Source organism: Neofelis nebulosa, chromosome 1 (genome assembly GCF_028018385.1).
Source record: "Neofelis nebulosa isolate mNeoNeb1 chromosome 1, mNeoNeb1.pri, whole genome shotgun sequence".
Lineage (NCBI taxonomy): Eukaryota > Metazoa > Chordata > Mammalia > Carnivora > Felidae > Neofelis > Neofelis nebulosa.
Genome location: NC_080782.1, coordinates 214,340,559 through 214,412,647, shown reverse-complemented (window position 1 = coordinate 214,412,647; position 72,089 = coordinate 214,340,559). Strand labels below are relative to the sequence as shown.

Here is a 72,089-nt window from a genome sequence, read left to right as displayed (position 1 = left end):
AGTTGTAAATGGACTTGCTTTCTTAATTTCTCTTTCTGCTACTTCATTATTTGTTTATGGAAATGTAACCAGTTTCTGGATATTGATTTTATATTCTGTAACTTTACTGAATTTATTATTCTTGTAGGTTTTTTTGGTAGAGTCTTTAGAGTTTTCTGTGTATAATATTATTTCATCTGCAAATAGTGTTGGTTCAACTTTTTCCTTACTAATTTGGATGCCTTTTATTTCATTTTCTTGTCTTATTACTGTGGCTGGAACTTCCAGTAGCATGTTGAATAAAAGTGTTGAGAGTGGGGGTGCCTGGGTGGCTCAGTTGGTTAAGCGTCCGACTTTGGCTTGGGTCATGATCTTGCAGTCCATGAGTTTGAGCCCTGTGTCAGGTTCTGTGTTGACAGGTTTTTTTTTTTTTGGTTTTTTTTTTTGGTTTTTTTTTTTTTCTACAATGAATTTAAAATAAGTTTATTCTGTTTGAACACTCAAATGACCCCCTTGGAAAAAAAGGAACCAACAAAATGGGACACACTGCTCCCCTTAAAGGAGCAGGCAGGACGGGACACTCTGTTCCCCTTAAAGGATTGGGTGGGTAATAATACACCATACAAAACAACCTCTGGAATCACATGTAAATGCTACTCTGAATCTTATATGTTGTATCAATTTCTTCAGTATCTCTGTGCTCTGGGCAATATTCTTAACCAAACCTTTAAACCTTCTGGAAGGAAGGACCAGCTTAAAAGCTCCAACTATAATGAGGTCTAACTTCATCATATCAGTATAGCACCAGTACAGAATCGCAGGGATTTCCACACTTGGCAGTAACTGCTTTGGATTCTGTGTTTCCCTCCCTCTCTGCCCCTCCCCTGCTCACACTCTGTCTCTCTCTCTCTCAAAAATAAATAAACATTAAAAAAAAAAACAACTTCTTAAAAAGCGTTGAGAGTGGGCAGTCATCTTGTTCCTGATCTTGGAGGGAAAACTTTTAGTTTTTCACCATTGAATATAATGTTAGCTCCTGGTTTTTCATATATGGCCTTTATTATGTTGACATATGTTCCCTTTAAATCTATTTTGTTGAGAATTTTGATCATGAACTGAAGTTGAATTCTTTCAGATGTTTTTTTCTGTGTTGAAATGACCATGTGATTTTTATTTTTTATTTTGTTAATGTGTATCACATTGTGAATATTGAACCATCCTTGCAGCATTGAACTATCTCTAAAATAAGTCCTCCTTGAATGGTGTACATGATCCTTTTAGTGTATTGTTGAATCATTTTGCTAATAATGGTTGAGAATTTTTACATATTTGTTCATCAGGGTTATTGGCTTGTAGTTAGTTTTTTTGTGATGTGTTTGGTTGTGGTGTTAGGGTAATGTTAGCCTCATAGAATGAATTTGGAAGTTTTCTTTTCCATTTTTTGGAATAGCTTGAAGAGAGTAGGTATTAACTCTTCTTTAAATATTTGTTAGAATTCACCTGTGAATCCTTTTGGTCCTGGACTTTTATTTGTTGGGAGTTTTTGATTACCAGTTCAGTTTTGTTACTAGTGATTGGTCTGTTCAGTTTTTGTTTCTTCTTAAGTGTTGGAAGATTTAATGTTTTTAAGAATTTATCCCATTTCTTCTAGGTTGTCCAGTTTGTTGGCATATAACTTTTAATAATATTTTATAATCTTTTGTGTTCCTGTGGTGTCGAAGGTTACTTTTCCTGTTTCGTTTTTTATTATTTGGATCCTCTCTCTTTTTCTTGAGGAGTCAGGCTAAAGGGTTATTAATTTTGTTTATCTTCTCAAAGAACCAGCTCTTGGTTTTATTGATCTTTTCGGTTCTTTTTTTCTATCTCTATTTCATTTGTATCTGCTTTGATCTTTATTATTTATTTCCTTCTATTAACTTTGGGCTTTGCTTATTCTTTTTCTAGTTCCTTTAGGTGTGAGGTTAGATTGAGATTTTTTTTTTTCTTGAGGGAGACCTGTATTGTTAAAACTTTTCTTTAGAACTGCTTTCCTTGTGTCCTAGATATTTTGAATTTGTGTTTTTATTTTCATTTGTCTTCATGTATTTTTTAAAATATTTGTTTATTTTTGAGATAGAGTATGAGCAGGGGGAGCGAGGGAGGGTGGGATAGAGGGAGGGAGGGAGGGAGAGAAAGACAGAGAAAGAGAGAGAGAGGGAGGGAGGGAGGATGGATGGATATCCTAAGCAGGCTGCATGCTTGTCAACACAGAGCCCGTTGCGGGGCTTGAACTTATAAACCATGAGATGACGACCTGAGCTGAAATCAAGAGCTGGGCACCCAGCAGACTGAGTCACCCAGACACCCCTGTCTTCATGTGTTTTATTTCATCTTTACTTTCTTGGTTGATCCATTCATTGCTTAGTAGCATGCTGTTTAGCATATGCTATGTACATTTCAATAAATTTTAACTTTTTATAATTTGTGTATATTTTATGATAGTAAATGATAAATTAGTAACTATTTATAGTTTATGCATTCATGATAGACCTTTTTCTTAATCTTTTCAGTATCTCTAGGCTGTGCAGTTTGGACATTTTTTTCAAATTGTTGCAAATCCCCTCCCCCCCTAAACTTTCCACTATATTTATTGAAAAAAAAAAATGTGAGTATAAGTGGACCCACACAGTTCAAATCTGTGTTGTTCAAGGATGAAATGTACATTGAAAATGCTTTGTGGGGCACCTGGCTGGCTCAGTCAATAGAGTATATGACTCCTGGTCTGAGGGTCATGAGTTCAGGCCCCACATTGAGCAGACTACTTAAAATTAAGGGAAAAAAAAGTGCTTCGCTTGGTGTAGCCACCTTCATTAATTATTTTAGCTGGATCTTCTGGATAACTTGATCCAACTTTTACATCAGTACTTGCTGCTTCAACTTGCACTTTTAAGTTGTGAGGATGGCTTGTTTCCTTAAATCTCCTGAACCGGCCTCTGAACTTTTCTTCAGTTTCCTCACCCTCAGCATTCATAGAATTCAAGAGAGTTAGGGTCTTGATCTGGATTAGGCTTTAGCTTAAGGGAATGTTGTGGCAGGTTTGATCATCTATCCAGATCACTGAAATTCTTTTTACATCATTAGTAAGGCTGTTTTACTTTCTCATCATTTACGTGTTCACTGGAATAGCACTTTTAATTTCCTTCAAGAACTTTTCATTTGTATTCACAACTTGGTTGACTGGCACAAGTCTAACTTTCAGCCTGTCTTGGCTTTTAACATGCCTTTCTTACTAGGCTTAATAATTTCTAGCTTTTTATTTAAAGTAAGATATGTGACTCTTTCTTTCACCTCAACATTTAGAGACCATTGGTCTAATTTCAATGTTGTTGTATCTCAGGGAATAGGGAGGCCTGAAAAGAGTTTGGGGGAGTGGCCAGTGGCGCAGTCAGAATATGCAGTTAGTAGTTAAGTTTGCTGTCTTACTTGGGTGTGGTCTGTGGTACCCCAAAACTATACTAGTAATATTAAAGGTAACTGGTCACACATCATCGTAACAAGTACAGTAGTAACGTAAAAGTTTGAAATATTGTGGGAATTTCCAAAATGTGCCACAGAGACACAAAATGAACAAATGCTGTTGGAAAAATACTGGAACCTGTAGACTTACTACTGGATGCCGGCTTGCCACAAACCCTCTAGTATCTGTGAAGTGCAGTAAAACGAGGTCTACTTATATTTGCAGTTTTTCCACAGCTAAAATGCAGGCCTGAGTAAGACCATACAGTTTAGCCTATTGGGCTCAGGTAGCCAAAGGTAAAAGTGCCACCTCAGTAACTTCAAGGGAAGTTGGAAATACATAGCCGGCACAGTATTTACCATTTTCACTTTTAAATTAGAACCATCAGTAAACCCTGGAAGTCAGCGTTATCTAAAGGATTTTGCTATAAGTCATCATGGAGGGAGTCCATTCATAGTAAGTAGTCATGAGAAGTTTATCAGTAGAGGGGAGAAGAGTTAGCAGTATTAAGGTTGTTACAGTGAGAAAGATTTATATAGTAGTTGCTTCCTGCCCGCCCCCCCATCCCTTATCCACATGGGATACTTTCCAGGACCACCAGTGGTTGCCTGAAACAGCAGATAGTACTGAAGCCTATCTATACTATGTTTTTTCTATGTATACATACCTGTGATAAAGTTGAAAATATATAAAGCTAATGGCAATAATAATACTTACAATGCTATACCGTAATAAATGTTACGTGATTGTTTTTTCTCTTTCACAATATCTGTACTGTATAATGTACTACTTCTTGTGATGATGTGAGACGAGACGATATGATGCCTGTGTGATGAGATGAAGTGAGTGATGTAGGTATTGTGACAGTGTTAGGCACTGTTGACCTTGTGGCAGACTTTCTGACAAATCCAGAGGGATAATCTTCTGCTTCAGGTGATCCTGGATCATTAAGCCCATGACAGTGTCAATAATTGGGGATCCTTGAATGTTGAAGGTTTTTTTTCCCTAAAACTTTGGGAAAACATGATAATTGGAATTTGTTGTCTCTTTCTTTTTAACAGAGTGTTGCTGCAGAGGTTGTAATCCTTCAGGGATTATATAGGTGACTTGAATCCTGTGTTCCATTTGAAGATCATATTCCACAATTTTGCCCCTTAATGTCTGTGCGGTTCAAAACACTTTCGCAAATTTTGCTAATGTCCACTTTGCTGGTTCTGCTTTATTTTCTGTTTGTTTCTTTTTCATCTTCTTCCTTTGTAAATGACTCAAGTTCTTTCAGTTCCTCACTTGTTAACACTTTAGGTGTTCTTCAGTATATTCTTCAATTTACTCATCAGAAGCTTGGCCAGTCCATATCCACTAACTTATCTTGCTGTGTGAAGAATTTCTTCTCCATCAGTCCCTGGGAAGCCTTTAAAATCATTCATGTCTTCACTCTCTAAGTTCTTCCAGCAGTCATGTACAGATTCTCGTTTTAATTCATTCATTGCAGCTTTGATGAATGTTATTACATCAGTAGTAGCGAATGACTTCCAGCACTGCATTTTGTCCAGATTAGTGTCTGTATCAATTGCCGATTGAATGTGATCAAATACAAGGCACATGTATGTCACCTTGACAAACCTAATGATGCCCTGGTCAAGAGGCTGAAGCAGTGAGGTTATAAGACTACAACCCCAACATTTTCTTGTACATAGCAAACAGACTCAGGATGGTTAAGTGCATTGTCTATTACTAATAGGACTTTAAATTTCAACCCTTACTCTTGAATATTTTTTCACTTTGGAGATGAAGCATTGGTGGAACTTTCCCATAAACAAGATGAGTATCACCCATGCTTTCTGATTATGTTACCAGAATGCAGGCAGATCATTTCTTTTTGTTATTGCAAGCACTTGGATTCTTTGCTCTGTACACTATACCAGGCTTTATTTATCATATGCCCTGCATTATTGTAACGTGTTATGCTGTGGTGCTTCCTTTGCACTTTTATTCATGTAGGTTCTATTGGATATCTTCTTTCAGAAGAGCCCAGTTTCATTGCAGTAGAAGACTTGGCTTTGGATAGTATCTTGTCTCTTTAAATCAACTTCAGTTCTACTGGAAGTGAAACCATGGGTAAGGGGCAGTACTGCAAGAGGATTTCATAGGAGGTGAGGCAAATAACTGACAGGAGTTGAATATGATGAGAGTTTAGAAAGGTTTCTACTGAATAAGGTATAAGTTAGAAGGGATTCCCATGGTTATTTCTTCAGGCACCTTGTCTCAAAGAACAGTGGCAGGAATGGCTCTGAGGCAGAGGGTGGGGAGTGCTCTTGTGCCACAGGGTCTAGATGTTGGCTATAATACCCTATGGGCCAATGATGGTTCCCAGGTTTGGGAGTGAGTACCCCAAGGGCATTCTTCTCTTTTTCATTACACCCAAAGGAAAATGGGAAGTTGATAATTGAGATGTTCAAGACCAGGGGGATTTATTCGATTTTCATTTAAGACTTTAAAGACTAAGTTGTCTTGATCTTAGTAAATAACAGGGTTTCAGGTTTGTTGATTTTTAGTAAGCATACAGAGATTGGGCCATAGGAGAAGAGTTTGAGGGGGCACGTGGGTGGCTCCATTGGTTGCGCGTCCAACTCTTGATTTCAGCTCAGGTCATGATCTCCCAGTCATGAGATCGTGCCTTGCGTTGGGCTCTAGGCTGGGTGTGGAACCAGCGTAAGGTTTCTCTTTCCCTTCTTGTCTACTCTTCCCCTGCTCACATGTGTGTGCTTTCTCTCAAAAAATGAGAAGCTTGGAATAGAATTTTAATAATGAGGCAGCCAAAGAGAACCTTGTTAATTGATGCGTAGATGTCCTTTTTGAAAAGTTCAGGATGCCATGATGCCTGTTTAGATTGAAACATAAACCTTGTTCCAAAATTAGGTGCTCTAAATAGCAAACTGAGTTTGAACGAACTGCAATTTTTCCTTGGAGGCTTTATGTCCCTGTAAGGCTAAAAGTTTTAATAGGTGGATGCTGTCTTCTTGTGAAGAGGGTTGAAAAAGGAGCAGGGAAGCAAGTCATCTCCATATTGTAATAGAATAGAACTTCTAGGAAATTTTATATGATCTAGATCCGCTTTTAAGATTTGTGGAAAGTATGAAGGATTTACAGTAGCACTTCGGGGCAGTCCAGTCCAGGTGTATTGTCCTTCCCAAGTGAAGGCAAAGAGATAGTGTCTTGCCTTATCCACTGGAATACTAAGAAAGACACTCTATATATAGAGAGCAACCATGGTGAAAAATTTGCTTTCAGTAGGGATAGAGGCCAACAAAGTATGGAGATTGGGAACAACGGAGCCGTGAAAGATGACAATGCTGTTTATGACTTGGGAGGTCTGTAGCTGTTTTGTTTTTCATTTTGTTTGTTTGCTTCTTTTTATCTGGTAAAGTTAGGGCTGTTGCAGGGACTGGTACAGGGGATAAGGAGGTCTTAGGCCTTATAGTCTTCCGTTGTGGGCTTAATGCCCAGAAGGGCCTCCTCATTTGTAGGGTATTGATTAATTCTAGGGAGAGGCTTTGAGAGATCTTGTTGTATCTTAATAGGAGGTGCACTGTGGATTCTGCCAATAACAGTTCAAGGTTCTGCCCATAAGAAGAGTGGTAGCTGGTTCAATAGAGACAAATGATCAATGTCCTTGTAATTAGCTCTAGTGCCATCAGAGACAGAACAAATAAAACATACTGAAGATCATTCAGTTCACTTATTTGGCTATTTTGGTTGCTGTTTTCAAGTTCTAGAATTATTTTCCCCTTTCAGGAGAAAGAAATTCCAACATATTTTTCCAAGAAATATCAGTCCAGTCAATAGGGATGAAAGAGCTACAGGGAAAAGGGTGGATATCTCTTGGCCTGACCAAAAGAGAACAGGTTTAGAGCTAGGAACCTGTTGAGTTTTATTGGAGACCCATACTATTTTAATTGTTTTAATACTCTACAGCAGGTGCTGTTTAATAACGGTGGGGTTGAGCACTGAGTATAACTTCAGTGTCCATTAGGATAGAGAGGCATTCGTCCCCAATCTGGAGAGTGGTTTCTCTGAGCCGATTAGAGGGAAGGATTGGGGAAAACGTCTGTCGTTCCTTGCAGTTCTGACATTAGGGATTGGCAGGGCACTGGAAAGGATGGTTAGAGAGTTGAAGGTGCCTGGAGCCCGTAAGTCTGCAACAGTCTTTCTTCCAGTGTCCTGGCTTTTTACAATAATGGCAGAGACCAGGAGTTGTGGGTTTGTTTGTTTGTTTGTTTAGGGGCCTCCATTCGTTGGAGCTGAAAGTCAGGGATTTTAGTGGTGTTCCTTTTAGTTGAATGCTCTAGGGTGCAAGGGAGCTGGCTTACTAAATTAACTAAATTTGGAGTGGACATAGTTTACCATTCCATCCTGGTCCTTTTAACTAGAAGAGGAAGATCCTGGTTCAGTCCATTAATGAACAGAATTAAAGGCTACCCAGATGAATTCAGCACTTAAAGGAAGACTAGAATTTTTCTCTAAAAAACAGTTTGGAATTGGCTGCAGTAATCATGCATGGGTTTATTTGGCTTCTTTATATAGGCCTCAGTCTTACTCCATTCGACTGTCTCACAAATATGTTTGAATCAGCTCTGTTCTTTCTTTATCAAGTGGCTACAAATGACCCATTTCATCCCCCATGTGACAGTTGCTTGGGTTAGGGGATGTGGGTGGTAGCTTCCAACTTTGTATCTGCAGTACCTGGTACGTAGGGAATAGGCCCACAGAATTTGTTTGATGATGGTTGCATTTGCTTGTGGGCTTACTGCTGCATAGAGTGTCCTTATTTGCTTCCGTGTATTTAAGTGAGCCCATTGAGAATATTGGGACTCTTAACCTCTCCGTTCCATGTCCTCTACAGGAATTCCTTGCCACTCCAGCTGTGATGTGGAAGTGCCTTGTTCAGGCCTCTTATGACACCTCTTACAGTTTCACTGGGTGTAGGGTTAGCTGCAGTTCTCTTTTTTACCTTGTGGGTCCTTCTCAGTTACAGTGTTGATTACTTAGCTTTGGATTTTTTATGCAGAGCTCTGTGCCTTTCACATAGATGTTCAAGTATTGGAAGAGTTGGGTTACTTTTCCCAAACTAGTTTTTTTAAAGTTCACTTTGTTTTTTCTTTCGTGCCCCTGAAATTGTTCATTTATTCATCAGTAGAGATAGAATAGTAATTTTTAAGCAGGTTTCTAACCCATAGCCTTGAGAGCTAAATCTGATTTGTTCTTATCTACATTACTAGAGGGAATCGCAGTTATATAAGTAATCAAAACCATTTTGATATCCAAGTGTTTTTTTGTTCTGTTATTTAATTTTCAGATTTCTTTCTTTTGTCCTAATTGTTTTAAAACCAAAATGTGTGTGTTTTCAAAAAGAAGGGACTGAAGTTTACTTTCTAACTAGCATAGTGATTCTTCCAGAAGAATTCTTGAGCCCAGGGAACTTGGGGAGAGTGAAAGAGGCCAGAGATTTAAAAAGCCAGGAATGGAATTGGTTTGGGCATATGGAAAGGTTTGGAAACCAAGAGTGGGTGAGTCCAGCATTTTCGTTTATAAGCTTACCAATTTCTAAAAATAATAATCATACCAATCTTTGGGTGCAAAAATTTGAACTACTTGTACCTTTTTTTAAAAACCTCCAAGAAGTGTTGAGATTTTGAATACCCCATGGTCCTCTTTGGTGAGGGTTGCATACTTTATTTTTTTAACAGTGTGAACATCCTTGAGTCTTTCTGCCAAAAGCTATGTACTTTTTTTTTTTGAGTTTTCACTTTAATATAGACATTAGAAAAATATAGGTGAGTGAAAAATACGTAATTCATGATACACCCATTCATTCATTTATTGAGTGCTAAGTATGTGCCAGACACTGTTTTAAACACTAGGAATACACTGGTGAGCAACCCAAAACTGCCTGCCTTTATAGATATTAGCTCATGAGAGAAATAATCAAAGTGTATGTTAAATGATATTAGTGCTAAGGAAGAAAACTAAATGTTTGAAGAGGACAGATTTGAGATAGAAGATCAAGTAAGACCTTAGACAGCAGGTGACATTTGAATACAGACTTGAAGGAAGCAAAGAAGGGAATGGTGCAGATACTTGAGAAAGAGTGCTCCCCACAGAAGGAATGGTGAATGTGAAGCCCTGATGTGGGAGGGGTTGAGATTACTGGTGGGAGGGGAGAGTGGGGGAGTCTGGATCATGTAGGGCCTTCAGGGAATACAGATGAGATCATGGTTGCCAGGCTAGAGCTTGTTGTAGCTGAATATAAAACCCTGTTGTCCTCACTCAAAATTCTATCAGTTGTCAGTCTTTTTGAAAATTTTCTAATTTTTATCAAATATATATACAGTCAAGTCAAATTTACTTTATAAATTTAATACGGATTGTTGTGGAGTTTTACTCTGAATACCTGAAAGTATTGAGGTGAATGAATTTCATTTCTGGTACAGGACTTCATGGGTAAATGGGAAGCCCTCAGTCTCAGTTCTCGCCTTATGTCTGCCCTTTCCTCCTCACACATTAAATTACAGCAGTATCACATTTTAGTGTAGTCTTTGTTTAGCAAAGCTATTTCTTGTCTGGAATATAAGTACAGTTTATAGCAGAAGAGATACGGAGTCAAAATTGAATTAAATAGAATGACTGGTTGTGAACAGGGACTTAAGAATAAGTGTGATATGGGGTTTTATGTTTAATAGAATTGTAAAAATCATATCAGCAGGGCATGTTTTTATGGCCCATCTGCCAAGACTAGAAATAGCTTTGGTACCTATTACTCCCTTAAACATGTATTTGCATTTTACTCACCTGTCAATATGAGGAGACAAAACAAAAATAAAATCAGAATTTTAGAGCTAGAATGAATCTTAAATGCTGTCTAGTCCAAATTTTTGGTTTTACAGGTGCATTTTTTCTAGAGTACACTCATAATACTGTTTTCTTCATAACCTTTCTTGAACATAAACTCCCATACACAGTTGGTGAAAGAATCAGATTCTAACTCACCTAAAACTTTATTTCCCCTAACATGTACTGACCCCAAATATCAGGCAACTAAAAATTAGAGCATTAGTCAGATATTCTGTATAATATATTGGGTAGTGGTTCTCAAACTTAATGTTGAATAAGTCTCACCTGGGAGGCTTGTTTTTTCATATGTAGGCTTTCTCGGCTACCCTCCTGAGATTTTGGATCAGTAGGTTTGGAATAGGGCTGGGAAAATCTGTGTTTTTAATGACCTGGTGATTCTGAAGTGTGTGACCTGGGGCACTGCCTTTAAAAAAACACCGATTTCAAGGGGTAAAGGAGAAACTAAAGAAGTGATGTTAACACTAATCTCTAATGCCTTATTTCCTATAAGTTTCAGAAAAGAATAAAAAGCTACTTGGGTTGTTCCTTTGAAGAATTTTTTCCCTCTTACATGGATGTAAAGGCACAGGAGAGAAGCTCAGTGATTATTTTTGTTCCTCTGTCATTAGAACCTTAGGGTCATTATGGTAAACTAATGGAATCTATGTAACTGTGTGTTATTGCACATGATGAAAGAAAATGTGTTTCAAACTGAAACAAATTTAGACAATTTGGACAAGATGCTAGCTTATCACTGCTGAGATATTACTAAAACTGAAACAGAGAATATTAGAATGCTCAGTATTCATGGAGAGCCCTGGCATAGTACTAGTGTATAATGAAGCACTATTTCTTCTTTAGCAACTGGAATGTTCTCAGATGCTGCCTGTCTGATTATGCATAGGTGCTAAGTGAATATTAAAAATTACTGGGCTGGCTGAGTAGATTGAGTAGAATGTGTGTTAGGGTATAGCCTGTGGAGATCTTTTTTACTGTGTAGTTGTATAGTTAACCCCGTAACTAACAGGCAGGAATATGGTTTTAATTGAAAAGAAACCACTTGCTTTTAAAAGCATTATGTTCTGCTAAAAGTTCATGCTTGACTAGTTTATTCCAAGTCTTTGGCTATGTCAGTATAAAGCTAATTCATTACATAAAGTGTGTAATAGTCTCGGTTAATGGAATATAACAGTTGGGAAGAGAATTTTTTGCAAGGAAATAATCCACACCTTGGAAGTCTGAAGGACAGGAAGCCGCCAATGTCATGTTTGTTTGTTTTTTTAAGTAATTGCAAGTAAATTTGCAAATCCAATACTAGCTTTAAAAAAGTATTTAGGGGTTATTTCTTTCAAGCATTGCTACTAAAATTTTTGTAGCCTGTCTATAGATGAGAAAAAAAAGAGGTTGAACTTTCTAGCATTCTAGTTGCAGGAATTTGATGGGAAGAGAATTTTTGTAAAGGAGTAGGCACAGAGACAACAGGACTATGACACAGAACAACTGTGGCGTTATTACTAAGCCTATACGAGGAACTTAAATGTTTTTTTAATAATTTGGTATTTTAATGTAAGGACTTAGTTATAACTTATACTATTTCCGGTCCCATTATCTATCTGATGATAACATATACCCTAATGACGACTGACTCCTATATATTTTTTATTTTAAAACTATTAAGACATGGAAAAGGTTCAGTGAGCCTAATATCAACTACTCGCTAGGTATAGGTTATACATGCAATAAATGTATATATAGATGTACTTACCTTTACAGGGTAAATACCTAAAAACTATATGTGAATTGATTATTTTGAATGTAAACAGTTTAAATAAAATCTGTTAGTAAGTCCTTTTATTGTTGAAAGTCAGGCAACACTAACTTAATCTGTTTGTAAATTTGATTCTACATACTCTCATGGGCTTTTTCAAAGTGAAACCTGTATATGCATATGGTAGAAGCATGCATATATGTACAAAAGCCCTTTAAAAGGAGTTCACCTTCCTTTTATAAACACCAGAACTCACTGTGCCTGTAACATGTTTTTGCTGACGTTTGCATCATTGACTCAAGTTTACACCTTCATGTTCGAGATATGCCGCTAGGACGATCGGTGCATGTAGATTTTTGTCAACTCCCTCTTACCCCTCAATAAGTCAGTTAACTCTAAAAAAGATTGTGACCCTTTCTATAAAATAAATGTTCATCAAACAAATCAGCATTATTTAGCTTATGCAGAAAAATTTGTCCCCCACACACGAGGAATTTCTATTTTGTAAGAATGTAGCTTGTATTTCAGAGTGCAATAAAATCTGGTGTAAGAAATAAACTGTTTTGAGTGGGTTAAGTGATTATTCTGAATGTATTTACTTTTCTAGTGTCAATTATTTGAGGGGGTGGGGGTGGAAGGGGGAGGTATAAAGATGAGGTTAACAAGTTTTTAAAATGGCAGTAGCCGTATGTTGGCATATTTTAGTTTGATACGTTAATGTAACATAAAAAGAACCTACTGGAATCCAGCATGGCCATGTCTTCATTTTCTTTGTGCTTATGCAGCAGCAACTATCACATCTAAGGCTATAATAGCCCTTCCAGTCTCAGTCAGATGAGGACCTTGAAAATTAACCTGTGATGTCCATAGGATTGGTTTACAGCATGGCTGAGAATTAGATAAGTACCTATAAAATAGTAAAATAGATATACACACACACAGTGTACACAGGGAGTCAAGATGCATCGTAGCAAACTGGACTGCATTTCCACCTTTTAGACTGGCTTGGTTAAAGGTAATCTGGGAATTAGTACCAATGTGTGAGAAGTTTATATTCTGCAGGGTCTTCTTTGACTAAATGTTCTTCCTTTGTACACTTGATTCTTCTCTTTCAGAGTAGAGTAGACCTTTAGTTTTCTTCCTTGAACATAATTTGAGTCTGTCATGTCTACTCTTAATCCAACCTTGAATCTCTGCCCTGCCCTTAAAACATCACTATTTTCCCCCCTATTAAGTTGACTTCTGTGGGTATTTAGTGACTTTTCATAACATAATATAACTCCATTATCAATTATGAAGTAGTTTATTTACTTCTTATATTTTCATTTAATTATGGTACTTTGGAAAGGGAGCACCTTTTCACGAGACAGCCTGCCTTCCCTGTGACATGGCTTTCTCCTCACAGAGTTTGTCACTTGCTCAGTTCTCTCAAGGAAAGGTACCAAGGTTGATCTATCTAAAAGTGGAAACTTAACCAGCTCCCTTCTTGCCCGCAGCCTTTCATTGGTTTCCTATTCCTTATCCACGCAATAAATTCCAAGGTAACATGTAATATAAGCAGTCTTCTGTCTACACATCCATCTTAATATGTTCTGCGTCAACCCGAATGCTCAGTTCTTCTGATTGTCTCATGCATCTTCACACCTCTGACTTTACTGAACTCCTCCCTCTGCCCAGAAGAATGCCCTTCCTCTGTCTTCTTTACCTTGCTAATTCCTGCTCATCCTTGAAGACCTCACAAAGGTATTTTCTTCCTCCGAGAAGCCCAGTTCTCCCAATCTTTGTCAAGGCCTTTCGTGTATGGAGTCCTGATTATCTGTCTCTCATAAGACCACAAGCTCTTCCGGGCTGGGATCACAGAGTCTTTTTGTTTTTCTGTTTTTGTTTTTTTCCTTTTTTAATTTAGTTGTAGAACCAAGTACAGGTTGCTGGACAGTGAGGTTGGAGATGGTAGGCAGAAGAACCATTGACACATATTTACTTAGTTAATAGGGTAACAACCACTTGAAAGACTAAACATGTAAAATTCCTATCTGTGCCAGAAGTAGCTGCTGCCTGAGAACTGTTTGACCATTACCTACAGTTGAGCGCGTGTCTTTACTTCGTATCTTTCTCCTGCAGAGACCTAACTTGCTGTATATTCCATTAGATGCAGGTATAAGAGCATTCATCTGATAACTAGGTTTAAGAGACTGTAAACCTTTACCAACTTGAACTGGCCAACATCAGATGTACAGTAATAAGGTTTATTTAGAATATGGGACTGTGGTGAGATCATGGTATGAGGACGTTTTTGTCATCTCTGAATCCTTATATTGTTTTGGAAAACTTTTATTTTGCTTAAGAAAGCTCTCTATTTTTCAAACTGGGATTCAGAACTCAAATGTCAAAAATATGAGATACCTATTCATTTTTCTGATCTAGTATTTCAGTTTGTAAAGACAGTCCTTGATCCTGAGAGACTTTATGTCATTTTAAATAAATAAGCCATTCCTCTCAGCCAGATCTGCCAAGCAGTACTGTGAGTCCTATTACTATGAGAGTAGCTTATTGGTAATTGGACTACATCAACAGCCTGATTTGTACTACAAAGATAGAAATCACTCTGCTGCTTCATGCGCAGTGACCACTTACTGAAAACAGATTGAAAAGGGTATGAAGACCTGCTTTTCAGAATGTCAGTGCAAGTCCTTCCCCACAAGTCTGATTTATCTTTGACTTCATTTTCCTTCTTTATCCTAATGCTCTTTCGTATGAGGTGACTCCTAACATAGGGCACCCACCTATTAATCACATAGCAGCACAAACTATAAATAACACATTTTCTGTGAGCTGCCACTTTCAACTTTATAATGTTTGCTCTCAGGTAAATTACATTATAAATCCTGTCTTACTTTTTTGTTTGTGTTTTTATGTGGGAACTTTGGGGCACAGTTGCAAGACTAGGAAGAACAGTAAACGTTAAGAACAGTGGAGGAAGGGCACCTGGGTGGCTCGATCGGATGAGTGTCTGACTCCTGATTTTGGCTCAGGTGATGATCCCAGGATCAGGGTCATGGGGTCAAGGCCCGTGTGGGGCTCCATGCTGAGTGTGGAGCCTCCTTGAGCTTCATTCTCACTCTTGCTCTCTCCCCACTGCCTGCTCACACTTGCTCTCTATCTAAATAATAAATTTTAAAAAACAAGGGAGGAATTCTGCATAAATAACAACCAAAACTTAATTATTTTAGCAACTTGATTAAAAGGAACAAGTGTACAATTGAGATCTTTGACATTGTAAATGATTTTTCATGTTTATTTCAAACTAGCTTGGGAAGTTAGTCTTATAAGCAGGCTTTATAGGGAATGCAAAGCAAATAAAAAACAAGTAATAAAAGAATTGTTACGGCATTTTTTACTTTACCCTTTCAGTACATTTGCACATTCTGGATAAAGTTTTTCTATGAAGCAATTGAGAGATTCTGTTAAAAGTGTCTCGAATAACATAATTCAAATTGAATATAAAATACTTTGTGGTCCCTTCAGCATCAAGATGCCTCACACTCTGGTGGTCTCTTGAGTTAGTTCTCATGTTTCAGCACCTGCTGTATGGAGTGATTTCACACCATGCCCAGGATGCGGGCCACCCACCAGCTGCATGGCATGACAACTCTGCAGGCGGAGCGGCAACCTTGATAGTTGTAGGGCCACGGATAGTAGCCCCCCAGGGGCTCACAGATCTTCTGGCAATGAGTGTAGCTCCGCCTACATTCTATGCAGCAGATTCCTTCGTGATCCAGTCTAGGGTCGAATGTCATGCCTTCCCCTTCCTGCTGCTGTGAAATAAAAGGTAATTGTGTTTTCTTCATAACGAGAATTCTATAGCATGCACATTATTTTAAAATAAGATCCTGAATATTTCACTGGTACAAGAAATAAGTATCACTTTCCGTAATAAGTTTTTCAGTCTTCTAACCTGATAATTCAGAATTCCTTCTAAAAACTCAACCTCCATCTGTCACTGGCAGGAAGGTGGTTTTGATTTTTTTTTTTTTTTTTTTAATGTCATGAAGTTTCTCCATACCTTTAATGAACCGTAACTCAGTAGTGCCTCGTTTTAAATAGACTAACAAAAAGGAAAGCACGATTCAAGAGTGGCGTTTCTGCCACTGCTAATTTTAGTGGAACACTAGTGCCATTTTGTACTGATGGCCTCCACACTCTTGGAGCATCTTTTGAAACTCATTGCTAAGCCAACAGATTGCTGTTCTAACTGCACTAGCTGAAAACGCTGACGTCTTTAGATTCTGCCTTCATTTCCACATAAGGGGTCTGTAACACTCAGGAAAAGGCACCATAAAATATGGAAAAATTCAAGACCTTAAACTTGACTTTCTAATTTCTATGTGCCATTATTATAATTACATAAAATCATGGATGGAATAAAAATCACCTGCAGAGTTCCCATTTTCACTGCTGAAGAGCTCACAGAACTAGAAGCAACTTGCCTTCTGCCAAATTTATGTATCTGGTTTTCCTTTTCATGGATTTCTAGGGGTACAGATTGTGTAATATAGTATTGAATTACATTGCCAAAAAGCCCTTAATGTATATTCTTGATTCAGTTGAAGTCTCCACTGAACTTGGGCAGATGCAGCACCAAACACAGGTTAGGCTTGAGCTGAGTGAACCTAGCAAGCCTATCACCTCTTCTGGTATACAAAAAAGTCTTGAATTTTTTGGGGGGAAACTGGGGGTACTTTTTACTATTTTACAGTATATCAAACATACTGGAAAGTGGAGAAAACTGTGTACCAAAAACATCATCTAGTTTTCATAGCTGTTAACCTTTTGTCAGATTTGCTTGGCTTTTTCTTTTCCGAAGTATTTTAAATTTGGAAGTGACCTTGGAATTGAAGGTATTATGACATTTCACCCATAAATACATTAGAATGCACCTCCAAAACAATACTTTCCCTACACAGCTACACTGCCATTACCGTACCTAACAAAATTAACAATTCCTTAACACCATTTGATATACCCTATGTTCAAATTTTGTCACCAAAATATTTGTCTTACTCTCTTAAACCTTTTTTTTTTTTTTTTTAATTATTCAGGCTCTTCTCATTTGTTTCTCTTATTTCTTGAACTGGGTTCATCAGGGACTGCAAAAAGAAAACCACCTAATTAATTGATTGTAGCTGACTCTTCCAGGGCAGGGGGAGTCAAAAGCCTGTTGGTTGTGGCATTTCCTCATCTAATAGTTGAACAAAGGTGTGTTAGGATTTAAAAGCTGGGAGGATCTCTCAAAGATACTTCCTCTCCAAGGATATTTCCTTAAAGAAACTTGTGAAGGATTGAGGTCATGGGGAGATGTTTCTGCTTAAACCTGAGCATGAGATAAAAGGAAAAAACTGATACAAATGGAGTTTTCAAGGAATTTGGATCACTCAAGTCTGGAGGCAAGGCAGACAGAGTCACATCCTGCCCTTCTGTGATGGGGCTGATGCCCTCATCGCCTGAACCAGATTTAGCTAGCCCAGCTACCTGGGGAATAAACTATATTAAATTTTCTGTTGGCCTATTCAGATTTTATTTCTTTTTTATTATTTGAGCTTCAGGGAATGAAGTACTATGGTGTCCTGAATTTTCCAATAGGCCGTGGGTTATTTAAAAAATACATTTTGCTCTAAATCATTCTAAAATTTATTAATCTAAAATGATAGACTAGAAAATAAAGACTGAATAGGCTAGATAGGAAAAATATGCAAATTAATTGCCTGTCTATGAAAAGATGCTCAACCTTACACATAATTAAAGACAGGCGAGCTAAAACAATGAGAAGATACATTTTTACAGCCAAGAGACTGGTGAAGATTTTTTTAAAGTTTGGAAATAAATTAGTCCCTCTCTTTACCACGTGAAGATACGTAGCTGGCATAATTCCTTGGGAAACAATTTGGCATCCTCCCATTAAAGTAAAATTCTCATCTCCTTTGACCCAGTCAACCCATACATCAGTATTTATGCTAAAAATACATTCCCACATGTGTACAAGAGGCATAATAAGACTAGTAATTAACGTTGAGCAAGTTCATGCCTACTGTGCCAAGCACTGTGCTAAGAACTTCACCTGCATTACCTCATTTACTCCTTCCCATAAGCCTATAGGACATGTACAAGGTTGTATACTATTAAGAGTATAAGAACAAAAGATAGGGAAATAATTTACGTGTCCATCAAAGTAGAACTAGTTAAATTTCTGTGCATCTATCCATCCACACAATGGACTGTGATGCAGCCATTTAAATGAATGAGGCGAGGGGTGCCTGGTTGGCTCGGCTGAATAACCCAACTCTTGATTCCAGCTCAGGTCATGATCCTGGGGTCATGGGATCGAGCCTCTCACTGGGCTCTGCATTGAGTGTGGAGCTTGCTTAAGATTCATTCTCTCTCTCTCCCTCCCTCCCTCCCTCCCTCCCTCTCTCTCTCTCTCCCTCTCTCCCTCCCTCCCTCCCTCCCTCCGTTTCCCTCCCTCTTCCCCTTTCCCTGCTTGCTCTAAAATTTTTTTTTCCAAATTAAAAGAATTTGGGGCACATGGGTGGCTCAGTTGGTTAAGTGTCTGACTCTTGATTTTGGCTCAGGTCATGATCTCATGATTGGTAAGATCAAGTCCCATGTTGGGCCCCACTTGGGATCCTCTGTCTCCCTATCTCTCAGCCCCTCTCCTGCTCATTCTCTCTCTCTCAAAATAAATAAAAACTTCTAAAAAATAATAAAAAGTAATAAAATGAATGATGTAGATGTATGTAGAAGATACAGACCAGTCTCCAAAATACTGTATTGTAACTGGAAAGAAAGCAAGGTACAGAAGTATTGTATGCTCTTTTGTGTTAAAAGTGTGTGGTACACTTTCTTATACAAAGAAATTGGGCAAATAGCTATTGTTAATACATTGCTCTGGGGAAGGTGTGTGAGGTGGAAGAGAAACACATTTCATTGTATATCCTTTATACTTAAAGAAATATATATATGCATGTATTTTTTCAATTAAAAAATTAGTTACAAAAATTTACTACTCTACTTTTACTCCCTTCAGAGTATAGTAATGGTAAATAATATTTTATTGAAGATTGGAAATTTTTAGGACGTTAGTTTCATCCTTATAAACACCAATTCCCAGTGTTTCAGTCTAAGGTGTTTTATCTGTGTATGAGTCTGTCTCCCTCCTGGACTGAGAGCTCCCGAGGGCAGAAGTTATCTCCTGGCTGTGTGCACAGGGCTTGGAAAAGAGCAATTTCTCAAAAATGTCTGTTGAATGGATGAATAAAGTGGATAAGAAGGGGGAAAGAGAATACTTTCTTTCTGGATGTTGTCTCTAGGGCACATTCTTAGAAACATTTTTTGAATAATCAAATTCCTGATATGAATTTGTCTTTATGGATTTGCCTGTGACTCAAAAAAAGGAGAGCACAGAAAACAACTTTGAGTAACGGTTACAAACAATCTGGATCTCACACTACAGAGACCATGCTTCAGTGTAATCTTACCCTCATTTATTTGAAAGTTCAAGTAGACATACCACCACTTCAATGTTATGTTCAACGGATTTGTCTGAGCATGCCACGAAAACATCAGTACGTACATGGTAAGGGTTGTCTGGATTGAAGGGTTCTGAATCCTCTTGAACACTGGGTCTGGTTTCATTATTTGGTTCTCTAGGGCCTGGGTTGCCCCGTGGTGCACTAGGTGGTCTCCTTGTGGTAGTTGTAACAATTTTTCTTACCAACTCTCTTCTTTCTCTCTGGATTTCTGCAAAATACAAAAAACAAAACTAAGTTAATCCATTTATTTGGATAATTAAGGAAGTACTGTATCAGGGTAGAAGCATAAATGGATATCAAAACATTGGACTAAATATGGAAATTTGTATTGATGATTTTTTAAATAATAAAGCATATTTCAGAGTCTTGGGTTAGTAAACAAACAGATAACCAGAATTTGGTTTTACAGTCCTGAGACAGGTATTCTAAGGTAGCTGACGAAAATCCATTCTCAATCCTTCTTCTTCACTTACCTCTACTATAGGCGCTGAGAAAGTAAGAGAGACCAGATGAAACATTTTGGGCCAGTGAGACGTAAGCAGAATATATTGGCGCAGTTTCTGGGAAAGCTTTTGCTTTCTTGGTAGAAGAGGACTGGTACAGCTTTCTCTGTCTTGTCTTCTTTTCTTGAGCATACATATATGTGGGTTATGAGAGCCAATTTGTGACCAGAAGGGATAGGCACAAGGATGATAAACCAGTATGCGATGGGTAGCAAAATGGTAAGATAGAAAGAGCCTTGTGATATAGCTGAGTAGCTGATAATGCCAGAAACCTCCCTCCACACTTTTGATTGTATGAAAAAAAGTCAACCTGTATCTATTGAAACCACTGGTGAACAGGTATTCTGTTAACTTTCAGCCCTGTGCATTTTTTGTCTTTTGTTTATTTATTTTTATTTAGTTTGTTTTTTAAACTTGCATCCAAGTTAGCATATAGTACAACAGTGATTTCAGGAGTAGATTCCATAATGCCCCTTACCCATTAACCCCTCCCCCCCACAACCACTCCAGTAACCCTGTTTGTTCTCCATATTTAAGAGTCTCATGTTTTGTCCCCCTCCCTGTTTTTATATTATTTTTTCTTCCCTTCCTTTATGTTCATTTTTTGTATCTTAAAGTCCTCATTTGAGTGAAGTCATATGGTATTTGTCTTTCTCTAATTTTGCTTAGCATAATACCCTCTAGTTCCATCCACATAGCTGCAAATGGCAAGATTTCATTCTTTTTGATTGCCGAGTAATACTCCATTGTGTGTATGTATATAAACACACACATACACACACACACACACCACATCTTTATCCATTCATCCATCAATGGACATTTGGGCTCTTTCCATACTTTGGCTATTGTTGATAGTGCTGCTATAAACATTGGGGTGCATATGCCCCTTTGAAATAGTATACCTGTATCCCTTGGATAAATACCTAGTAGTGCAATTGCTGGGTCACAGGGTAGTTCTATTTTTAATTTTTTGAGGAACCTGCATTCTGTTTTCCAGAGTAGCTGCACAAGTTTGCATTCCCACCAGCAGTGCAAAAGAGATCCACATTCTCTGCATCCCCACCAACATCTGTTGTTGTCTGAGTTGTTAATGTTAGCCATTCTGACAGGTATGAGGTGGCATCTCATTGTGGTTTTGATTTGTATTTCCCTGGTGATGAGTGATGGTGAGCATTTTTTAATGTGTTGGCCATCTGGATGTTTTCCTTGGAGAAGTGTCTATTCATGTTTTTGCCCATTTCTTTGCTGGATTATTTGTTTTCTGGGTGTTGAGTTTGATAAGTTCTTTATAGATTTTGGATACTAACCCTTTGTCTGATACGTCATTTGCAAATATCTTCTCCCATTCCATCAGTTGCCTTTTAGTTTTGCTGATTGTTTCCTTTGCTGTGCAGAAGCTTTTATTTTGATGAGGTCCCATAGTTCATTTTTGCCCTTGCCTCCAGAGACGTGTTGAGTAAGAAGTTGCTGCGGCCAAGGTCAAAGAGGTTTTTGCCTGCTTTCTCCTCGGGGATTTTGATGGCTTCCTGTCTTACATTGAGGTCTTTCATCCATTTTGAGTTTATTTTTGTGTATGGTGTAAGAAAGTGGTCCAGGTTCATTTTTCTGCATGTCGCTGTCCAGTTTTCCCACACCACTTGCTGAAGAGATTGTCTTTATTCCATTGGATATTCTTTCCTGCTTTGTCAAAGATGAGTTGGCCATACGTTTGTGGGTCTATTTCCGGGTTCTCTATTCTGTTCCATTGATCTGAGTGTCTGTTTTTACACCAGTACCATACTGTCTTGATGATTACAACTTTGTAATACACCTTAAAGTCCGGGATTGTGATGCCTCCAGCTTTGGTTTTCTTTTTCAAGACTGCTTTGGCTATTCGGGGTCTTTTCTGGTTCCATACACATTTTAGGATTGTTTGTTCTAGCTCTGTGAAGAATGCTGGTGTTATTTTGATAGGGATTGCGTTGAATATGTAGACTGCTTGGTTAGTATTGACATCTAAACGATATTCTTCCTATCCAGGAGCATAGAATATTTTTCCGTGTGTGTGTGTGTGTGTGTGTGTGTGTGTGTGTGTGTGTGTGTGTGTTTTCTTTCATAAGCTTTCTGTAGTTTTCTGTGTATAGATTTTTCACCTCTTTGATTACATTTATTCCTAGCTATTTTATGGTTTTTGGTACAATTGTAAATGGGATCGATTCCTTGATTTCCCTTTCTGTTGCTTCTTATTGGCATATGGGAATGCAACTGATTTCTGTGCATTGATTTTATATCCTGCGACTTTGCTGACATGGATCAGTTCTAGCAGTTTTTGGTGGAGTCTTTTGGGTTTTCCATATAGAGTATCATGTCATCTGCGAAGAGTGAAAATTTGAACTCCTGGCCGATTTGGATGCCTTTTATTTCTTTGTGTTGTCTGATTCCTGAGGCTAAGACTTCCAAACTATGTTGAATAATAGTGGCGAGAGTGGACATCCCTGTCTTGTTTCTGACCTTAAGGGGAAAGCTCTCAGTTTTTCCCATTGAGGATGATATAAGCATTGGGTCTTTCATATATGGCTTTTATGATCTTGAGATATGATCCTTCTATCCCTTTCTTGAGGATTTTATCAAGAAAGGATGCTGTATTTTGTCAAATGCTTTCTCTGCATCTGTTGAGAAGATCGTGTGCTTCTTGTCTTATCTTTTCCTGATGTGATGAATCACATTGATTGCTTTGTGGATATTGAATCAGCCCTGCATCCCAGGTATAAATACCACTTGGTCGTGGTGAATATTTTTTTAATGTATTGTTAGATCTAGTTGGCTAATAATATCTTGTTGAGGATTTTTGCATCCATGTTCATCAGGAAAATTGGTTTATAGTTCTCCTTTTTAGTGGGGTCTTTGTCTGGTTTTGGAATCAAGGTAATGCTGACTTCATAGAAAGAGTTGGGAAGTTTTCTATCCATTTCTATTTTTTGAAACAGCTTCAAGAGAATAGGTGTTAACTCTTCTTTAAATGTTTGGTAGAATTCCCCTGGAAAGCCATCTGGCCCTGGACTCTTGTTTTTTGGGAGATTTTTGATTACTAATTCAATTTCTTTACTGGTTATGGGTCTGTTCAAATTTTCTATTTCTTCCTGTTTCAGTTTTGGTACTGTATATGTTTCTAGGAATTTGTCCATTTCTTTCAGATTGCCCATTTTATTGGCGTATAATTGATTTTAATATTCTCTTATTATTGTTTGTATTTTTTGCTGTGTTGGTTGTGATCTCCTCTTTCATTCTTGATTTTATTTATTTGGGTCCTTTACTTTTTGATAAAACTGGCTAGGGGTTTATCAGTTTGGTTAATTATTTCAAAGAACCAGCTTCTGGTTTCATTGATCTGTTCTGCTGGGGGTTTTTTGGTTTCAATAGCATTGATTTCTGCTCTGATCTTTATTATTTCCTGTCTTCTGCTCGTTTGGGGTTTTATTTGCTGTTCTTTTTCCAGCTCTTTAAAGTGTAAGGTTAGGTCGTGTATCTGAGACCTTTCTTCCTTCTTTTGGAAGGCCTGGATTGCTATATACTTCCTTCTTATGACTGCCTTTGCTGCAACCCAGAGGTTTTGGGCTGTGGTGTTATCATTTTCATTGGCTTCCATGTACTTTTTAATTTCCTTTTAACTTCTTGGTTGGCCCATTCATTATTTAGTAGGATGGTCTTTAGTCTCCAAGTATTTATTACCTTTCCAAATTTTTTCTTGTGGTTGATTTCGAGTTTCATAGCATTGTGGTCTGAAAATATGCACGGTATGAACTCGTTCTTTTTGTACTTGTTGAGGGCTGATTTGTGTCCCAGTATGTGATCTATTCTGGAGAACTTTCCATGTGCACTGGAGAAGAATGTGTATTCTGCTGCTTTAGGATGAAATGTTCTGAATATATCTGTTAAGTCCGTCTGGTCCAGTGTGTCATTCAAAGCCATTGTTTCCTGGTTGATTTTCTCTTTAGATGATCTGTCCATTGCTGTAAGTGGGGTGTTGAAGTCCCCTACTATTATGGTATTATTATCAATGAGTTTCTTTATGTTTATGATTAATTGATTTATATGTATTTGGGTGCTGCCACATTTGGAACGTAAATGTTTGCAATTGTTAGGCCTTCTTGGTGGATAGACACCTTAATTATGATATAAAGCCCTTCTTCATCTCTTGTTACAGTCTTTATTTTAAAGTCTAGATTGATATAAGTATGGCTACTCTGGCTTTCTTTTGTCTACCGTTAGCACTATAGATGGTTCTCCATCCCCTTACTTTCAATCTGAAGGTGTCTTTAGGTCTGAAGTGGGTCTCTTGTAAACAGCATATTTATGGATCATGTTTTCTTATTCATTCAGTTACCCCATGTCTTTTGATTGGAGCATTTAGTCCATTGCCATTTAGAGTGAGTACTGAGAGATATGAATTTATTGCAATTATGTTGCTTGTAAGTTGGAGGTTCTGGTGGTGTTCTCTGGTCCTTTCTAGTCTTGTTGCTTTTGGTCTTTTTTTTTTCTTGTCTTTTCTCCCTTCAGAGAGTCCCCCTTAAAATTTATTGGAGGGCTTGTTTAGTGGTCACGAACTCCTTTAATTGTTTGGGAAACTTTTATGTCACCTTTTATTTAGAATGACAGCCTTGCTGGATAAAGAATTCTTGGCTGAATATTTTTCTGATTCAGCACATTGAATATATCCTGCCACTCCTTTCTGGCCTGCCACGTTTCTGTGGATAGGTCTGCTCTGAACCTGATCTGTCTTCCCTTGTAGGTTACGTACTTTTTTTTCTCTTGTTGCTTTCATGAGTCTTTCCTTGCCTGAGTATTTTGTGAATTTGACTAGGATATGCCTTGTTGATGGTCGGTTTTTGTTGAATCTAATGGGAGTCCTCTGTGCTTCCTGTATTTTGATGTCTGTGTCTTTCCCCAGGTTAGGAAAGTTTTCTGCTATGATTTGTTGACATAAACCTTCCACCCCTTTTTCTCTGTCTTCATCTTCTGGGACCCTTATGATTCTGATGCTGTTCCTTTTTAATCAGTCACTGATTTCCCTAATTCTTAAACCGTGCTCTTTTGCTTTGTCTGCTTTTTTTTTCTGCTTCATTATTCTCCAGTAGTTTGTCCTCTATATCGCTGATTGGCTGCTCTGCCTCATCCATCTTTGCCACCGTGGCCACCGTGGCATCCATTCGAGATTGCAGCTCAGTTATAGCATTTTTTATTTCATCCTGACTAGCTTTTACTTCTTTTATCTCTGCAGAAAGGGATTCTAATCTATTTTCGACCCCAGAAGTATTCTTATTGTGATTCTAAATTCTGGTTCAGACATCTTGCTTGTATCTGTGTTGATTAAGTTCCTGCCTGTCGTTTCTTCCTGCTCTTTCTTTTGGGGTGATTTCCTTTGTTTCGTCATTTTGAAGGAAGAAAAGGAATTAAAGTAAAAAAATTAAAATTAAAAAATTAAAAACAACACACATACACACAAAAGTCAAATAAATGATGCTAGATCCTAGATGTGTTTTAGTCTGGGTGTTGAAAGGAGCTTGATAGATTAGGGGGAGAAAAATATTTGAAAATTTGAAAAAATACAATGAAGTAGAATAAAATGAAATGATGGAAGTAAAATAGAATTTGAAAAATTTACAAAAAAGTAAAAATATAGTAGAAAAATAATTTTAATAAAAATTGAAAATGAAAATAAATTTTTTCTCTTTCTGTATTCAAGAAAAAGAAAAAGAAAGTATAGATGGATCAGCAAACAGACTGAAATAGAATTGAAATTACATCGTTCTCCCCTAGAAGTCAAACTCTGAAGCGCTTTATAGTCTGCAAACTAAGCAGGCTGAGAAACTTGAGGTGTTCCTGAAGAGCGAGGTTGGCTCAGTTGGGCGGGGCTTAGTGTAATGGCTCTATTCTCCACTAGATGGCGCTGTTTAGTTTACTGGGGTGGATTGTTGCTGCGCTCTCTGGTCCGTATGCGCATGCGCGGGAAGGGCGAAAATGGCGTCACCCAGTTGCCCAGTCTCTACTATCCAAACTCCATTCTCTCCGGTCAGCTGTCGCACACCCGTCCTTTGTCTCCAGCTTCCGTCCACTCCCCGCTTTTACATTGTTCGTGACCAAGCCATCAGGTTAAAGGCGGCATGTCCCTCCTAGGGTGTGGCTCCCTCTCGGATGCAGCTGTTTCCCAACCCCTCACTTCTGAGGGACTACGACTTTGACCCGTTCAGATCCTCTGGGGGAGGGTCTCACTGAGCAATGGCCAGGCGCTGCCCGCACCCAGGAACGTTTGTGGGACCCTGCTGCTGCCGATGCCCAGAGACTGGCTGGGTGCCAGCCCACCCCAGAAAAGGTTCACGCCATCGTGTAGCAGCGTTTCAGGGATATGGAAAATCACAACATGCATCTGGCACCAGGCTTCACCCTTAACGTCCTGTTCCAGAAGCAGCGAATGTGGTTGTTCTCCGGGGTCTGCTGGGGTGGCTACAGATTCTACCAAATGTCCTCCCAGCAGGGAAACCGCCTCTGCCCGTGGCCTGAGAACCCCTGGACTTCACTCTGCTCCTGGGGATTCGCCCTTCCCACCAGAGCTTCTCCAGGTAACGAGCTGTGGAGTTTCAGACTCTGTGCTCCCCCTCTTTATAGAGTCTTAATGGAATTTAAACCCTCGCCTTTCTCCTTTCTCCTTTCTGCCTGTTTTGTTCGGTCCCTGCAGCTGTTTCCACTTTTCCACTTTCTCTCCAGCTGCTTTTGGGGGGCGGGGGATGTACTTTTCCCATACGTCCCCCCCCCACCATCTCCATCGTCTCTCCACAAGAAAAAACAGCTCCCTGCCCTCCTCAGCTTCTCTCTCCCTCACTTTACCTTTCTGCGCCGCATACCTGCTGAATTCCGTGGTTCAGGTTGTGCAGATTGTTGTGTGATCCTCAAATCAGGATTTGGTTGATTTGTGTTGATTTGGCTGTATTTCATGGACGTGAGACGCAAAAAAAAAAAAAAACTTCCATGCTGTTCCACCATCGTGACTCCTCGCTGTTTGTTTGTTTTTAAGTAAGCTCCACGCCTGGCATGGGGCTGGAACTCCCCAAGCAGATATCTAGATTCACATGCTTTACCAGCTGAGCCAGCCAGGCACTCCAGCCCTCTGTGTTCTTAACAGGTTGACTATATATGTATAAAGCTTTACAATTTTTAGGAGATTTGTTGTCTTAGTTGATTCTTTTAAAAATCCTATGGGTGGGATAGAAAAGGCAGTAACTTTTATATGTGAGGGCATCGAGGCTCAGAAAGACCAAGTGACTTGGCCAAGATCACAGAATGGGTGGCAGAGACAGGAGCCAAACGTGACCTTCTCTGGCTCCCAGCCCAGTGCTCTAGTTGATCACACAGCCACACGGGTCCCATGGTTGCTGAATAACAGACATGGAAAGTAACCACCCAATGTGGGCTTTGGTGTCTCTCGGAGTCTTTCTTCATCTGTAAAAGGGGGATAATGTATCTAATTCACCGAATGGTGACAGAAGATAGAGTTGTGCCTAAGGTTTTACTATAGCATTTGGCATATAATAAGCACTCAAATGTTAGGTAATGATGATTATAGCATGCTGTATTATTTCTGAGAACTTAGATGTGCTTTAGAGCCATGGAGAACTTCCATAGACAGCTTCTGGGTGTCTGAGTTCATGGTTGGAGAGGCATCAGGGAGACCTGGATTCAAATCTCAATACCACTTCTTTTAACTAACTGAATGACCTCAGGCAAGCTGTTTAATTTCTGTGAACCTTGGTTTCTTCATGTATAAAATGGGACTATTTGTAGTTACTAGGACAGTTGTTGGCAAAAAGTAACTGAGGACAAAATAGAAAGCTGTAGCACAATGGCTGGCACAAAGCCAGAGCTCAGCGACCCTCACCCTTTCCTGTGACCTTGCCCAGCCACCATTGTCTCTTGATAATACAGCTCTGTGACCTGCCAGCTTAAAGATCCAAGACAGAGGTTGCTGGAGTTGGGGAGTTTGTTTTTGTTTTTTTCGTGTTTTTGTTTATTTTTGAGACAGAGAACATGAGCAGGGGAGGGGCAGAGAGAGAGGGAGACACAGAATCCGAAGCAGGCTCCGGGCCCTGAGCTGTCAGCACAGAGCCTGACGCGGGGCTCGAACTCACGGACTGTGACATCATGACCTGAGCCCAAGTCGGACGCTTAACCGGCTGAGCCACCCAGGCGCCCCTGGGGAGCTTTTTTAGAATTAGGTGGTTGGGACCGACATCCTCAGAGGCGGTTTACTTTCTTGATTTTATTGTTAAATGTGACATTTATGAAAGACTGAAAAACAAAAAATCCTTCATCTTTAATGTGTATAATCCGCCCCGTGGCTGTACCAACAATTACTTAAACCTTTTCATAGCTGGGGGCATTTCCACTTTTCTGGTGTTGTGCATAACATGTAATTCTGGGATGGGTCTGGTGATGATTCAATACTGAAGAGGTGATCCTGCCTGTGGGCTGTGAGGGGCCAAGCTCCATCTCAGAGGTAGGGTACATGCTCTTTCCCAAAGGGTGAAAGCGCTCAGTCAGCCAGACCAGCACCGCCTTCGCACGGCCACCCCTGCCCTCTTTGCCCTGCTGTGTTAGGTTTCCCTAACAGGGCGTGTTCGCTTGCTACAATGTAAACTTCTATTCAGTGCATCCCAATTACCCAGCGCAAGTAAATGGCACGTAATAAGCCTTAAAAAAATGTTTGTGGAACAAATGAACGAACTCACTGGGTAAGAGGCTTGTCCTCACTAACGGGAAGTGATTAGAGAGAGCTCTACATGGGAGCATCGCCTGAGGCTCCGACACGGCAAGGTGACAGGTATTGGAGGAGTAGTTCCTGGGGGTGGGAAGCAAGAAGCCCATTCCGCGTGGATGGAGGTGAGCAATCGAAAGCTAGACCTCGGCAAACGGCCACAGAATTGTGAGTTGCCAGCACCCCCTGGAGCAAGAACAGGGAGGGCAAAAGTGACCGCCCATTTGACAGCCCCCTCTCTGGCCCCTAGGGGGTGACAGACACTGCTCATGCCTGTGGCCTCAGGATCCTTCTCAACTCTCTCTTCCAGTGGCTTAACAATTGAATCCTATTTGCTTTGCCTGGGCCAGAAAGGAACCATCTTACCCAAGCTTTGGGACATAATATTTGCGATCCAGAGGAATGAATTAGCCATGGCAGAACCGGAAGCCTGAACTTTCTAAACCTGGTCAGGTTTTGTGTTTGTTTGTTTTTTTAATTATGGTAAAATATACATCAAAATTTACCATTTTAGCCATTTTTATGATTGTACAGTTGAGTGCATTCACATTGCTGTGCAAACGTCTGTCTCCATAACTTCTTCGGTTTTGCGGAATTGTAACCTCACCCTTTCAAAAATAACTGCCCATCTCCCCCTCCTAAGCCTGGTGGTCTTAATGCCTGTATTTTATTTCCATGCTGCTCTCTCTGTGTCCAATAAAATCTTTCAGAAAACAGTATATCTCAGCTGTGTTGAGAGAAAGGCCTTTTTCCCACACTTGAGCCAGAACTACTGAGTAGGCCTTTGGGGGGCCAGTGGGGTGACTGGTGGCAGTGACGAGTGAAGGTGCCCTGGGGACGGAGAAACTTGGCCCTCGGGGCTCACCTGCCCTTCACCCACTGATGGCTCAAAGGTATGCTCCAACCAGGGGCCCTTCATTTCTTTTCACCAGACTTAGGAGCTGATGCTCAAGCCCTGAACTTGAAGAATCTCAGCCTATGGCCACAGCAGCTTTTGGCTGCCTCATAATTCTAGGTGTGAGTATAATAAAGATTCAGCAGTATGACAGCTTCTTAGGCCCTTGATTCTCTGTCCTCGGAATAAAAAACATGTAAAATTGGAAATCGCAAACAACTTAGATTAAGGAGCAGAGCAGAAAGAAGGGGGAGTCTCATAAATAAAAATGGCAGATGATGCAGTGATGGTGAATCTCCCTGATCTGCTTCCTGTTAACCCTGCCACTCAGTCCCTTCCCTAAAACATTCATGGTTGTCACCTTCCTTCTCTTTGATCTCTCTTCCCAATTACTGAGACACTGTGACTTGCATCCTGATAAGTCTTCCTTGTTACATGCTCAGGCCTGTGGAGGGGCTCAGAAAACATATTAGCAGCATTAAAAGAATTTAAAATGTTACCTTTTGGGTATGTTGGCTTAAGCCAGAAGATAGGAAGGTCACCACAGAGTTCTAAGACCTTAGAACTCAAGAAGCTGTTGTCCTTCACGGGCTGGTCGACAGCCACCCAGATAAGAGAATTTTCTTCATACTTGACTGGCATGATCTTGCCTTCCTGTAAGTTCAGTAAAAATGAAATGCATTGAGCAGAGTGGACGGTGAAACATGCGTATTAAAAGTCACGTGCTGGTAAAACATTTCGCATACTAAAAACTTAATGAGAATTGTGCGTGTGTGTGAGGGGATGTGAGGTGTGTGTGGTGTGCGTGTGGCAGGGTGTAGGCGGGGGTATGTTGTGTGTGTGTGGGGTGAGTGTGGAGATGTGAGTGTAGGGGGTATTGTGGGGTTTTGTGGTGTGTGTGTTGGATGTTGGTGGGGGGCAGGTAGTGTGTGTGGGATGAGTGGGGTAGGGGGTATGTGTGGGGTTGTCGGGGGGTGTCAGTGGGAGGTATACAGTGTGTGTGGGGTGAGTATGGGGTGTGTATGTGGGGGGGGGTTGTATAGCGTTGTGGGGTGTGAGTGTGTGGGTGCGTGTGTGTGTGTGTGTGTGTGTGTTTGTGATGCATGTAGGGGAGTATGGGATGGGGGTGTGTGGTGTGTGTAAGGGGACATGTGTGGGGTGCGGTGTGTGTGTCTTGTCTCTGTAGCTCTCTTTACAACATTGTCTTTGCCCTGCTTGTCGCCCTGCCTTGCATAACTGAAATGTGTGAATATTGAGTGTCCTGAGTGGAAGTGAAAATTACTTGCTACCAACTTTGAGATTTAGGTTAATCTGATGTTGCTGATCAAAGATTTTTTTGAGGAAAAGCAATTGAACGGACTCTGAAATCCTGTAAAGGGATAGAGGAGCCCTTCATTTGAAGTGAAAATCCTTTGGGGTTTTGTTCTGCAGCCTCCGAACAACAATGGAAAAAGCAAGCGATTGGTTCTTTAATGTCTTCAGTTCAAAGTATTATTTAACATAAACCATTTCTACATTTCCCAGCTATAACAAAACACATTTCAGATGTTCCTCACATCAAGCACACCACTGAGATTTCAAAGTTAAACCCTGAATTTTCTTCTACAGCGAGATACTGAGAATGATCTGATAACCCAGGAGACAAATTTATTTTGCCAGGTTGTTCCTTTCATATATTTATTAGTTTGCAATAGGTTGGAGAAATTAAAATGTTTTCTCCATATTTTCAGCTAAAAGCAGCACTTCATTTGTGCTTTCTCCCCGAGGCTTATGGTTGCATGAAAACAACTTAAAGTCATTGGAGGAAGTTAACACTCAGGTAATCCAGTTATTTACCTTAAATTAAATGGCTCCGTCCAGGAAATGAATACTCTTTGGGTATAGCAGCTTTTTAAAGTTCTACAAAACTGATGAAAATTTTATAAGAGCAAGTGGTACATAAACCTACTCCATCATAATCTAAAGCATGTGGGGAAAGAGGGGGGCGATGGGGATAACGCATACATATGCATCTTACAAGCTAGGAATGTTAAATCAACTTCCAGCACATGGTCTCAGCTGCCCATCCAACCTCGTCTCTCCCTGCCCTTGCAACACAGTCCCGCTTCTGTGTGAGGCAGCAGTGTCCCCGCCCCAGGAGAGAGGCTGGCTGCTTGCTTTCTCAGACCCTCCAGTGGCTTGGGGTGCCCTAGACTATGCGATTCACACTGAAGTCTACTGGGGGGCTGAGAAACCTCCTGCTTTTCCTAATTAAAGGGAAGTCGTGCTTGGCACTGCTCAACCCCTTCTGACTTCTGTACTCGAATGCACGGTTGATGGTTTGGAGCTGGAAGGAAAGGCCAAAAAAAATCAGCGATGCTGGCCACCGAGCCAGTGTCTGCAGCCACCTCCTTCCATATTGGCTATGGTGCAGAAAAACAAATCCTTTTTGTTTCAGTCACTCTGGGTGTAGTTTTCTGCCACTGACATTCCTAATCCACACAAACATGTTGCCTGCATTTGACTTGTCCACCAGAGGGTCCACCAAGCACAATATAAGCAACTAAAACACAGAAAAAATAATTCAGCTTTACGGTCTAAGAAAAGAATCAGATGCAGGCAAAGCTGTAAAAGGCTAAACTGGTCATCACTGAATTATTTCTATATTCAAATAATTACTTTGAATTATTATTTGAAATAGTGAAAAATTAAAGATGGCTGAAGTATTCAAGAGCAAAAGACTTAAATTATAATCATCTGATGACATATAATACCTCCATTATCATCTACATTTTAGAATAACTAAAGTTAGGTGAAATTAATAAGAATGTAGAGCAATATAACTTCAGTTATGAAAAGGAAACCACACATCCCCGTGCATTAAAAAAATTCACCAAAACATTAACATTAGCTATCTGTGGATTATGCAATTGTGGATGATTTTCTTCTCCATTCTATGTAATTCCCCAATTTTCTACCATGGCTACATATTGTTTCTAAATATCAGGAAAAAAAATAACCTTGTTTTTAAAGAACCCCAGAAATGTACTGCAAACTTATGATTAGATCTCCATCAGCTATGTTAGGAGAGCTGGCTCTTCTGGAAGGCAGAAGAAAAGAACCAGCTCTATGTCCACTTAAGGAGGAAATGTAAAGGCTTATGCATTACAGAAACTGAGTCACAGGACTATAAAAAATGGTAATGCAATAAGAAGTTCAAGGGTCCGGGTGCCTGGGTGGCTCAGTCAATTAAGCATCGGACTTCAGCTCAGGTCATGATCTGGCGGTTCATGGGTTTCGAGCCTGGCGTCGGGCTCTGTGCTGACAGGTCAAGAGCCTGGAGCCTGCTTCAGATTCTGTGTCTCCCTTGCTCTCTGCTCCTCCCCCAACCGTGCTCTGTCTCTCTCAAATATAAATAAACATTTTAAAAAATTTTTAAAAATTTCAAGGGTCAGAACAAAGGAGCTCTTGGTCTCATTTTTATACTTCGTACTAGTGGGTTCACACTGAGCATGGCATTCTGTTCTGAATGGCACAGCTCCTGAGGAACAAACTGGAATATGGTCACAGCCAAACGACTAGAGCAATGAAAGTCTGGAAACCGTCTCACAGGATGAATGGGGAAACTGGGAGCAGAGTAGAAAACTGGGGACATGATAGCCAGCTTTAGAAAGTCACCGGTTTGTTTTAGCTTTTGTTTTGTTTTGTTGTGAGACGCCTGCTGCTCCTATGACGGCAAACCGGCACTTTCCAGGCACCTCTGCTTACCCTTAGTTTTCCGCTTTTGCCTTAAGGGAGCTGATGCTTGCTTTCCCTCCCTCTCGGGGACACAGGAAGGAACAAAGCTGATCATAATGGAATTAGTGATTTAGAGCAGCAGCCGTGTAGTCATTATCCGGTAGGTTCTAGGGCCACGAGGACAGGATGCAGGTTTGTAGATGGCAAAACCGAGGTCCAAGGAATTGAAGCCACATCCACAGCAAGTGTCAGAGCTGGGATTCGAACCCACATTTTTCTAACTCTAAAGTCTATTTTCTTCCCACTATATCCTGCCACAACTCACATGGAAGGCAATAACACGTGGAACCACTTCATAAGCCCTAAAGTATCAAATAAATGTAACACATCAGATGTGTCTTTAGAACTCTGTGCAATTCTTAAAGTAAATTTTTATAAAATCAGGCTCAGAGGCAAGTTGTTAATAATAAATGGGAAAATTATACTTAAAATCCTCACAAGTCTGACATGTAGGAAAGGAATTCAATACATGTTAAGGAGCTTCACTGGGCTGAACTCAAGCCAAGGGAAAGAAACCAGGGGAAGCCAGCTCAACTCAGTGTAGAGCACAATGGTTTGAACTGTCCCCCTCCCCAGGAAGTTGCCTGGCACCCAGGGAAGGGAGCACCCTGTCACTGCTTTCCAGCACAGCCACTGGAGATTTTCAGGAGGAACCCCACAGTGATTGGAAGTGAGGCTAGAAGGCTCCTGAGGCCTCTAATGAAGATTCTGTTATGAGACGTCCTTTGTATTGTTTTCATTACTAATCGGATAGTTCCCCAACATTAGGCAAATGAGAGCCATGTGAAGACCGAGCCCTTTTATGCACTTTAAAATACGGTTTACTGGGGCACCTCGGTGGCTCAGTTGGTTAAGCGTCTGGCTCTCATCTCGCCCCAGGTCACGATCTCACAGTTCATGGGATTGAGCCCTGCATTGGGCTCTGCACAGAGACAGTGTGGAGCCTGCTTGGGATTCTCCTTCTCTCTCTTTCTCTGCAAATCCCCTACACATGCTCTCTCTTTCTCAAAATAAATAACATTAAAAAATATATGGTATACCATGTCATATAAGAATGATCACTTGGAATCACCAAGGAGGACCAAAATAGTTCCAACTCCTTTGGCAGAGAAAGAATAGAATTTATATTCTGGTCACAAAGCTATACAGGAATGAGAGACGGAAAGGGTTGTGGATTCAAATGATGCCTACCAGACCCCCTTGCTGTCTGAAACACGCGGGCGGTACCCACCAATTCGGAGGAGATGCTCTGTTTGGTCACGGTGCCCACTTCAGGAACACGAGCCTTCACCTGTGCTTTGATGTAGCACTTTTCTCCTCCAGCAAAACGGATTCCAGTGATGCCCTAGGAAATAAAATTTTATCCATCCATCTATCCATTGGTTCATTTACTCAATGTGTTGAGTGTCTACTGCGAACTGGGCACTGTTCCAGGCGCTGGGTATGGGCATGAACAGAACAGATGGCACGTCTGCACTCACGGAGCTTACCTCGTTGTGTTATTTACCAAAAATAAAAGGCAGAGGGGAAGTCAGGTGGTGGTAAGTGCTATGGAGAAAAATACAGCAGAGTGTGAGACAGGAGTGACAGAGGTGGTACTTTTGACAGTGTGGTCGGGGAGGCCCCAGTCAGGGGCATGTGAACTGACACGGAGTATGGTCATTGCTCCGTTAACCCAAGCAGGCTCAGATGAAATGCTGCCTCGTCCAGGCAGCTTTCTCTGACCCTGATTTCCCGTAAGCCCTCCAGTCTTCATTCCCTCCTGTGGCACTTAGTTCTCAGTGCCTGTGCGGTCACTCCTGGTCAAGGTCCCGGCCCCACTCAATGATAAGCCTCTTTGACATTGGTATCGGAATCTTTTATCTTTCTGGTGATCCCACGAAGGTTCTCAAAAGATGGGGGCCCAATTAATTAATTCCATGGATTCCGATTTTTCCCAGGTCATCCAGCCAGGGAAATAGCAACACTTCGACAACACCAGGAACTGACCTTTGTTCCTAGACCTTACCTGAGGGCTCAGATGTTTTGTTCTTGTCCCCTGTGAGACACAAACAGTGTCTCCTCCTTGTCAGCCTAGGGACTGGCCTTAAGGGAAACCTCGTCCATGGGGATCCGGTCTTGGCTGACAGCTCGGTGCCGATGCTACCTCGGGTGCATCAGGCACAACAGTACATTCTGTCCCAAGAGTGTTTCCTTTCACCCTGCTGGTGAATTTCATGATGAGTGAGTGGCCAAAAGCAGTATGAAAGGCCTACAGATTTTATGCCCAAACAATATAGACACCAACAGAAACCCAAACCCCTCAACTTGTCAATCTGTTCAGTTGGGACAAATGTCAGGAAGATAAGTACCTTGTTCCAGCATCAGTGCTGCACAGTGGGGGAGGAAGAGCATTTAGAAACCTCCGGGGCTTGACTGAGGACACTGCCCTCCTCAGTGAAGAACAGAGTCAAATGTAAGTCATGCTAGAGGACACTCGTGGCAAGTCGCACCATTTGTAATCTGAGAGCCAGCAGCCCTGCAGACGCTGGTGACAGAGCAGAGAGCAGAGAAGGAAAGGCTCGTTCTTCCCGAAGCTCCTTGTGCTCTCCCCTGTGGCCTAATTGGCCATGATCGCACATGTGACACGTTCGTCTTAGCATCACCTCTCACCCAGAGAGTGGTGGTAGCAACATCCTCACACTCTCCAGGAGGAGGGACTCCAGGTTTACCCTGCGACTTCTCAACTCACTGCACTGAAGCCACCTGGACAGATTTTAAAACCACGGATGCCTGGGGCTCTCCCCAGAGATTCCCGTTTCACTGGCCTGGGGCAGTGCCCAGACAGTGGGATGCTTCAAAGCTCCCTGTGTCGTTACAATGTAAAGCTGGGGTCGAGGATCATCGGGTTAGGGCGAAAACAACTTGTTCAAGGTGACAACATTCTTAAATGACTGAAACCACCTGCTGTAGACTGACTGTTTTTGTCCCCTCACCCAAGTACCTATGTTGAAACCTAACGCCCAATGCGGTGGTATTTGGAGGTAAGGCCTTTGGGAAGTTAAAGGCAGAGCCCTCGTGAGTGGGATTAGTGCCTCATAAAAGGGACCCCAGAGAGCTCCCTCACCCCCCTTCTGCCACGTGAGGACACAGTGAGAAGACAGGCCAACTATGAACCAGAAACTAGGGCCACCATAGACCCTCATCAGCTAGTGCCTTAATTTTGGACCAACCAGCCTCCAGAACTGTGAGAGGTTCCTGCGGTTTAGAAGTCACTCCGTCTATGATACTTTGTTATGGCAGCATGCGTGAGATAAGACACAGCCTTTGAATCCAGGATTCTTCTATACCACCAGCTCACCAATTTTCCCTTGCATCAAAATCACCTGGAGGACTTGATAAATAAAATAGTGTTGGGCCCCGCCCCCGGATCCAGGTCTGGAGTGGGGACTGAACTCTGCACTTCCAATAAGCTCTTAGGTGCTGCCGCTGCTGGTGGCCTAGGGAACACTTTTTTTTTTTTTTCAATTTTTTTTTAACGTTTATTTATTTTTGAGACAGAGAGAGACCGAACATGAACGGGGGAGGGTCAGAGAGAGGGAGACACAGAATCTGAAACAGGCTCCAGGCTCCGAGCTGTCAGCACAGAGCCCGATGCAGGGCTCGAACTCACGGACCGCGAGATCGTGACCTGAGCCGAAGTCGGCCGCCTAACCGACTGAGCCATCCAGGCGCCCCAGGGGAACACGTTTTGAGAACCACTGCTCTCTGCTCTCTCCTGCAGACCTGCTGCTCGTATTCTGCATGCACATCTAGGGCTCATGGTTTGAAAAACAGAAGGCAGTGGGGGGAGAGTACTGCTGCCCCTGTGCCATATGTCCTTTTCACGTCACACCCTTATATCCTCTGAATGTGAGGTGCGAGGAGGAAACACCATATAACCGTCACCATATCCCCCAAGGAGAGAGCTGATTCTGTCAAAGGATTCACAGCCCCGATGTGAATCTTGTGTTGAGTTAGTTCTGACAGTCTACACACTGCAAAGAGAGCCGAAGCCCCATAGGGATGGGTCCTGTGGGAAGGAATTCACACGTCTGAAACACCTTGTCTGGCTACAAATCCATATCACGCATCCAGATCTTTGAAGAGATTAAACAGCAGGAATGGAAAAGCACAAGAAAGCCAAGCAAACCTCCTGCTTCTGCAAACAAATATGGCCTCAGAAGCTGGTGATAATGAAGAAATTTGCTAACAAAGATAATGAGGGAAGAGTCCAACGCTCTCACATTCTTTTAATAATTAGAGTCAGGCAATCTCATTGTAGCTGCACAGTTTTTCTTTCTAGAGGATCTCATAGGATTTCTGTGGCTTCAACCAGAAGCTCCCAACAAGTTCCCAAGAGGGCACTTTAGAAATCGTTCAGGGAGTTCTGAGTTGTCACAAAGACTGGGGCTCTCCTGGGCTTCCTCAGGCAGAGCCCAGGGATGCTGGGCCCCAGAGAGCCCAGGGAAGCCCTGAAGACCTGACTGCCCTGGGGCCTGGGGGAAAAACCTGATTGTAACTATCTGTGCCTACACTCGAACACCCTTTTACATATAAAGACAAAGCGACTTTTGGCAAAGTTTCCATGTATGATGATGACATTCTTAGGAATGCAATTACTATGAAAATAGAGAGAAGATGGTAGTTTTGCTCACTGTTTGAGAAAATAGGCTGGTATTTAATCTGCCAACACACCCTTAAGTCAGTCTGCATTTTAGGCCGCGTCACTGACAGCAATTCACCTATGGGAGCAAGCATCTGACTTCAGGATGTTTTTGAGTATGTCAGGCTGAGCATTAACATATTGAAGTCCAAGTTAGATTATAAGTTACTCTGGTTTTACTTTTCTTTTCTGTTTTAGTTGGGAGCCATGTTGACTTTGTAAACTTTTTTTGAGTATGGTTGACACGCAATGTGACATTAGTTTCAGGTGTACAACACAGCGATTCAACAAGTCCATACGTTATACAGTGCTCACCACAGGCATAGCTACCATCTGTCACCATACAACCTATTACGATACCATTGACTCTACTCCCTATGTTGTGCCTTTCATCCCCATGACTTATTCATGCCATAACTGGAAGCCTGAATCTCCCACTCCCCTTCACCCATTTTGCCCAACCCCTCATCCCTCTTCCCTTTGGAAACCATCAGTTTGTTCTATGTAGTTATAGGTCTGATTCTGCTTTTTGTTTGTTTTTTACTTTTTGTTTATTCATTTGTTTTTTAGATTCTATGTGTAAGTGAAATCATATGGTGTTTGTTTTTCTCTGTCTGACTTATTTCACTTAGCATAATACCCTTTAGGTATCTATCTATGTTGTAGAAAATAGCAAGGTGTTATCCTTTTTATGGTTGAGTAATATTCCACTTTATATCTATCTATCTATCTGTCTGTCTGTCTGTCTAATCTGCCTATTTATCTGTACCACATCTTCTTTATTCATCTAATGATGGACATTTGGGTTCCTTCCATATCTTGGCTATTGTAAATACTGCTGCAATGAACACAGAGGTGCATGTATCTTCTCGAATTAGTGTTTTCATATTCTTTGGGTAAATACTCAGCATGAGAATTATTGCATCATATGGTATTTCTATTTTTAATTTTTTTGAGGAAGGGTTATGTCGATTTTTGAAATCACTAACCTACCTATCTGTGAGGTAGGTTATGCTATTTTATTTTTCTCTAGCTTTGTAAATTAAAACTTTCAAATATACACAAAGTTAAAAGAAATTGTGTAGTGAACACTTGTATATACATATCAGTTTATTCTATCTTAATTTCTAACCAGGGTTGTTATTATATAAATGAGTCATTAAGTCTGAAAGGGTTGGCTTAAACCAATAGCATTGATACTTTTGAGGGCAAAACTTTTTAGAACGTAACTCACGCACTCTGAACAAACCCCTTTTTGTATTCCTTGGGGTACTGACGAAGACCTTCCTTGACCCAACTCTATTCAGGTTCTTCTGAGACCTCTTTTTGCCTAGGCCCTGACTGTGGGCTCTGTCTTGGCCAGTTTATTCCAGTTTTAGCAAGTATCCTGCTGAGTCTGCCTTGATATCTGATCACCTTGGCTTGGCTTCAGAAAAATCCTGTTGGTTCGGTTTAGTAAAGAACTACTGTACCTCTTAGTAACTTTCTATCCACTGATATCCCCACTCTGCTCCTTGGCTATAAATTGCCCCTTTTCCTTACTGTATTCAGAGTTGAACGCAATCTCTCTCCCCTGCTATAAAACCCCACTGTCGTAGCTTCCCTTGAACATGGTCCTCTTCCCTTCTTTAACAAGTGCCCTGAATGATTTTTCTTTCACACTATGGAGACTGGAGTCCTTTGTTCAGTGCTATTCCCTCTCAGGAGGGTTTTCTTCCTATTGGCTCTACTAAAACCTTGGTGTGGTCCTAGGTTACCAGGGGAGACTGTTCCCTTACAGTTCAGAGCCTTTCCTCATCTGGCCCCTGCCTCTACTCCCCTTCCCCACCATTCTGCCATGTTGGGCTACTTAGAACTCAAGAGCAGGCCTGTGCATTTGTATTCAGTATTCCTCTGAGTCTCTACTTCTCTGCTGGTTGAAATCCTAATCATTCTTCGAGACCTGATTCAACTGTCACAACCTCTGTAAAACCTGCTTCAGTGCCCTCAGTGCACGCAACTGCTCCCTTCTGTGACCCACAGCACTGCGTTTATAGCTCTGTGGCAGCACATCTCCCAGACTGACCCGAAGTCACTTCTGTGAAGAATGTCTGCGCCCCCCAACCCCTCCACCCCCACCCCCCGCACCCTGGCCTGGACTGTAAGGTCCAGGAGGGAGGGAGCAAGTATCAGTCATCTTTGCATCCCTCATGCTTCATACTGTCCCATGCACACAGTAGGCCCTGAAAAATAAACACCTCTTGGATCTGACTGTTGGTTTAATGTATAGGAGAAAGTTAATAGTGCCGGTACCATAGTGGCTGATTCATGTGTTTTCAAAAGTCCAGGCTTGTTTAAACCCATAACAGGTTCTATCCATCAAAAAAATGTCCTGCTCACCAGTTCTGACTTAGAGAAATGTGGAAGCTATCAAAGAGAATTGATCAGCTTATAAAATATTTGTGGCCCTGTTGGCTTATGAGAACAAAACACAATCAATACCATTATTAGAACCAGAGGATTATAAAACAGAAATATAGGCCTGGGATTAAAATATTTTAAAAGTATACTCCTGATTCATGCCCCTTTGAGAGAGATGGATCTTTTCTCATTCATCTGTGAAGCTACCTTTGCATATCTTGATACTGTGGCACATCATAGGTATTCAATTTTGTTCTGGATTGAATGATGTGTGTGTGGGAGTCACATTTTATCATTTTACATTGAGTAGTACAAAGAAAAAATGCTTTTGCCTTGTCCTGGGTCTGGCAGTAAAAGCCTTTAATAGGCCCAGAGAAATTATCTTTCTGCACTGACCAGAACCATTTGCAAAGCTCTGATTAAACGAAGTACGCCGGTCACATACAGGGCTGCGGAGCCCGCCCCTCCCCCTTCCCCAGGCAGAGCAGAGCCAGTCCCTGTCATGAGCAATACCTAACAGCACGGGAGTCCAAAGGTTAGCATCTGTTTGGTATTCAGTAGGACTTGTGAAATGCCTTTTGGCATCAGCAAAGGGAGTTCTTTCGTTCAAATGAAAAGCATCTCTGGTTTTTCTCATCAATCGGCACAAGGTGGGTCGATGAGATGTGTGCAGGCCAATAAACTATCAGAAGAGACATTATTTTCAAGTGCCTTTTTTCATTATGGAGTCTCACCTACTCCATCTACAGATTTAACGGGAGAACACAAACAGTGATGCCTCTTCCCCGTCTTAGAACAGGAAGAGAAGAAGATATTTATGGCCAACAGGAAAGAGGGCCAGGAGCGATATTGTGATGCAGATGTCCACTGAAGCACAAAGCGTGAGGGCTAAATTGCCTGCAAATTGAACTTTTGAAAACAAATGTGTTCTCCCCTTTCAAAGCAGACGCGAATGTTTTATCAGTAATTGGCCACGGTCAGAAAACATAGGATTATAATAGGGGAATTACTCCACGCTAATTTTCTGGGTGAAATGGGAAATCTGAAGAATTGAGCAAAGTATGTAAATAGATCCCACCTGTTGTTGATAAGATTGTTAAGTCATTACAGTTTGCCTCTTGTCTCTAAGTTCACATTTCAGACTTTGCAACATTCTAGGATATTGAGTCTTTTATTCATCATGTTATAGAAAGCTGCTTGGAAAGAAATAGCTCTTTCAAGTCCTTCTGCCAAGACTTTATATAGTTCCAAGAACTTGTTCTTTTCAGTGCCAAGGTGTTGTGTTTTTCATTCTGAAAATATAAAGGACAAAGAGTGGGCCTTTCTCAGAGGGAATATGCATGGGGGTCAGTGGCACCATGACTGCCATAAAGAACGGTTACATTGGGATGTGTGTGAGATGCTGCTTCTCTGGGGATTAGGAAAGTCTTCTGGACTTGCCTGGTTTAACTCTCTAAATGTGTGAAATATACTTACATTCTGGAAATCATTAACTTCAATTGCTTCTTCAGCTCCACTTCCCATTTTAAAGGTCTCCAGGTTGTTCCCAGCATCTATTTCCATTGACCCGTCTTGTAATTTCCCATTGATACTCATGGTATAATGGACATTGTAAATCTGGAAGTGAACATAGGAGTCAGTGATGCTTTCCTTTTAGGGCAATTCAGGGCTTATCTTTAGACCTGCAGTATATGAAGTAGCTATCATATTTGTTAGAGATACACTGAATCATCGCTAATAGTAACAGATTTAGATATGAGGACTTCATCCATACACCCATCACTTAATACAATGATTTCTTTAAAAATACCTTCAAAGTAAAATCTTTGGTAGTCTCTAATACTAATTCAAATAGCTCAGTGATTTGCAGTCCTGGCTGCATATAAAAGTATCTGAGGAGAGTCTCCAACTACCATGCACGCGTTTCCCCTGAAAGAATCAAATCAAAACCTGTGGGGGTGGGGCTTGGACACAGATCTTTCTTTTTCTGAGTCAACTCTACTTTGCTGCCAGAGTTAAGACCCATCGATGGATAAATGGTTAACTGGATTGTTAACAAGTCTGTAGCTGGCACCTCAATTTGAAAGTTTAAAAAAATTTTTTTTAATGTTTATTTATTTTTGAGAGAGAGAGACAGACAGACAGAGTGTGAGCGAGGGAGGGGCAGAGAGAGAAGGAGACACAGAATCCAAAGCAGGCTCCAGGCTCCAAGCTGTCGGCACAGAGCCTGACGCGGGGCTCCAACTCACGAACAGTGAGATCATGACCTGAGTTGCTTAACCGACTGAGTCACCCACGTGCCCCAATTTGAAAGGTTTTTAAAAATCCATTGGTTAAGATTGGGCACGGAGTATGGTATATAGTCAGGACTGCAGGCATGACTGGGATATGCCTGATACAGGCAGAGCAGCATTTGTGGAGTGCAAGGTCAGTGTGCACATCTGTTTCAGCTCAAAGTGGGAGTTAGCCATTTTAATGACTATGGGACAGGCATACGGTGTTGTAGGGCATTATGTTATGAGACGTGTCGGGGAAGAAGGGACGGAGACTTGGCCTCAGCAAAGAGCACTGGCCCAGGAATCAGAAAAACAAGTGGCCACCCCACTTATCCCTGGGTCTTGAGAGTTGCTTTGGGCATAAAATAAAGAAGTTGGCCCTCATAGACGGTTCTCGTTTATGTCCTTGGAGCTCTGAGGTTTCACAGCGGTGGCAGAGCAGGTGGGGCTGTGATGTGGTCCTTTCTCTCCTGTTCATCTGCAATTTAACTAGGTGGCTCTGCTTGTTGTCTCTTTTATGTTTTGGATTTTTAAGTAAGATCTTAAGAAAAATAATTCCATGAAATATACATATTTTTAGTTTATGACTAAATTACACGGTCCAAAGGGCTCTCTTAGTTTAGACAACTTGTTAGTATACTAACTTAAAAAATAATTTACACACTGCTCCTGCTCAGTATGCTGCTGCCATGCTAGAACTTTCTCTGTGTTGTGGCGTAGTGGGTGGGTCTTGTCTTCCCTTCCTCCCCCTTCCCTCTCCTCCCCTTCCCCTATCTTTCCTCTTTATTTTTCTGACTTAGAAGCATATGTGTGTGTGTGTGTGTGTGTGTGTGTGTATACATACACATATATCTTATATATAACATACAAGATATAAAATCTTTAAAGAGGAAGGACTAAGAACTGATGAGAGCCACTTGCTATTTAGTGTCAGGTCAGTAGGTCAGAACTGCAAATAGCTCAGGGGCGCCTGGGTGGCGCAGTCGGTTAAGCGTCCGACTTCAGCCAGGTCACGATCTCGCGGTCCGTGAGTTCGAGCCCCGCGTCAGGCTCTGGGCTGATGGCTCGGAGCCTGGAGCCTGTTTCCGATTCTGTGTCTCCCTCTCTCTCTGCCCCTCCCCCGTTCATGCTCTGTCTCTCTCTGTCCCAAAAATAAATAAAAAACATTAAAAAAAAAAAAAAAAAAAAAAAAAAGAACTGCAAATAGCTCAGATTCAATTCAAGTCCAATTTTCTCCGTCATTATGAAGAAAGAGGGCTACATGGACAAACACTTGAAGAAGTATTTGATATTACTGGAGCATTACTTGTAGAAAACTCATTATCACAAGACCCATGGAGCACAGTTTTATTTTACCAGCAGAGAAGTAGAAATGGCTTGGCTAGCCAGTACCCTTTCGGGCACTGGCCTTCATTCAGCGGAACAGAAGATACCAGCACACTGTTTCAGCTAACTGTGGGTCAGTGCCCTTCCTTCCGTCCTGGTGAACTTCGATCCCTGCAGCACACTGTCCTCCGGGCTTGCCTGATCCTGAGAACCACTTCTGGAGTTTCTGATTTAGGGGGGCTGGAGCAGCGCCCACCAGCCTGTGTTCACTTTGCATCTCAGGTGGTCCTTCTGATCAGCCCAGTTTGGGAAACCTGTTTTCTTTGGCTGGGTCCGTGCTTTTTGCAGGTAAGATTTAGAAAGCAGGCTCTGTTCTGTCCCTGTGCTCTCTGAGCAGCCACTGTTCACATGGGCTAAGGATGACTGTCGAAAGGAGTATGGCAGACAACATTTGTTGGAGTTCCAGCCACAAGCATCCTTCACTCATGCAGTAAGAGGCTGTGTGTGTGTGTGTGTGTGTGTGTGTGTGCGTGTGTGTGAGAGAGAGAGGGAGAGGGAGAGAGAGAAAGCATTGCACATAAGCTTTTACTATTAAGGCAATGCAAGATCTCAGAAATGAACAGTTTGTAAGTTCTTAGCAGATCTTAAGGAGACAAAATTCTAACACTAGGAGAGTGGTTTGTGGTCCTAATTTTATTTCCCTCCACCACCACCCCACTACCTTTGTGCCAGCAGAAGCTCCCTAACTAGACACAGGTATTGCATCATTTGTTTTTTTCTTATTATTTATTTAGGTTAATTAATTAATTAATTGACAGAGAGAGAGAGAGTGAGGGGGAGGGGCAGAGGGAGGGAGAGAGAGAGAGAGAGAGAGAGAGAGAGAGAGAGAGAATATCCCAAGCAGGCTCTGCACTCCACACTGAGCCCCATGCAGGGCTCAATCTCACAACGGTGAGATCATGACCTGAGCCGAAATCAAGAGTTGGGACGCTTAACCAACTGAGCCACCCAGGTGTCCCGGGTATTGCATCATTTGTAATGTAGCTTTAGCCCATTCTTTATGAGGAGCACACTGTCTCCATGGGGCAGCAGTGAGAGGTCTGTGCCCTCCTGAAGGGAATGGCGGGAGGGTAAATAGTCCACAGTTATTTCCAAAGTACTGGGCCCTACGCTCCGAAGGAGACTGGGCTGGTGGAGCAGGAATCACCTTGTCTGCTCTGAGCCGGTGGAGCTGTGGGGCATTTTCTAAGTACAATGAAGTTTATTGTTTGCCAAAATTCTGCTCAATATGGTGCTTTTTACAGCCAAGAATATTTGCTAATGAGTTTCTAATGACGTCTGGGTTCTATAAGATGAATTACATAACATTTGGGACAATATCTAGAAAAATCAGTCTGAGAACAAAGGCCCCAAGCAATGATCTCATCCCCTCATCCCACAAGGTAGGATGGTCAGCTATCTCATATTGGCGAGGCTATCCCAGATTTCAATGCCTGTTCCATTTCGATAACGTGGGTGAGACCTGGCTTTGAAATTTGAGCTCCGTCCCTTGTTCCCAGTTATTAGCACTCTGATGTTTCCACAGTCCTGCAGCTGACTTCCAGTAAACCTGTCCTAAGGGGATTTACCCATATGAAAGGGATAGGAGGTGAATTACAGCTGGTTCTCCTCTATAAGCTAATATAGAAGAACAGAGGCATGGATAATCCCCAAAGAGTGGGCAGTCCATTTGGTGGGGGATATCTTTTTGTTTGACAGAGACTTACCTTTCTGGATTACATTATGTCTGGGCTATTTACACTTCCAGGGAAAGTGGCCCTGTGCATGTACTATGCATAGATGGTGCCACACGTACTCTATTTTGTGTTTTGTGATTTGTTTTTCAGACTTGGGTGAGATAGATCAGCGCCAAAAATTTTGGGAGTAAAAAATGTCTACCATGATTTTATTCATTCTTCTGCCTGTAGAGGAAATAGCAATAACTTCATTTTTGGCCAGAAAATGTGATTCACTATTCCTCTGTATTCTTAGAATTTAATACTGCTTGCTCTCTTGGACCAGACTCTTGGGGTAAAGTAGAAGATGAAAAGAGGGAGCCCTACTTAGTCAGTATGATCATTCCATCTCTCTTTTTAGAAGCTTGTCAGTTAGTTGTGTTTGCCTTGAATAATTAAATGCCAAATGGTATTCATTTTAATATACATCATGTCTAAAATATTTACCCTCCAAAAAGCAAAGCTATTTTTATCTCCAAATGACCTGTACCACTGAGGTTCTGTCATCAAAAAGACAGCTTTTACATTCGAATACCATACAATTTCCCAAAGGGTGACAATCAGAAACCCTGCTATTAATGGAGATGTAGATCTTGAAATTGTTCTCCTGTTCAGATTTGCTGCTTTCAAACATGAGCATTTGGCCTAACTTTTCTATTTAAAATACAAATACATTACAGCACTTTTCAAATACACACAAAAATACTGTGCAATTCTGATCTTACAAATCGATGCTTGTAAATTTGATATAGTCTCTAAAACAGACTCAGCGCTAAATGGCATGATTATCTACAGTAGGCATTTGAGTTAAAAATACAAATTATGCAGTGACTGCGGAAGATGTGATGTGTAAAATGGTTGAATTGCTTTCAGCACCATTTTCTCTAAGTACTGGAATTCGTTCATGCTTTGAGTTTCATGGTTGGGGGGGTTGTTCCCCCGCAAACAGCAGCCACAGCTCCTCTGAGGGAAGTGATTAAGAAACAGCCCTTTGTGTGCACCCTGGAGATGGAATTCTTTTCCATTAGTCGAAATAAGCTTATACCAGGCCTGGCAATGGTCATCAAGATAAAATGTCCCCCTTTACATAGGTGAACAAAATTCAGAGTATTTAGAGAACACCCTGGAACTCTGCCCAGTCAAGCTAGAAGCGGTTTTTATACTCCTTGAGAGATGGTGGAGCTATAAAATAGTTACATACAAAGAAAGTGGGACAGCAGTTAGTGAAACATTTACCGCTAAATCACACGTGACTAGGCCAGACTTGATTTTTCAAGAGATTTGCCACCTTTAAGGAATTTCTTTTCCTTAGGGCAAGAGAGAAGGGAGCATTCATGGATAGGTCATATGCAATAAACAGACAAAAACTCCTGAAAATTCAAATTCATCCCCAATACTGGGTCTGAATGTTACTCCACTATCTTTGTCCTAGGTTCTTAAAGTCACAGCCCTTCTCAGCTGGGAGAGGTCCTACAGATCATTGAATTCCATTTCTAACCCAAGGGATGAGGCCAGAGGGGTGTGGTGCCTCACCCACAGTCACACAGTCACACGACTGCAAGCGATTCGCTGAGACCGGCAGAAAACGGCTTTCCCCTACCTGTCCATGGATTTCCCCGCTACTCTACCTTTTAATATTCTCTGTTAAAACCCTGACTTGCTTTTCTACAAAGTAGCCAAGAGCAGAGAGCAGCGCGGCCGTGTGGGAGGGAAGAAGGGAGAAGGTGCCCTGAGGGGACCCAGAGGAAAGCTCAAGCTGGGGCGAGCCGCCTGCTCCGGCCCTGCGCTCCGGCTCCACCTAGAGGTGAACGTGCGGGTGACAGCGAGGACCCCTCCGCCCCGCGCGCCTCCCGGCCCCGCGCGCCTCCCCGCCCCGCGCACCCGCACTCGCCCTTCCTCTCGGGTCCGCACTCCTGAGCGACGCCCTCTGGACTTACGTGATTGTCGCTCCCCTTCCAGAAGTAGAAGGCCCCGATGGTCCCGAAGAGCAGCAGCACCGCCCCCGAAATGAGAACCACAGCTCCGAGCTTGAGCAGCCGCGCGGGGCTGGAGGGCTTCACGGTCACCGTGGCGTACGCCTGAGGACCGGGGCCGGGGTGGGGGGAGCACAGGTCACGTCTGCGCCGCGCCGCCTGGGACTCGGCGCTGGGGTGGGGGACGGCGCGCCCCCTTTCGCGGCGCTCCCTCCCGAAGGTCCCTTGAACTCAGCGTGGATGTACGATAAGCAAACTTTTGGCGGAGCAGGGCCATCGCCCCGCGGCTCTGCACCCTCCGCCGGCCACGGTACGCCTGCTCCTGGGTCCCGACCCACGCTCCCCTTCCCACTGGTCTGCGGATCCCGGGCCCCCTGCACACGCGCATATTTGGGGACCCACCTCCCACATTCGGTGGCACAAATCCCTGACTCCGGGCAGTCGATCCAGGCACCCGCGCAAAGGCCCGGCCCTGCGTGTCCACTGACCCGGCAGCGGGACCGGGGATTCGGAGCTGTACTCACCGGGGGACTACAAAACTCGACGTCGTCAGGCCCCACTAGGGCGATGGGAACTTTGTCGGAGTTTTCTGTCATGGCTGTGGCCGGAGGTGCGAGACGCTGGGAGGCTCCGCGCGCGCCCTGGGCTCTGTCCCGCTGCCCCAAAGCGCCGGGCATTTCAACGCCGCGCACACGCGCGTGCACACAGCGTGCCCCGTCCCGCCAGGGCCAGCCCCGCGGTTCCCACCCCTTCCAGCGCCTCGCCCTCTCTCCTCCCTTCCCTCTCCCGCCCCAGCAGCAGTGTGAACTAGTCCTGCATTCCGGACGTCCCCCCTTCCCGCTCTCTCCGGTCTACTGCGCCCCCGCCCCAAACACCCTGAGTGTGGCACGGTGGGGTGGAGATGGGGAGGGATGGGTAGACCGGGAATGCTGAGTCCTGCGATCTCAAGAAATGGGAAAATGCGAGGACTCTTTTTAACATCCAAGCATCTCCTAAAATGTCAGAGGACTCTACTGTGATACCCAGCTGGAGGCCCATTTCCTGCCTTTGTGTGTGCCTTGGTAGCTGGTGGAACAGGACAGAATGGAGAGCAGAGTTTGGCATCGCTGGAGGGCCCCTGGGACTGGAGCATGGAGCAGGGCCTTGGAGATGGCCCTTGCCACCCCTGTCTCTAGGAGGTCTAGGAGAAGGTCTAGCAGGAGGGTACAGCGGTAGCAAGGGTGAAAGCCAAGCAAAGGGGACTCGGGGGAAGGAGCTGGGGAGATCAGAGTAAGAGTGCCTTCTATTTGGTTGACTAAGTTAAACAACAAACAAATCAACAATGGCAACGTGGGTCCCCCCCCCCCAAAACATTATGTCCAAAGGAATAACTAAAACATGTGTTTTTTAAAGAAGCAGAACGGGGAGAGTATTTTTTCACTTTGGAAATGCCATCTGCCAGTACTAGGATGACAGTGCCTCATTTGGAGCCAGGCTTCATTAATTCATATGGAGTTCTAGCTTTGTGCATAGTCCTCTGCTGGGAGCAACGCATGCGAGGGTGCAAGGGAGGAACTGAGGTTTCCCGAGCCAAGGGAGACTGGATGGGCCCAGCTGCAGCAGGAGGAAGTGCTTGTCAGCATGGCTCAGCAGGGCTGGGAAGGTGGCAAGAATGGAAGAGACACCCACGAAGAATCTGTAGGATTTGGCAGCTGCTGGGCTGGGGAGAGAGAGGGCCTCCCATACAGTGCTGTGGGTGGGTGAACTGGTACAGCCCTTATGGAAAGCAATTTAACTCCCAAATGCAAAATCCAATTTCATTTCTGTGGATCTATCCCACACATGCACTTGCAAGGGTGGAAAAATCCTAGATATGCAAGGATACTCATTGCAGCATGCTCATTAGAACAAAGGACTAGAAACATCTTGGGTGTCCACAGCAGAGAATTTGTGGTACATCCTCACAGAGGGCTCTTGGCAGCTATTTAAAAGAAGGGAGCAGCTTTGGATTTCCTGATGTAGAACACCCCCTAACATATTTTACGTGAAAAAAAAGCAAAGGATGGAAAATATGCCTAAATGCCTCCATTTGTATAAAAAATGCAAACAAGAATATATGTATGCATATGCTCTCCAGAAAGATAGACAAGGTACTGACAGTGGGGGTTGCCTCTGAGGAGAGCCATGTGGCTTGGGGACACCATGGAAGGAAGATACTTGGTTGTGTGCCTTCTGGAATGTTTTGAATTCTGTATTGTGAACACGTATTAACTCTCCAAAACATGAGTGAATAAAATAATAAATAACAGTGAGTCGGGAGTGGGGTGGGGAGGAAGGGCATGCAACGCCTGGAGACTGTTCTTTCAAGAACTTTGGCATTGAGGGGAAAATGAAATAAGGAGGCTGGATCAAGGGAGTTGGAGGATCAAGGAAGTTCTCCCTGCTCCCCCTGCTCCCCAGCTGGGAAGACCTTTGAAGGCCACAGGGACAGGGCAGAGAGGACAGAAAGATGGGGCAAGCAGCAAGATAAACCTTGAGAAGGAGAGAGAGACTAATGGGACTAATCTGGACGGTTTGGGGACATGTGGACTCTGAGGAGAGGCACCCAGAGGGAAGGGTGAGGAGAGGGAGAAATGCAGCTTTCTATCTCATTCATACAACAAATGACGCACCATGTGCCAGGCAGAACACAGGAAGTGGCTGATTGAGGCTTGAGGGATGGGAGTGAGGGGTGCACGGGGAGACCATGGCATCCTCTGAGCATATTCTCTTAAAGTGGCATATTTTCAACAATTTTAAAGTAATATATTTCCGTGAGGATGGTGGGCAGTGATGAGTCGACAGTAGGAGGAGTAGCCGGGTGGGAGGCTTGTGGAGAAGGGGATCAAAGGGGTCCTCACTTCACAGACTTGTTCCCCTCTCCCCCGCTCCTGCTTCACCAGATTCAGAGGCTCATTCCTTGGAGATTAGGACCCAACTCTGCCCTGTGCCAGCTTTGGGGACACAGCAATGGGCAAATGAGCTAGGGTCCCTGCTCTTGAGTTGCTTATAGTGGAGTGGAAAAGATAGTCATTAAGCAGGTAATTACAACATAATGGTGTCACTGCATTTGTGATAAACAATATGAGAGAAAAGTACAGGGTCTCCTAAGATACTAAAACATCTATTTTACATTGAATGAAGAAGGGGGGCAGCACCTGAGGAGGTGACATTTAAGCCGAGAACTGAAAGACAAACAGGAATGTTCTAGGTGAAGATGGGTGTAGGAGTGTGGGAAGACAGCATGTTACCATGAGGTGGTGAAGAGTTTGCCATTTGAAAGAAGAAAAGCGTGGATCGTAGAGAGTGAAGGAAAGAACGGCAGAAGATGAGGATCCAGGAGCAAATGAGGTCTTCTAAGGGCGTTTGCCTCTTAGTACAGGGAGGTCGTTAGGGGTTGAAACAGTGGAATGGGCATGATCGGGTTTGCATTTTAAAAAACATCATTTGGATATCCAAGTGAGATGATGGTGGTCAGGACTAAAAAAGTCATATATGATGGAGCTGAGAAAGAAGGAAGGAAGGGACTTGAGATTTGTTTCATACTAGAATGGACAAGCTCTGGAGATTGATGAGTGTGAGGTGCGTGGGAGAAGGAGATGTCAGGATGACCCCCATATTTTGAGCACAAACAACTGGTAGATGTAGGGAGCACTGGCTGAGTCTGGGGCCCTGTAAGCTTAAGAGCTTTGAAAATTCAAGGAGAGATGCACTTAGTGTCAGTAAAGAGGCTGAGAGAGCCATCTGCTGAGATGGAAAGGTGGGGGACTGAGCAGGGCTTGTGAAGTATGGGAGACATTGATAGCATGTGTATGAGAAATACAATATGGAGTACAAAAGCAATGATCATTTGGGGCTGGGGAGCATGAAGGTGCCAAGACTCTCCATCAGCACCGAACAAACTCAGAGCGGAACTGAGGGCACTGGATGGTGCTGGGGTAATTGGGTGTGTTAGCCAGCGTTCTCCAGAGAAACAGAGTCAATAAGATATGTATAGGTATATAGAAAGAGATCATCATGAGGTATTGGTTCCCATAATTATGGAGGCCGAGAAGGGGTGCCAATTTCTCTATCTACAACCTTGGAGGCCCAGAGAAGCAGGTCTAAGTCCTGTTTGGAGTCCTGAAGGCTGGAGAACCCTGAGTGCAGATGTCCAAGGGCAGGAGAAGATGGGTGTCTTGGCTCAGTTTCCATCCACGTGTTCTATTTGGGCCTCCACAGATTGGATGACACCCACCCATATTGGAGAGGGTTGATCTTTACTCAGTCTACCCATTCAAATACTAATCTCTTACATAAATAACTGATAGACACACGCAGAAATGTTTACTAGCCACTTCAGCATCCCTAAGCTCAGTCAAGCTGATACCTAAAATTATCCATCACAGCGTGTTAATTAACTTGTTGGGGTAGGGGGATCCTTTCACAATGTATACACGTATCAAATCACCACAAGGTACACTTTAAATAGCCTACAGTTTTATGTGTCAACTATACCTCAGTAGAGCTGAAAAAAAAAAAAATCACACTGGGTGTGGAAGATGGCCTTCGGAAGGGCCAAAGGTCAGGGGCTGGGAAGGGAGGTCTGGGAAGTGGGGAGGGGCTGATGAACTGGGAGAAAAAGGGAGACCTGACGTGATGGCAGAGGCTTGAGGGGCAGGAGAAGGAGGAACTCTGGAGAAAATCAGAGAGGGAGAACTGAGACTTTGAGATCCTAGAGGTGGACCGGTTCTCAGGACCGGAGATCCTGGAGATGGACCGGTGGGAACATGGTCTAAAGTGTGGGCCTAATGACAAAGCGGGGTTGGGGGTGATGACTTCCAGGATTTGAAGATATTGAGGTCAGGGCATCAGAATCAGTGTTGGTTTTGAATTTGTAAGTACGCCCAGTAGGGATGTGACAACGAAAAATGGAGAGGGAGTTGCAGAGGTGGTTAAAGCAAGTGGGAGAATGTTCTGCATGCAGCTCCCTAGCCAGGGGTGAGGGAGTGAAAAAGGGGGTATGGATGGATGTGTGAACTTCAGAAAAAAACACTGTGTTCCAAGAACGTGGTGAGACAAATTCCTGGAATGGACAATGGAGATCTAGAAAGAGCTCTTGTCTGCAGGGAATGGAGATGTACAGAGACTCCCTGTTCCAGGAGAGGGATGTAGAGCCCCAGAGAGCTCCAATATTAGCACTGTTACCACAGCTGCTTTTATTTTTTTTAATGTTTATTTAGAGAGAGAGAGAGGGAGAGTGTGCATGTGCTGCACGAGTTGGGGAGGAGCAGAGAGAGAGGGAGAGAGAATCCCAAGCAGGCTCCAAGCTGTCACTGCAGAGCCTGATGTGGGGCCTGATCTCACAAACCACAGTACCACAACCTGAACTGAAACCAAGAGTCAGATGCTCAATCGACTGAGCCACCCAGGCACCCCTCCCCACCCCCCCCCCCCCCGTGCTGCTTTGACACACAGCTTTCTGCCACTACTTCTTTCTTTACACTGGCATTTAGGAGGAGAAGGTGGGAGACTTAGGGACAACTAGTTAAAGATAAAAGAGGGGGTCCCACAGAGCCACTAACACAGAATTACTTCACACGGGCAGTGGGGAGTCTCTGTAGAATTTTCTGATGGTGACACTGACGTCCACAACTTAGGGAGACTAAGAGGACATTGATGTAAAGCTATCATAAGCAATTAATTTTTTGTGCATTATTCCAGAGTCCCTACATCCCTGTGCTCATGAACTGATTGGCCCATGGGTCCTGTTTACTTCTCCTTTCTCACTTTCTGCTATCCAGCCAGTTTGGAGTTAACATAGCAAATGTCTTCTTGTTGGCATAATAAAAACATCGCATTGATGGTAGATGCACTGCAGAAAAAAAATGTCCTCTTCCAATGCTAAATACCAGGGATTAAGTTATTATCTGCCTTTTCGGATTATCAAAGCAGGCTTTTTTCCCTTTAGCTTAGTCAATTTTGAGCCTTACAAATTTGTGTCAGTCCACACAGATAGGTTAATTTTCAGGTTGACTTTATTAAAGTTTTTTTTAATGTTTATTTAGTTATGAGAGAAAGACTCAGACACACAGAATCTGAAGCAGGCTCCAGGCTTTGAGCTGTCAGCACAGACCCCGACACGGGGCTCGAGCCCACGAACTGCGAGATCATGACCTGAATTGAAATTGGATGCTTAACCAACTGAGCCGCCCAGCTCCCCTCCATCCAAGTTATCTTTACATTTTTTTAAATGTTTTTATTTATTTTTGAGACAGAGAGAGACAGAGCATGAGCAGGGGAGGGGCAGAGAGAGAGGGAGACACAGAATCCGAAGCAGGCTCCAGGCTCCGAGCTGTCAGCACAGAGCCCCACACGGGGCTCGAACTCACGGACCGTGAGATCATGACCTGAGCTGAAGTCGGACGCTTAACCGACTGAGCATCCAAGTTATCTTTAACTGCTCATCCCTACGCTGCCTCCTTCTCCTCAGCCAAATGTCAAAGTGTACAGAAAGTGCACAGAGGGTAATGGTACAGAACTGTGTATACATCATTGGAGCTACAGCCTCCTGCATCCCTCCAGGTGGCTATTTCTTGGATTGTTGGCTCCATCTCAGCCTCCCAATGTCATGAACTGCGGCCCCTCCCAATGGAGCTTTATGTGGCAGTAATCCCTGGGAGAACATGAGACGGTCCTCCTTGTCAGCCTGCCTCCCTCCAACCCCGCCTTCATCCATCTCTCTGTACCTCTGTACCGTCTGGAGATCAGCTTTTGCAAAGGGCAACTCCTAACCCTTCACACCTCTGCATAGGGCCCTCGCAGTGGCTGTCAGTGCCATCAGAGCAAGGTCTAAACTCCTTTAAAGCATACATGAGGCTCTGGCCATTTCCCCAGTTGTATCGTTGCCTATTTTTTTGGTCTGTTTTCTCTGCTAGACTGTCACGTAAGCCTCTGAGAGGTCAGGACTGTGTCTTATTCACTGTTGTTCATTCGACAGATGCATAGTTAATTAATAAATGAAAAGAAAAACAGTGCAAGGGCCATATCAAGAACATTTGCTAAGTCATGGTTCAGAAAACCTTGCTGAAAAGGCTCACGCTCCTCATTAATTGCTTGTTGCAGAATTATAAATGGTCAGTCACCTTATGGTATAAGCTACTCCTGTGTTCAGTGACTGCCATTTTCAGCTAAAAATCTGAACTCATGGTTCAACAGAGGATTTCTGCCTTACTTCCAGATAGAAGAGGTAGTCTGAGATATGTAGCTTGGGTTCTGACTATTGGAGATTTAGGGGGATAGTGACATAGAACATGAAGTATCAGAACCAGCCCAGAAAATCTGGGACCTATGATCACAGATCCCAAGAATCATAGAAAGATTGGCACATGAACTGTATGACCTTGTGTTCTGGTTAGTTTGTGAAGAATTCCTAATCCCTCTCATAAGACAACAAGTTTCTGGCTTACTAGGGACTGTCTTATACAGACTTGGGCCCTTTCCAATGTTCAGTATGGTATGTTGAACACAGTAGTCCTTGATAAAAGTTTATTGAATGGCTAAATAAGGTCTAAGTTAGTCATCTCCTCTGTGTCACACTTGATTGCTCAGGGGAATGGAGACAAAATATTCAGGAACTTCTAGACTGTTCACAACAGAGCAATTACCACTTGAGCCCACTGGGATTTGCCCTGGGGTCCCCCCGGAGAATGGCTCATCCAATTAACAGTTTATTCAAAATGACTATAACTTCAACATATCTTGCCATGGAGTCACTAAGGAAAATGGGCCAGGCTGGTAATTTTCAAGTCCTATCTGTATGGATCTTTATGGTTTTTTTCATCCATACTCATCCAGACACTTTTTCTGTCAAGTGTGGGAAAGTCTTTCTAAGAATAGGGGCTGAGAAAATAGATAGGGAAAGCCAATTGCATTCTCTTTGCTGAAAGTCATAAAAATAGGAATGGAGAGAAATGAAGATGGGGGCATTCTGAAGGGTCATTAGGTCTGCCTCCTCTTTATCATTGCTGAATAGCTATTGCGTGTCAACTCACAGCGGGCACAGTAAGTGGGTAGGATCCCTGCACAGCAAGTTAATCCATATGCAAACACAGTGACCCCAATTGCTTTGCAATAGAGAGCCACATGGCCCGTGCCCTTAAAATACATCATTTGGGCAGCTGCCAGCGGGCTGATTTATCCCAGCTGGCCAGAAGCAGCCCTGAGATCATCAGCGCCTTTGTTAATTGGGAGAGAGGGGCAGAGGAATCAAGATATTCCTGGGCACCAAGCATTCATTAGCCACCTGGCCTTCCTAAATTATGATCCTGCCATGATTTTCCCAGTGCTTCGACTGAAATTTTAATATTTGGAATGTATTAATAACTCGGAACATGTCATTTCCTAAATAAGCAATGCCCTTCTGGACTCATTGAAGGGAGTCCGGAGAATGGATGGTTAAACAGCACAGATATTGGCTACCCAGTGAAATGAGCGGTATGGGGGGTGACCCTACAAGTTCTATCCACAACAGCAAATACAAACAGAGGAATGTATGAATGGACCTCTGGGTTAATGCCCCTGATTTCTACTCATTTGTTCAATTCATATAACGTCTTAAGAGGACCAACCCCATTTGAAAAATGATGAAACATGACAATAGAAGCTAATGATGCTAGGAGTGCCTTGGTGGCTCAGTCAGTTAAGCTTCCAGCTTCAGCTCAGGTCTTGATCTCACGGTCTGTGAGTTCGAGCCCCGCGTCGGGCTCTGCTGACAGCTCAGAGCCTGGAGCCTGCTTTGGATTCTGTGTCTCCCTCTCTCTGCCCCTCTCCCACTCATGCTCTGTCTCTGTCTCTCAAAAATGAATAAACGTTAAAAAAAAAATAAAAAACCCTGCCATGCCATGTAGGTTATACCATGCACTCCTCAGGGCACCCCTACAGGACCATTTTACTCCTCAGGACACATCCCATAGTGATGGACGCTTCACAAGACTTGGCGCGTCTTGTTCATCTTTCAATCCTTAGCACCTAGAACAGTTCCTGACACATAGTAGCTACTCAATAAAATATTTGGTGAATGAATGAGTCTTCATTGTAGATGAAGCAGTTGAGGTGTGACAAAGTTAGTAACCTGTCCGTGTTGTACAGTTTTAGAAAGTGACAGAGGCAGGACTCACACTCATTCACCATCCTCCAGCATCCTCTTGTTCTCAGCCCCCTGTCAGCCCCCTATTTAGATGTGTTCCCATCAGTGCTCTATCCTCCACTGAATGTTGTGTCCCCCTCACATTCATATGTTGAATCCCTGACCCCCCATTGTGATGGCATTTGGAAGTAGAGGCTCTGGGAGGTAATTAATTAGGTTTGGAAGAAGTCATGAGGGTGGAGCTCTCATGATGGGATTAGTGTCCTTAAAAGAAGAGAAAGAGACATCAAAGCCCACTCTGTCCACCTTATGAGGACAGAGCAAGAGGTAGCTGTCTGCAAGGAAGAAAGTTCACCAGGAACTGAATCTGCTGGTAGCTTGACCTTGGATTTCCCAGCCTTTAGAAATTTCAGAAATAAATGTTTCATTTAAACACCTAGTCTGTGGTGTTTTGTTATGGCAGCCCAAGCAGATTAAGACAACCCTTCAGGCACACTCATCAAAATGTACCCGTCCCATGTCCCATTCATTTAAGGCTTTGCTTTCTACCAGTCAGCAACAGCTGGTGGTTTGATCCCTTCCTGCCTCCCCTTTCTACTTACCCCCTCCATCCAATATCTGTGTAGTGTATCAGAGTTTACAAAGAGACTCATGTACATGATTTCACGTGATACTCAGAAACAACTTGTGAAACAGGTAGGATGGTCTTTATTATCCCATTTGACAACTAAGTAAACTGAGGCTTGGCAAGATCAACTGACTTACCATGACCACTCAGCATCCTCAGTACCACACTGTGGAAAATGTCATGGTGTTTCATTCATTCAGGAGCAGGTTGCCTTGAAACTGGAGGCTGATGGAGAGGTAGATGTCAGCTTCCACGAACAATTCTCTCTGGAGGTATTTTGGGCAGGTGAGCTCAGAGATTTGGGAGTGCCTCAAATGACTCCGAGCTGACAAGTGTCTATCTTTCCTACACCTGAGCCTGGGCCAGGATCATTCTTCTGAAAATCTCCAAAGAGTTGGCAAACAGGTGCACCTGTCTAATCCACACTCCTACTTGATCATCTAAGAAGTGTCACCTGCATTCACTCCTTTCTGGCTATCCCTGCTCCACCTGCCATGTATACATCATCTCCTCATGCCATTCTGCCTGCACTATTGCTGGGGTCTCCCAACCAGACCCCTGCTATGCCTCCACTCTGTCTAGGTCCCCCATGTTGGGGACAAAGAGATCTGCTTGAGTAACAAATCCAATGATCCCAACCTCCTACTTAAAAACCCATATCCGTGGAGTATATGAGGTGAATGTGGCAGATTTAAAAAGGGAAAGATAAAAATTTTTAAAAACTTTTTTTAGTGGGAGGACTTGAAAATTATTTTACTCTTCTTAAAAAGTTCTCTTTTTATTTTCTTTGAGAAAGTATTGCTCATTGAGTGCAGAATATCTTTCTAGGACACAAAGTTGTTAGACACCTAAATACTAACACATGAAAGCCACACCTGCTGTTAATGCAGCTAAGGATGGGCATATTTTTGATTGTCACAAAATTCAAAACAGAATCCATTCACATTGACTTTATTTTTTAAAGAGTATGCTAATTTTTGACTCCAAGGAAATAATCCAAAAGAAGGGGGAAAAGTCAATAAAAATCAAGATGATCATTGTGGAGTAGTTTATAATAAAGAAAACCTAGAAACAAGAGTGAGTAGTTAAGTAAATTACGTTGTGTCAATTTGATGGACTATCGTACAGTCACTCAAAATTATAATTATGCAGACTGTGTAGCAACAGAAAATGCCTATGATATAATGTCAAGCACGCCGAGCAAATTGCACATATACTTGATTACAGCTCTAAAAATCATGTTTACATGTGGGCAAAGACTAGCAGGAAGCGAGAAGAATGAAAACAGATGATTAGTTCGGCTGGTGGGATGGTGGGGGGATTCCTCATCTTCTGGAATTGGTGTTTTTCACGTTGTTTGTGCAGTTTCGAAAGAATGCTGTTTAGCCCTTTTTGGGACCATTTTCGACAGTGTTGGTCCCAGGAAGGCACATAAACAGCAATGAGGAGTGCAATTCCTGATCATGCCCCACTGCCGGGTCTCTCCTGGGTGCCTGGCTCTGCTGGTGGGAATTACTCGGATCCGACCTGAGCACGGCTGTTTGCACATTGTTCCCAAGCAGAACGTTGCTGCGGAAACTCAACCACTGGATGAATATTTATATATGTATTTGATTATATCCACAGCGATTTACCACTTTATTTTTCATTTAAAAACAACTCAAGCACAGGCTGGGAAACATTTACCTGGACTGTTGTAGAGGGAGTTGCTACTTGGGGTAGAAGTTTTAACTGGATGGTCTTAAAGATTTGCTGAATCTATGAGTCTCACCCATGACCGGCGTGACCTTTATATACATGTCGTCGTTGAGGCTCTTAGATGTGCACGTGCTGTTTCCTGCTCCAGGAATGATGTGGCACATCCTTTAAAATATAGACGTTTGGAATGGATAGGCAGGCTCTGCAGTCAGTAGCCCTGGGGTCAAATCCCACTGTTCCCACTGACAAGCTGTGTGACCGTAGATGAGTTACTTGTTATCTCTCTGGACCTCAGTTCTGTAAAATCTGTAAAATCGAGACATCAAAACCTATCCCCGAAGGTTGTTGAGAGCACGGATATGATTGGGCATGTAGTAGGTACAGAATTAAATGAAAAGGAAATAGAGGTGCACACTGGTGACAGACTGAAGCAATCTGGTGAGCTTTAACACATGGAAGCACAGGAAAAGTGAGTTTTAAGTAGGAATTTAAAGGAGCATATCCAGTGCACGTGAAACAGAAAACTGCTGATAACATATGCCCATATGCCACAGCGTAAAGAAAAGCTGGGAGTTACTGCCAATTTACAGATGGCGAAAACACCGTTTCTCCCGGGAGCAGCTGTAACAAAAGCAAACGTGAGCAATCAAGAGGCTCCTAAATTTTGATTTAATTGCAAAAAAATCATATGCATAATCTGAGAATCACCATAGGCACCTGCTCTACCTTCTCTCTCTTAAGTCAAGATCTCTCTGTTAACTAGATCAGCCTTTCATGCTGCAATTCAAAGAGATGCTTCCCTAATAATAAGCTGGCTTCTCAGATTTATGCCACTACATGTATCATGTGAACTATTTTCTGTTTTAAATCCCCAGCAATTCTCTTGGGACCAAGATTTCCACTGACATTGAGATTCAGTACTAATTCAAAGACTACTTTCCTAGTTACATCAGAATTCGATAAACTAAAACAGAAAAACTTTGGACTTTTTGCAAACCAGTATTAAGATTTTTTTTCTTTCTTTCTTTCCTTTTTTTTTTTTTGCCTTCACTTTGTGTAGGAAAGTAAAAATATTGAAAGGAGAAGTAATACTTATTATTTACACAAAACTTAAAAAGCAATAAGCTGTTTTGATTTCTCAAAAGTGTACCCTGAATACACAAGGAGCTTCTGATATTTCAGGCATGTGGAAACTAAACTAATGAGCATGTCGCATGGAAAGATTAAATACAGTGTATGGTATTTTCAGAGTCAACACAAAACCCACTGGGCATTTATGGCATCTGAAGACTAGGTTTATGAAATCCACTGAGCCAAGTTTTGTGCGGAAGCTGGAGCTGGACAGATATACTATTCACAGCACTTGGGGATTTGTGTGGAAACAGCTTACAGATTTTCTGACAACCTTGTCTTTCAACTCAGATGAATGAAGTACTATTGTTTGGTCATGAGGAACTTTCATTAAAAAGTTGTCACCAAAGCTGTTTCTCATTAGGAGCAAGGGATATAGAAATGGTAGTCTTTTTAAATTATTATTATTATTATTATTAAAGTTTATTTACTTTGAGAAAGAGTGAGAGGGTGGGGAGGGGCAGAGAGAGAGAGGGAGAAAGAGAATCTCAAGCAGGCTCCACACTGGCAGCCCAATGCTCGAACTCACGAACTGTGAGATCATGACCTGAACTGAAGTCAGGAGTTGGGTGCTTAACCTACTGAGCCACCCAGGCAGCCCTAGAAATGGTAGTCTTTAAATTTTGCTTGAAAAATGAAGATACAGGGCACCTGGGTGGTTCAGTCAGTTAAGCGTCCAACTTCAGCTCAGGTCATGATCTCACGGTCCGTGGGTTTGAGCCCCGCATCGGGCTCTGTGCTGATGGCTCAGAGCCTGGAGCCTGCTTCAGATTCTGCATCTCCCTCCACCACCCCCCCGCCCCTCCCCTACTCATGCTCTGTCTCTCTCTGTCTCAAAAATAAATAAACATTAAAAAAAAAAAAAGAAAATACATTGGACACCAAAATCAGTGCCAAATTAGCTTTGAATGAAAAATAGGTGACCAAATGCCAAGATAAGACTAATAACCTTTGGGATTTGTTAGTAGATACACTCTTGTCTCCCAGATGGCCCCTGATTTAGATTACTGTGAAAGGAGATGGTGTCTAGAGCACACAGAGAAGTGGACATTTTGTAGGTGGCCACTTGATATTGCGTTGATTGATGTTGCCTCACACACCCTTTTTCAAGTACATTGGCTTGGTTTAGGGCTTGGTGATGCGTAACACACTTAGCTCTTCTAAAGCCGTGGCCTTTCTTGGCTGAATGTAAGATGCCAAATATTGTGCTATCCATGGACATGTTAAGGCTTCTACAGGTTCTCAGGCATCCTCTATTTGTAAATCAGTTTAAAATGACTGCTGGGTAGACCATTGCTCCAGTAATCACTGAGCTGGAAGAATCTACATAGGGCTGAAGGATGTTAAGGCTTTCAAAATATTTGGCTCAACAATTGGCAGTCAAGTAGGAGGAAGATTTATTTCTTTATCTTCTTCAAGGGCAGAAAGTGCAATTGGTTTGTGGTCAATAGACCTGGGTTTGAGATCAAGTGGAAAGAGGGTGAGATTGGGATCTGGGTATGGGTCTTACATGGACAGTGTTAACACATGTGAAAACTTTCTCACCTATTAGAGTCTCAGTTTACTTGAGAAATGAGCCTTCTAGTAGCATTATTCTCACAGGATTGTTAGGAGGTCTCCATGGGGTATGATGTTTTTGAAAGTGCTTTGTGTCTTATAAAGTACTGTACTGAGTTAGCCACTATTCCTGCTAATTGTGAGATCTTGGACAAATCTCTTAGCTCTCCTGATCCTCAGTTTCCTTCTTTGTAATATGGGAAGAGTAATGGCAGACCTATTCACTCCCTAAAGGTATTGCAAAGCTCAAAATGAAATGATGTGAAAAAAAACTAGGCATAGGGCAAAAGACTTTATTATTTTAGCAATTTAGAAAAATTAATTTCAAAATATCCAAGTGAAATGGCTTGAGTGTTATCCACTTTGGGATGATTTAATGATTTCTATTGCTTGTTGAATGTTGCCATTTGTTTAATTCGATCTATAGATGATTTCTAATATTCTAATAATCTCTTAAGTGGTTTATGGCCTAAATATAATTTGGTGGCTTAAGAAAACTATGTTCTCATGTTACCACGGAGTTGTTTTCAACTACTTCCCAGGACAACCACCTCTTGAAAGCTGGCCCATCACTGTATCTGCTTTTTCTCCTTTTGGTAGTTACGTCCCCATTTCCTAATCGCTCTATTGTCTGCTTCAGCAACATACAACTGGCACATGTTGGCCTGGAGCCAACAGTAATTTCCTCATTGCTCTTTTGGAAGGGTGATCTCTGCTAGAAGTTGGGCATTAGTTATGCAGAATCTTTGTGGAGCAGGAGGGGAGCCTCAGAAACACTATGGAAACTGACAAGTTGAGAACACGTAGATGGACAGATAGAATTTAAGAAATAGCATAAATCTGCATCTTTGAAGAAGATCCTCTTCTTGCTGTGCAGCAACATTGTAGCCTTTGAGGCGTTTTATGGGTGCTTTTTGAGGTTTTCAGTGCCACTGTGTGATAGGCACTGTTCGAATAAGAGCCAATGTGTCTTGAAAGTTTCTGTCATTGCTTTTATTCAGAGAGGGTTGGCTCAGCTCGGCTGAATATATACTCTTTCTTTAGAAAAAGCCCAAGGACAGGCACTGTTGACATTATCTTTGCAATTTCAAATAAAACATTCCTTGGTGAAAGGCAGTCTTGTTCCTATCCCAAGATCTATCAATATTGGCTCCCAAGCTGGTCTTTGCATTTCACAGAGGATGTCAGGTATCAGCATTTGTGCTTGTCTACATCCCTGCAGAGTCCTCCTTAGCAGGTCCTTACCTAGTTAAACAGGGACAAAAGAAGATATTTCTTTTCTAGAGGATTTTGACTTCCAAAGAATGATGGGAAGGTCAAAGGGCCATATGAGCTGGTATGGCCGACTCAAGGACTGACCTATTTTCCACATTTATGTGTGCAAAGCTCCCAAGTGAAAAGCAGAAAATGGCCAATTGAGTTGAAAATTGAGAATGTGAAGTGGCACAAAGGGCTAAGTCTCTCTGAAAAGTAAAATAACAACCAAGGAGAGCAGATAGTAGAACTTGTTAGCAGCCACCCAAGAAGTGAGAGGAAGGGGTGGGCGGGTAAAGGTCTGAGTCGTGTGTGTGTGCAAGTGTGCATGTGTGTGCAGTTGGAATGGATAGACAAGAGGCAGAATGGCCTAATGGCTAGAAGGCCAGCCAGCCTTGGCTTGAATCATAGCCCCCAAATTACTTTACTTTGTTAGTCTTAGTTTTCTCATCTGCAAGTGGAAAAAACAACAGTACCTACTTCCTAGGGTTGCCATGAAGGTCAAATGACAAATAAGGTATCTAAAACATGGAAAATATAATTCTGGTATAGAGTAAGCCCTCAGTAAGTACTCCCTATTTTATCATTCCCATGTATTTCCTGTGAATAGAAATATTGTGACTACAAAATTATTAGTCATCCAGTGTTTTGGGGGGGGCTTTGAGATTTGGTTTTCCCCTTCCTACCATTATAAAAGGGAAATGTGGGTCCTTTAGTTCTAAAAATGGTTCTTATTTTTTGGGGGGGGGTCAATATCTTTCTCCATGTGTTCACTTTTTAGAATATCTTTTGAATGGCCAGTTGGTCTTTATTTTCCATGAATAAATTCTAATGATTTAATTAGGACCTTTAATCAGCCCTCCTCTTTTCAGCCCTGCTTTGTGCCTCTGCCTTCAGGACTAGTATTGCCATTGTCAGGACTAGTATTATTAATTCCTGTTCGAGGTCCTGGAGTGTAATTGGTTTGCCTCTGGTTGCCTTCCCTTGCGGGTACTTCAGTTTGACTTTCTTTGTGATAGAGTTGTGAGATTTTCACAACTCTTAAAAATAGCATTTTTGGGGGCACCTGGGTGGCTCATCGGTTAAGCGTCGGACTCTTGATTTCAGCTTAGATCATGATTTCACAGTTTGTGAGTGGGAGCCCTGTGTTGGGCTCTGCACTGACACTGTGGAGCCTGCTTGAGATTCTCTCTTTCCGTCTCCCTGCTGCTCCTCTGATTGTGCCGTCTCTATCTCTATCAACAAACAAACAAGCATTAAAAAATAGCATTTTTCCTAGTTTCACTGATATAATATCTTTTCTTATGTCTTTAGGGATATTGACTGCAGTTTTTAAAGAGGTTTTCTTCTCTTCCCTGCACTGTCTTTATTTATTCCGGATTTCTTTGTCCAGTGTATTGCTTCTGGTCTCTCTTTTCCTGTAGTGGTTTTCCTCATTTGACTGAGATGCTTGGCTGTCATTGATACTTAAGTGCGAGACCCTGAAAAGCTAAATGGAAGCTCTGTGTGCATGGCAGGACTGAGAGCTGGTATGGTCAACAGATGCGGACTTGGCTTTTTGTTTCAAACATACAAATACTTTATTTTTTTATTTTTTTTAAATTTTTTATTTTTTAAAATTTACATCCAAAATAGTTAGCATATAGTGCAACAATGATTTCAGGAGTAGATTCCTTAGTGCCCCTTACCCATTTAGCCCATCCCACCTCCCACGACCCCTCCAATAACCCTCAGTGTGTTCTCCATATTTCTGAGTCTCTTCTGTTTTGTCCCCCTCCCTGTTTTTATATTATTTTTGTTTCCCTTCCCTTATGTTCATCTGTTTTGTCTCTTAAAGTCCTCATATGAGTGAAGTCATATGATTTTTGTCTTTCTCTGACTGACTAATTTCACTTAGCGTAATACCCTCCAGTTCCATCCACGTAGTTGCAAGATTTCAATCTTTTTGATTGCAGAGTAATTCTCCGTTGTATATATATACCACATCTTCTTTATCCATTCATCCATCGATGGACACTTGGGCTCTTTCCATACTTTGGCTACTGTTGATAGTGCTGCTATAAACATGGGGGTGCATGTGTCCCTTCAAAACAGCATACCTGTATCTTGTGGATAAATGCCTAGTAGTGCAATTGCTGGGTCATAGGGTAGTTCTATTTTTAATTTTTTGGGGAACTTCCATACTGTTTTCCAGAGTGGCTGCACCAGCTTGCATTGCCACCAACAATGCAAAAGAGATCCTCTTTCTCCGCATCCTTGCCAACATCTGTTGTTGCTTGAGTTGTTAATGTTAGCCATTCTGACAGGTGTAAGGTGGTATCTCATTGTGGTTTTGATTTGTATTTCCTTGATGATGAGTGATGTTGAGCATTTTTCATGTGTTGGTTGGCCATCTGGATGTCTTCTTTGGAGAAGTGTTTATTCATGAATAAACAAATATTTAAAAAATTTTTTTTAATGCTTGTCTATTTTTAGAGAGAGAGAGAGAGAGCGAGCGAGCAGGGGAGGGGCAGAGAGAAAAGGAGACACAGAATCTGAAGCAGGCTCCAGGTCTGAACTGTCAGCACAGAGCCCAATACAGAGCTTGAACTCACAAACCATGAGATCATGACCTGAGCCAGAGTTAGGCACTTAATCGACTGAGTCCCTCAGGTGCCCCAGGATATACAAATATTTTTATCTGTTGGTCTTTCCCTGGATCCTAGTAGTTTCCTCAGAGAGGAATCCTCTATCTACTCTTGTCCTAAGTGTTTCGATTACATTCCAGTATTTGGGGAGCAGGAAGAGAAAGAGGCAGAAGGTTCTCTCCTTTCAACCTGTAGTATTTTCTTTATTTTTATTTAAAACTTTTTGGGCATAATTGACATACAGTATTATTTTAGTTTCAGTGTACAACATAGAAATAATCACCATGGTAAGTCCAGTTACCATCTATCACCAGACACAATTTACAGTATTATTGACTATATTCCCTTTGTTGTACACTACATCCCCATACCTTATTTATTTTATAACTGGAAGACTGTACCTCCTAATCCCCTTCATCTTTTTTGCTCATGCCCCCACCCCCTCCCCACTGGCAATTACTGGTTTGTTCTCTGTATCTAAGAGTCTGTGCAGTATTTTCTTTAATTCTTCTTTTCTTGGATGTAGCTCATCTTGCCCTTACCTGTGCCTAAGCCTCATACTCCAGCACCTGGCTTGTTGATCCTCTCTGAGCGAACCCTCTCTTCTGCGTGGCAGTGTAAGGGCTGTTGTCTGGCTACGTAGATGGAGCAGGCACCTGGGACACAGACCTCCTCATATGGACCTTCAATCAACCCTCGTCTTTTCAGCCCTGCTTTGTGCCTCTGCCTTCAGGACTACCTAGTATTATTAATTCCTGAGCTTTCGGGGGTCCTGGGGTACAAATAGGTTTCCCTCTGGTTGCCTTCCTCTGCAGGCACTTCAATTTGGCTTTCTTTGTTGTCTCTCCCATACAGTTTCCATGTTTCAAAACGTTATTGACATATTTCATTTGTTGAGTCTTCTTCTGTTTGTTGTTTGTTTGTATATTTTTAGCTCTTTAATTCTTTTGCTGTCATTTTATCAGCTTTTAGGACGAAGTAGAGATAAACACCTGTGTTTATTTAATCAGAAGTCCAATCATGGAATTTTAACAACGTACAGACACCCAAATCCCATCCCTAAAGATTCTCATTAAGGGGCCTAGGGTGGGATCTAGGCATTCCTATATTTTAGGCGCTCCCGGTAGGGTGATGAGGTGAGCTGACTTCATGGCCCACTGAGTCCCAGTGGAGTGTGGCCTTGAATACTTTCCTCATGCGTAGTTGACTTCTCTCTTTGCTAGAAGCACAGCAATGGGCAGCGGCTAAGTGTGAAAAGCGTTTATTGGCTGCTTTCTATGTCCCTGGAATTGTGTTAAAGATTCTTTTGGTTGCAGATGATTGAGTTAAACAGCTTCGGCAGTGAATTTTTGGCCAATATAAATAGTGATGGGAAAAGCAGGTACTCAAGCACCAGATAGGCTTCCCCGATCTTGCAGCAAATCTTTCCTCTGTGGGCTAGCTTCGTTCTTCATGAGGCTAGAACCATAACTACTGTCAGACACAGTCTTCCATCTTTACAGATTCCATTCTAGAGAAGAAGAGTCTTTCCCTTCAACCCCACTATGTCCATCCCAGCTCAGGTATGAACAAAGCTGGGGAAGGCCTTGGGGTGGCTATTCAGTACCAGAGTGTGTGGCACCGTGTGTGCAAAACCACAGATAACGCTTATTTCCTTAGTGTTCCGAAATGATCCAAAGTCAGGTCCACGCCTATATATCATTCCTGTTCACTAGTTCTAGATGTAGCTTCTTACGATTCTGAAACTTACAGGTAATACAAACAGTTAATCTTTCTCAACTTACCCAAGCCCCTAGAGTTCTGGTCTCAGTGGGCTGAGTCTCCAGACATGGCAGATAATCATGTAACAAACAGCTTAAGGGACTCTTACCAAAGATCTCTATCAGAGTGAGGGGATCCTGACTGCCTTCCGTTTACTGTTCTGCTTAATCTGTTGCTGCACAACACACTGCCTCAGTTGTTAGTGGTGAAAACAATAATGATCATTTATTTTGCTCATGGTTCTGGAGACTTACTGGGTTCAGCCAGGTAGTTCTCAGTTGTGGTCTTAGACAGCAGCTGGGGCTCAGGTCCTCTCAAAGGCTTTTTCATCCCACAAAAGGCGCCTGGCTGGGAAGACTCCAATGGCTGGGCTCCTTGGGCAGTTCTCTTTCCTCAAGGTCTCTCCATATGTCCGCTTCAGGGATCTGGACTCCTTACATGGCAGCTGAAGGCTCCTGGGATGAGTGTCCGTAGATAAACTGGCAGAAGCTCCATGCCTCTTTCTATCCTAACCTCAGAAATCATAGTGTCATCTCCACCCCACTCTGTTCATCTAGGCAGTCACCAAGGCCTACCCAATTTCAAGGGGAGGGGGCAGATTCCACCCCTCGATGGAAGGAGTGTCAAAGAATTTGCAGACATATGTCATAATCACTATCCTGATATTCACTCTGCCAGTGTCCCTTTTTAGGGTCTGTCACTGTAGACGTCCCAATTCTGGCTTTTATAGGATTCTTTTTGTTGCATGTGATACGGTTTGAATTAACATATAGCCAACTCACAGAAGGGCGGGGTGACTAGAGCCAGGGACTTCAACATCTGTATTCCCTGTTCTCCCAGTGACTTACTCAGGACACTTCCCTGGACCAAAGACTAGTTGTAGGACCTCAGCTATGCATGGCATATCTGAAAAGGGCCATTGCCTCTCCACCAGTTATTGTGGTCAAGGTCGTGGGAGAAGGTAGCATCTCCCATGTGGCCACCAGAGTAAAGTGTTGGGGAAAGGCAGTTTCCCCAAAGAAGAGGGGTGCTTTTCTCAGGGAAGGTGGGCAGTGAAATCCTGCTCAGTTTTTACATAGAGTATCTCACTTAATTCCAACAACAACCTGCCCTGAGGTAGGTCCTAATGTTACTCCCTTTAAGCAAATGAAAACATTGAGGCTTAGAGATATTCAAAATCATGTCCAACGTCACTCAGCCAAGCCCAGCAGAGTGAGTTACTGAGCCCATTCTGTCCAAATGCAAGTCCCTGATCTCAACGCCCCTCTCTCCCCTGTCCCCAGCCACACTCTCCGGTGCAGCCAATGGAGGTAAGAGACTAGAGCTGGGAAGGGATGTAGGGGGCAGGGGTCTCTGATCTCTAGCTCCTGCATTTCATTTTTCTCTCCTACCCATCCTCCTTGCCTCCACCACAGGCTGCCACTCCTCCAAGGGGACAAGCAGTGGCCTGATCCCTGTTGGTGACATTAGTCCAGCCGCCTGCATCCTTTCTTCCCTCAGTTCAGCTAAAGTGAGGTTGGACTGTCCCCAAAAGAATCTTTTTAGGAAGTGCACGGAACACGAATCGAAAGCAAACAACACAGAAATACAAGAGCTGAGGATATGAATGGGATCAAAGGGAGTTGAGTCCTTATCTTAGTTTCGGTAAAGTTCTGGCCCCCACCAGTATGGCGGCTACTGCTTGCCAGGCCCAGGCCTCTGGTTTTCTTCCCAGCCCGTGGCTGCAAGTGTTTCCCAGAGATGCTTTCACCGGCAACTTCTTGAGGCAGGTCCTACCTCTGTAGTCTTCATTTAATTGGGCACAAAGGCTGAGGCTCACCAGGCCACAGGATCTCCGGGAAAGGTGCCCTTGGTGAAGGCCCTCTGTCACCCAAAGAAGATTGGCAGCCCCCACACCTTCTGCAGTCCAAGATTATGTAGGATAACTTTGGAATTCCTGAGTTGCTTCCACTGAGCTCATCTGCAGGGACAGGATCACTGACATGACCACAGCCCAGTAGAGGTCAAGGCTTTTTGCCTGAACGTGTGTGTGTTTGTGTGTGTGTGGGGGGGGATGGGGGGTGGGGGGTGAGGGCAGAATTCGGATCGTTATAATGTCTCAATTTCAAAATGCCTCATGCGTATATAATGACAACACACAGAGGAGGGGGGAACAGCAAGTGATTTCTCTCTCTGGACCCTTGTAGACCCCCAATATTACACGAGACCCTATTGTTTGTGCAAGAAAGAAGGAGGAGGGCCTGAGACAGGTATTGCTTCCAAGCTTCAGGCTCCAGGCCTGGGGAAGGAATATATATATTTTTAAATAGCAGAGAACAAGATAAAGGAAAATTATAACAGTTTGACAGCATAATTTTAATAAGTGTTGTTTTTTCCTGGCACAGAGATTCATCAAATCGTGTCTTGAAGCAATAGAGAGATGATAAGGGAGGGAACAAATGTTGAGACATAAGCAGTCGCCATGGTGGCCGCCTGGAATGTTGTTTGGTTGTGAGGGTTGTTCACACTGTGGATATTCCCAAATGCTTTCCCGACTCAAATGAAAAAATGATTATTTAATGTATTCAGTTGTTCTGTCTGCTCCTGAGAGAGTGATTGTAATGGCCTTCCAGGCTGGTGGGAGTGAGGCAGCGTTCGATTCCTGGCTCCACAGCCCCTCCTCCTCCATCCCTCTCAGCTGCTCCCTGCTTCTCCTCTCCCGTGGGGCTGGGGTCATGCTCTGCCACCTCTCTGCCTGTGGCTGAAGCCACGATGAGCTCGGCTTTTCTGCGGTGCCTCAGAAGAAGAGTAGGGGCCACCAGAATGCCAGGGGAAGGAGAGGGGTGGTGGCTGTGGGGGCCTCCACAAAGTGGTTGAACATTCTAGAAATCCAAATGCACTCAGTTATCGTGTGTCTATATGATACGGAAGCTGGCTGATTGCCAGGTGCTAGGGATACCAGTGAGAAACGGACAGCCCTCCTCACTGTCCTCTAAAGTGTATATCTCCTCAGTGGTCCCTGACCTGAGCCCTGGGCAGAGAGCATAACCAGGCAGAACTCTGAGGCAGGCTTGTCTCTGAGTGTGGTACAGCCAGACTGGACCCCTGAACACCTCAGCATTGCAGCGATAGTTCAGGGACCTACTGGGCTGCTCCACTCTGGGAGGTGTGGGGGGTCTCGGGGCCTGATGTAGTCTCAGGCATTGCACTTAGTAGGCGGTTGGCCCCGGAAATGCCAGGCTCTGTGACGTTCCCCTGCTGCACACAGCCCTATAAGCACGGGGCCTCTGAGTGCCCAATAAACTGCTTTCAATGGGGATAAAATCTGTCTTCCTTCTTAGCATCAATGACAGATGGTCTACAATCTTGACTACCCTAAGTAACACCAAATAAGAACGATACACACTTGTGTGAAGGATTTCATCCTCGCAGTTGTCAAATCCTGTCAGTTTTCCACCTCTGCCGTGTGTCTTCTATCCATCAATTCCCTCCTTCCCATCCCCACTGTCCTAATTCAATCTCTCATTATCTCCTGCCTAAGATGCTTTCCTCAGCTTTATTACTAGTTTCTCTGCCCGCATTCTCTCTGCCTTTGAAATCATCCCACATAATGCTGCTGGATTAATCTTCTTAAAGTGTAGCTCAGATCATGTCATTCTTTGACTCAGAAACATTTTGTGACTTCTTCCTATTGTTTACTAAATTAGGAGAACACTGTTTTGGCCTCCGGCGAGGCAGCCGCCTACACCAAGTGGCCACAACTTCTTGTCCTGGGTTTTCTTCTGTGGCTCACACTCACTCACTTGGCTTTTCGGCCAAGATTGGGGGCTGCGAGCTTGCTCTGTATTTTGTGACTTCTCTGCTTTCACTTCTAGTCCTCTGGCTTGAATGTTCCTTTTTGGGATCTTAGTCTGCTGGAACTCTCATTGTCCTTCACAATGCCGTGAAAATGGGTCCTGTTTTACAAAGCCTTTCCTGTCCCCAAATCGGATCTCATTGTTCTTATCTTGAACCATCATGGCGAGAGTTTTGTCCTTGTCTTACGCCAGTTGTCAGAATTAGTGGTGAGTGCCTTCTTTGGGTAGCAAGCTCGTGAGGGCAGTGACTTATTCAGGAACTTAAAATGTCCATTGAATCTGGTGAGTGGACATCATATCTGTCTGTACATTCCTGACCTGTAGGGAATCTCAGA

General features: G+C 42.7%; 1 protein-coding gene across 2 annotated transcripts; it reads right to left on the bottom strand.

The window, feature by feature from the left end:
• Positions 1-15,401: 15,401 nt before the first annotated feature.
• On the bottom strand, positions 15,402-48,851 carry CNMD (chondromodulin). Of its 2 annotated transcripts, none has more exons than XM_058683776.1 (7): positions 48,642-48,851; positions 48,082-48,222; positions 42,244-42,384; positions 34,915-35,028; positions 30,407-30,560; positions 19,762-19,928; positions 15,402-15,946 (listed from the first exon to the last, which is right to left on the bottom strand). In XM_058683776.1, exons 1-7 carry the CDS (start codon positions 48,792-48,794, stop codon positions 15,734-15,736), a joined length of 1,083 nt encoding a protein of 360 aa, XP_058539759.1. In that variant the 5' UTR covers positions 48,795-48,851; the 3' UTR covers positions 15,402-15,733. The 2 variants fall into 2 exon arrangements, with proteins under 2 accessions (XP_058539759.1, XP_058539751.1); XM_058683768.1 differs by having other exon boundaries at positions 15,402-15,949; positions 48,642-48,849.
• Positions 48,852-72,089: the final 23,238 nt, after the last annotated feature.

Bases quoted from the DNA above. Each gene is read 5' to 3' on its own strand.
- CNMD (XM_058683768.1), bottom strand. From the start codon at position 48,794: ATGCCCGGCGCTTTGGGGCAGCGGGACAGAGCCCAGGGCGCGCGCGGA. The intron at 42,385-48,081 runs GTAAGTCCAGAG...GTTCACTTCCAG, and splicing joins GGAAGGGGAGCGACAATCAC to ATTTACAATGTCCATTATAC. The intron at 30,561-34,914 runs GTGGGTACCGCC...CTGAACTTACAG, and splicing joins AGAGCATCTCCTCCGAATTG to GAAGGCAAGATCATGCCAGT.